We start from the raw sequence: 72,089 nt of genomic DNA, 5'->3' as shown, positions 1-72,089 counted from the left end.
TGGCATCCCTCCAAAGCTTTACAGTGGCCACAGTACCCCTGAAAGCTCTATAGGATGTGTTGGATGACATCAGTTTGTGAATAGTGACCACATAGTAATAATGTACATGAGATCCTCACCTTTAGCCAGAACTGGGCTAGATGATATAAAAATTTAAATTAAATTGTGATTGTGGATAATCACTTTAAATTGTCTAAAACATATGATAACATTGGCTGGAAAAGTACATTTTTCCTTCGTAAAATATGTTTATGGTAAAAATAATAATTTATTCACCGATTTGTGTTTTGTTTTATAATTTTTGCAGGGTTGTTGTTTTGGAAAGCAGACCAACAGACAACCCCACAGCCAACAGCAACCTCTACATTCTGGCAGGACATGAGAACAGCTACTGAAAATCACATTGCACAGGGAACTGTCTTCCTGATAACACTATTGCTTGAGGCTCGACCGTCACGGCAGGAAGAAGATTGGATGACGGATAATTGCTGGAAAGCATTTAAAGATGTTCGTAACTGCAAAACTGCATGTACGATGCACCAGCCAAGACGCAAGGATCCTATCTGTACCACTTTGCTCACGTCACTCTGCATTGCAATTAAGCTTAAATGATGTGGTTGCAGATACTGTAATTATGGGAAGAGTGTTACATGGCGGGATTATATATTCCTGCAAGAGAAGCTTCAGGTCAGAGCAAGGCTGCAGCAACACGTGGTTGTTTTTATATACATATTATATATACAAATAATTTATTGTGGCATGAGTCAATAATGAGGAAAATGTTGCTTCTATGTGGTATGGAAACATTTATTCTTTAAAACCCTCCCACATAAGTGCTGCATTCACAATTCTGTAATCTTTGCACATACAGGTAGTATTAATTCTTAATCACCCTAATGTGGCTGTAACTTCTTGTTGCTGATGTCCTACCTGGAGCTCTACTGTAGATAGTAAAACTTTTATGACGTATAAGTGTCTTAATTGTACAGATGTAAAGTTGGTCCGAAACCAGAGCTGGGAGGGCAGGGTCAATTGTCATATGATCTGTTTCCTTCTCATTTGCCCAGCTAACTAGTCTAGCTAGTTCGCTTGGACCTTTGAAAAAGAACACAAATGTTTATTAACACTATTGTATTTTTTATTCTGTGTAATTTAGTAATGCCAATATAAATTTTTTTGTAAGCCTAAAATAAATACTGTAATCTATAGAGAGGATGTAAGCATTTTTATGATACCCTTAACTTTAATGCAAGTACACTGGTGTTCAAATTTGCACAAGTATTGTCATGTAATACATTGAACCACAGAGTTACATTGTGACTGCTGTGAAATGCGTCGTCTTTACGTCACTAATATCTTTGTTTGCTTGTTGCTTCTGCTGTTTTTAGAAAGGAGGACAAAATGCACACACATTATATATAGATGTACATATATAAATCCTGTTTATCCGAATATGATGCAAGATTTTTTTCCCACATCTCTGTAGCCATCTGAAAAGATCAATTGAAAACATATTTTGTGTAGTTAAAGGGGAACTGTCACAAAGTGTAAATATATTTGGTCATTATTTATCACAAATAGGAACTGCTGAACATCAGACTTTGCTTTGCTATTGTCCGCATGCACATACCTGTGTTTAAAGTCCTGACTAGGCCGTTGCTTGTGTCTACTTTTCTAAAATCAGACACCTCAACTGCCTAGTCAGGATTGTAAACATAGATATGCCGTATCTGCTGAGCATAGGTGTTTATAGTACAGTCTAACTGCTATGTGGGGGTCTCAATTAAAGCTGGAATGCAGCTAAAAGGTGCTGTTTGCACCTTGGCAAAAAGATGTTTTGCTCGAAGGAAGGCTAAAATGTGTTGGAAGAGTTGGGAGGGAGCCACTCCTAGCTCAACTCTAAATCTCAATGTAAAAATAAAGATACCCAGCATTTTATACAATATGTAGAAGCAGGCAGTATTTTTCCTGCTTGCCAATACAAAAATTGCATTTCTACCCTTTGCATCACAACATGGTTTGTCTGCGTGCATATGTGCACACTTTAGCTGGATTTGCTACTAGCTGTAAAATGAAGGCTTGGTATTTTACTGCCATTAATCTAGTATTAGTTGTTGTGTTTTTTTCCTTTGTGATAATCCCCCTTTAATTTTACATTTAATTTGTAATACTGATGTGTTCAAGTAAGCGCTAGATGTGTTTATATGCAGAATCAGCCATAGCTTTTTGAAATATTAAAAGCCGATAAATGTATGTAGACAAAGACAGAACCAGATGTGTTCCCTCTAAAGTTGGATAAACACTCAACATTTCAACCACACGCAACTCTAACATTCCACTTTTTAAGAATGTATTATTTTGATGCTACATCTTTCTGGGGTTTTTTGTTTTGCCTTATTTTCATCCTTTAGGATGCTTGTGAACTTGTGGCCAAAATAATTTAGTTACTACCTCATGCAAATAGACTAAAGGAGACTGTGCATCAAAGGAGCTGTGCATTTGTTTTGCTTTTTTATTTAAATGTTTTGCCATTATCAGACCATGGCAACCCAAAATTAAAGCTTACTTAACCAGCTCATTTTTGTTAAAATAATCAATTTTTTAATTAATTTAATGAAAGATTATAGACCTTTATTTCAACATTGTATTATAAATTAGGCAGTTTTATAGGGCCTGAAATGCACCTATTTCTTTGTATCATACACCATTGTTCCTCCAGAGCTAAAATAGTCAATACGAAGAGTCCGTACACAGATAACTTCTAATGATTGGTGTATCCAGCTTAATATAGGCAGTCGAGTTTTCTCCAAAGAGAAACCAAAATCTCTGCACATTACAGGAACTTAGTGCAGTTGACATATTATTTTTCTCTGTACCCATTATATTTTACATCTTGCAAAAAAAATGTTTTTGCTCCCTTTATATGTTCTTGCACATTCAAAACACTAATCAGAGAAAAGAACTGTAGGTGGTCCGTGGTGTATATTCTTGATGTGGCAATGCTTTTGGATAAATTGATGATTGTATATAATGTAAAATAAACAAGATTTTTTTAACAATTTGTTGTTTTTTTCTGTCCATATTAGAACATATATTATATGACATTTGGAGAGAACAGTTGTGTTTTATAGTAGAATTAAAGTAAGCTCAACATTTCTGTGCCTTAGGGGTATACACTTTGTATTTGGGTAAATAAAATAGCTAAAGCTAATCGTGGGTGAGCTCAGGGCCAGAAAAGACATGTTGTAGACATCAACTTATCTCCAAAAAGGATCAGGTCTAGGTCCATACCTCCCAAATATCCCAATTTCAGCGGGACAGTACTGATTTTAGGACTGTCCTGCCCAGGGACTTGTTTGTGTATTAGAAAGTTGTGTATTAATGTCACTGCTGCTCTGCAGGGTAAATGGGTGCTGTGCACAGCAATAAAGGTGTTTGAAGGGGAGGAGAGCACAGGGCAGCCTAGCTTTTCAAAAATGTTAAGCACACCCCAATGGGGTGGCAACCCTCCTATTGTCCCGTAGCCTTGCCCCCTGTCCCGACACCACCTACCCAGATGTCGGGAGGTGCGCTTGTGTTGTCAAAAAAAATTAACATAAAATAATGTCATCTATGTGCATTTGTTGCCTTTAATTGATGACTTAATGAATCAGGCCCTAGATGTTTAAATTAAGGATCTTAACTTGAGAAACTTCTTATTTCAGTCTCCTGGACAAAACCATGTTACAATGCAAGGGGTGCAAATTAGTATTCTGTTTTGCACATAAGTTAAATACTGCCTGTTTTTTCATGTAGCACACAAATATCAACTTTAAATTTCAGTGTACAAATAAGCTATCAAGTATTTGTGTGCTACATGAAAAAACAGGCAGTATTTAACTTATGTGCAAAACAGAATACTAATTTGCACCCCTTTCATTGTAACATGGTTTTGTCCAGGAGACTGAAATAAGAAGTTTCTCAAGTTAAGATCTTTAATGGATCAGGCCCCAAGTTTTTAAAGCTTAAATTACAACATTGAAATGAACATAAAAATACAAGAGTTCCAAAAATTTGCAAGATTATTCCTGTAGCTACTAAATCACACACACTGCTTAAGATGACTTATTTACAATTTATTATCAGGATGGTTAAATTGTCAGAAAAAGTTCATTTCAAATTCTCTTTTTCCACAGGTTTTTATACCTGCAGCCTTTGTGAGCACTTTAATCGTATACCACACACCACACTCATCATTAGTCAATGTAATACAGAATGTGTCTGCTGTCTTACTGGTTGTGTTCGCTTCATGACTAATAAATAATAGTAGCAATGGGATAGAGGATACTACAACTAGGTATAAACTAGTTTGTAGTTTATATTAAATATAAATAAGAAACTAATAAATAACACAAAATGGCATCTTGATTTTGATAAGTATGTGTAAATTTAGACAAAGTAGGAAAGTAGTCTCTGATGTGAAGAGCTTATAGTCACATTGAGTAGTTGTAGACAAACACAGAGCGATGGGTTGGCATTGGTGCTAAATGTTTATGTGTCAATCATAACAATACGTCATTAGAGGGTTTTGCAGCAGTGATAGCAACCTAGGGTTTCAGCTTAGATTTGAAGAGAGATAGAAGAAAGACTTTTGTTAATACAGTAAATCCATTTAACTAAATTAAGCTAAATCACATTTTAGAGAGGGGTAAATTGGCCTACCTGTTTAATTTAAGGAAGTAGGTGATTCAGAAAATAGGCCAGTCAAGGGGGGGATTCAATTCAGCGCGAGGTGCTGCTAAACATTGCCTTGATGTTCAGATGCGCATATTTCTGCCTATTTCGGTAAGTAATCTCCGCTCATACCTGCACACCTCTATGGGACGGGAGGGAAAATGAGCTGAGATTTCAGTCAGAGCATCGTGGTGATGTGTCTCCATGGATTGTCCAGTGACACGTGCTCAATTGAATCTCCCGTCCAAAAGTGACATGAGAATATAAGATTATACATGAGGTCCGATGTAACCAAAATCTTCAAGCACACAAATGCAATGTAATAATGACTCTTTACCCCTTACTATCATGATTAATATAATGAAGGGGTGGTTGAATTCTTTAGTGATGTTTTTACTGTATTCATCACGCACATTTTCCAGAGCATCCGCAAACCCATAAATGGGCAGATGCCTTATTACACCCTGAAAGGTGTTTCCAAAGATTGGGAACTAGGCAGACTATTAGACAAATCAAGAAGCAATGCAGGTCTGCTTTTTTCAGTTTAGAAATTAACCTTATCTTAGTTTCTTCTTTTCATGATTAGAGAAAATAACATTTTGCATATTTGACTTTGGGTCCCTTTTCTATTTCCACCTGTATTTGTACTTTATATACCAGGATGTGATGTCCATCCATTCTTTCTACTTGAGTGTTTGATATAGACAGGTTACCATGAAAGATACTTATTTTTGCTTCATTATGTTGTAGAGCAATTATGCATGATTATGGGTCCGTCCACAGCAAAAAAACAAAACAAAAACAGAGGCAAGGACCTGCAGCCTTAAGGCTTAAGGACATGGACTTTGAGTCCTGTTATTTCCTATGCAGTGGGTTCAGGTACCTCCGATGTCAAGGCGCTTATGTTGTTTCAATGCCTCCTGGGTAAGAACATAGCGGTTTGTCTGAGACATGGAAGAAGCAAAAAGCGTTACCACTTTCTCAGCATCACTTAGTGCCACTTTTGGGGTTTCCTGGTCTTTCACTTTATTTTATTTGTTTGCACATCTCAAGCAGTTTAGCCGATGTTTGCCATATAATTTTTATTTTGGTTTCCCAAGTTTTACCAATGCAAAAATTAGATTTTTGTACTTGCCGTATAATCTGTTTCCCTAAACACAGTCAGGGGACACTGCTGACCATAGAGGGCGTTGTGTGGAATAAGGCACTAAAAGACTTGTGTAGCCTGTTCCCCTTGTCTTTATGCCCCTCCGGATGGAAAGCCTCAGTTTTTCAACTTTACAAAGCATACAAGCTTATAAACAAACTAAGAGACTATCTGTCTTTTGTACAGAAGCCATACGATCAACATAGATCTGCAAGACTGACTACATCCAACGGGAGATGAGAATCCTGACTGCAGGATTGCAGATCCTGAGGTAACGCATGAATAGCGAGATCCTGCTTGATATGATTGCTGCATAGCTAGTGTGTGCAGTTCTAAGTGTACAGTTACAAGTATGTTAAGATTTAAATTGCATAATTCAGAGTTATACCAGAGTGAAACGGGACAAGAACATTCTACCCACAGCAACACAAGGACAATAGTCAGCGTTCACGAATGCTGAAATATGCATGAAACTGCATATTCTACTACTGGGGGCAAATGTATTAAGCAGTGGATTCTGCAATTGCCCGATATTCAGCGACTTTGCAGAGAAAATGTAAAACAGCAATGGCTTTTAAAGCAAGTTTTGCCTTGAAAGCCATTGCTGTTTTAAATTTCTCCTGCAAAGTCAACATTTCCACCCACTCTCCCACATGGCTCTCCACATCATTACTCCATACTACATGCCCAAGCATATCCCATCTATCCTCTGTCACTCACCCCTCCACCACATATCACCTTGTTCCCCCAGGACATCCAATCTCACCAACCTTATTCTCATCCTTCCTCTCACACACCTTCCCCTGTGGAGAGACCCTATGGGTCTCTCCTTCTCCCACATTCCCCATCCTGGGGACTGCCAAGGAGGTGGTGCAGGTGTTCTATTGTCTTATGGCTACACCTTCAGTGTTGTCCCCCCGAACCCCCCTCCTCCTTTGAAGTTCACTCTATCCATCTCTTCTCCACCTTCATGTTGTTGTCATCTATCGTCTCCCTGGCCCTTGCTAACAATTTCCTTATAACTTCGTCTCCTGGCTTTCCCATTTCCTCTCTTCAAATTCCCCCACAATTACTATTGTGATTTTAACATCCCTGCCGATTCTCCTATTACTAAAGCTGCCTCTAAACCCCTAACTCTCATTTCTTCCTATGGTGTCGAAGTAAGATAATTGGATATGGTCATTTCAAATTAATATCTAACAATCCGATTTGTCTGTGTCTGAAAAGATGCGAATAGCACGCTATGGCGTGGAGGAGCGTAATTAACCTCAACACGTGCAAACACTTATACACACATTTACACAAACACATACACTTGTAATTAACCCCATATTAAAAGTAGTTACAACACATAGTTATTTGTAATGAAATATAGCAGAGTTTATGGGGAAATATTATAATGCTATATACACGTTAGTGAGATCTAAGATCCAGGTCACAGGAAACTTATCATGTTTGGTATCATTCTAATCCCCTATTTATCAGCAGACGTTCGGTTCAATCGCCGAAAGGATTGCACCTTGCGTATGCTAGATATGGATTATAGGGAATAAACATGTATGGTATTGTGTGTGTAATGCTAATAGACCAGTTGAACTAGTTCTTGGCTGGAAGATTAGTGTTCATCCTCTGGAGAGCTGACCCCCACCCTTGGATGGCAACGTTTGAACTGACCAATGACCTGCATTACACTGGACCTTCCTGAAGCCTGAACCTATGGAAACATGCCACATCATCTGTATTGTTTTCACTGTACCACTGACTGTATATAAGCAGGGGCTCTGGGACCACAGACTTCAGGACTGAATGGCTGTATGCTGGATCCAGGGCGTCTGCTAAGTAACGGCTGTACTTATTTTATTCTGACTTGTTACTCTGCTACTTTTTGCTATTAAATCACATTGTGCTTTGGAACCATATTACTGGAAGTGGACAATCGTTATTGGATAGTGACTAGACGTACATAACAATGGCCTCTCCCAATGGACAACTTCTGCCACCCATGTGATGGTCACTCCCTGGACCTAGTGTTCTCTCATCCCTGTGACATGTCCAACTTCTACAATTCTGTATTCCCACTCTCTGACTATATTCTCCTTTCCTTTACCCTCTCTTTACCCCTTGCCTCCACCTCCCCACTCAGAGACGGTGGTATGCAGCATCCCATCAACAGCATTGACCCCATTATGCTCCCTTGAACCCCTCCTCGCTCTCATTTCTTCCTGATCTTGCCCCAATGCCACTGTCACTCTTTACAACTCCTCATTCTCTGTTGCATTGAAACTGCAGCCCCAGCCTCCTAATTTTTCATCCTCCATTCTAAACCCCAGCCCTGGCACTCACCTCTTACTCATCTCCTCCAAAATTGTTCCTGTTCCTCTGAACGCCAATGGAGGAGATCCCACTCCATCGCTAACTTCATCCACTTTAAATTCATCCTTTCCTCCCATTACTCTGCCCTCTCTCTTGCTAAACATATCTATTTCACAACTCTAATCTCCTACCTGCTAAATAAACCCTGATGCCTCTTCATTACAATTAATTCTTTACAGTGTCCTCCCCCCTTGTCCATCACCGCTCTTGAATTTGCCACAGCTTGACTTTAACCACAATGATATCTGTTCTCGACAGGCTCACCCCGCCCCCCTCCTCTCTATCACTCACTCCTACGCTCCTATGTGTCCGAGATCCTCACTCTTCTCTCCTCTTATTTTGCAAACTGTCCTCTTGACCCTGTCCCCTCCAAGTTCCTTCGCTCTCTCTCTTAAAATGCCTGATGTCACCTTGCTCACCACTTTAAATTCTCTCTCTCCACTAGTATCTTCCATTTGGCCTTCAAGCATGCTTTCATCTCCCCTATTCTCAATAAACACTCCATTGACCCATCCTCTCTCTCCAACTATTGCCCAGTATCACTGCCTTTCTTTGCTTCTATAAATATTGAACGACTTGTCTTCAATCCTCTGACCTACTTTCTCTCGTCCCACTCTCTTCTTGACCCTCTCTAGTCTGGCTTCCGTCCCTTTCACTTAACTGAAACTGCCCTTGCTAAAGTAACAAACGACTTACACTCAGCTAAGTCCAAAGGTCACTTCTCCCCTCTCGTACTCCTCAACCTCTCTGCTGCTTTTTATCATTGATCATTCTCTTCTCCTCACCACTCTTCACTCCCAAGGTCTTTGCAAAACAACTCTCTCCTGGTTTGCCTACTACCTCTCTGAGGTAGTAGGCTCCGAATCTTCTTCCCCTTTCTACCTCTTTCTGTTGGAGTCCACCAAGACTCTGTCCTCGCTGCCTTGGCATCACCCTCGACTCTGCCCTCAGCTTTACTCCTCATATCCAGTCCCTCACCGAATACTGCCACTTACTCCTCCATAACATCATAAAAATCCCGGTCCCTTCCTCTGTCAGGATGCAACCAAAATCCTGGTCCATTCTCTCATCATTTCTTGTATCGACTATTACAACCTCCTTCTCACTTGCCGTCCTGACTCTCACTTTTCTGACCTTCAATCCATACAGAATGCTTAAAACTAGACTCATCTTCCTCTCCTATCACACCTCTTCCGTTACTTCTCTGTGTAAATCCCTTCATTGACTCCCAATCTTTTTCAGAATTCAGTTCAAGCTTCTTACTCTCACTTACAAAGCCCTTACATCTCTGTCCTTGTCTCAATGTACATACCTACCCGACCACTCCACTCCACCTCCGACTATCGCCTCAATTCGCCTCTCATTACCTCCTCCCATGCTCGCCTCCAAGACTGCTGCTGTGCTGCCCCCATTCTTTGGAACTCCCTACCCCATCTCCCTCAACTATTCCCCAACCTTCAGTCTTTCAAACGCTCACCCAAAACTTACCTTTCCAAGCTTGCATATCCTGCCGCCTCCTGACCATCTTATCCTTCACCTCTTCTTCCTTCACCTGCCGGCTCCATTTTCTCCCAGTTGGTCCTACCGTCTCTCACATCCCCTCCCTCTACAATGTAAGCTCTCGCATGCAGGGTCCTCTCTATCTATTGTCACATGTCTGACTCCATTGTATGTCCTGTCATGCATTTTGCTGCACTCTGTGGGAATCCCCATAGCATTACTCACACTCATCTGTGCTACTTATGTGTATTATCTCATCTAATTGTTACTGGCTGTTGTATCCGGCGCTACGGAATCTGTGTCGGCTTACAAATAAATAATAATCATCATCATCTATTTATATAGCGCCACTAATTCCGCAATGCTGTACAGAGAACTCATTCACATTAGTCACTGCCCCATTGGAGCTTACAATTTAAATCCCCTAACTTACACCCACACAGACCAAGAGAGACTAAGGGCAATTTAATAGCAGCCAATTAACCTATCAGTATGTTTTTAGAGTGTGGGAGGAAACCGGAGCACCCAGAGGAAACCAACGCAAACACAGGGAGAACATAAAAACTCCACACAGATAAGGCCATGGCCAGGAATCAAAATCATGACCCCAGTGCTGTGAGGCAGAAGTGCTAACCACTAAGCCACCGTGGTGCCCACTACCATAATAATATGAAATTTTGGAACCACTTTGGGCTGAAAAGAGGGCTTGATATGCAAAACTGCTCGGCCAGCGTGAAAAAAGGAAAAGGTGGCTTACAAGACAAAGCTACAAACTCCAAAACACGCCTGTTCGAGGAAATTGTCAATATAAAGGAAACCTTCCATGTGAAAAATTTCAATGAAACAGACTCCAATGGTTCAAAAGGTGATTTCAGCAATACAGTGAGAACCAAGTTTAGGTCCCATGATGCCACCGGAGGAACAAAAGGTGGCTGAACATGGAGGACTCCCTAAAGAAAAGTCTGGACGTCTGGCATCAGAGCCAGCTGCCTCTGGAAGTAAACTGACAAGGCTGAAACCTGGACCATAAGGGATGCCAATCGCATGCCCTTGTCCCAAACCATCCTTGAGGTACTTCCTGCGTCTCACACCAACCTATGTATGTCTTCCAGATATGATGGTAATTACTAGAATACATCTGCTTTCCGGTTTTGATCATAGTCTGAATGAATAGTGCTTTGTAATAAAGTAGAGAATATTTTACTTTTTGATGTGGAATTAAATTATATCATATCAGGACCACCCCATTTTATTAGATTGCACTTATTCTCATCTGGTAATTTCTTAAGCATTAATGCTGCCCGTGTCTGTGGGCCCTGCTGCTTTAGTACCACACCCCCTTTTCTATGTAAGCGGCGCCCACCTGGGCCCAGAGTGTTTAATCCACGTGGCCCACCCGAGCCCAAAATGAATAATCTGCGGGGCCCACGGTAAAAGGTGGTAACTCCACCTTTAACTGGAACCTCATCCTTTTAAGAGGCGCACAAGTCAACTAAAGACGTTGTGAAGCTGGCAGCATACAGGAGGCGAGAGATGCCTGTCCAGCCGACTAGAGCAGATGACTATTATGAATGTAAGTCACGTGTTATTACAAACAGGGGCGCCGAGAGGGAGTGGGGTGGGTACTAAATACTAGGGCTAGCCAGCACTGGATCCATTTTTATTGGTTTGGATTTTTTTGCGTGCTTTATTTTCTACCCGGTGGGTGGCATACGATGTTCTTGCCATAATGTGAATTTGGGGGCATAATGTGAACTGAGGGCACTACTGAGTGGCATAATGTGAATTTGGGGCATTACTGTGTGGTATAATGTGAACGAAGGGCACTACTGTGTGGCATAAAGAGAAATGGGGGTCATTACTGTGTGACATAATATGAATTAGTGGCACTGCTGTGTGGTATAATATGAATTGGGGACATTTTTGTGCTGCATAAATATGAATGTTTATTTATTGGTGCCATTACTATTAATATTATCATGTTATTAGCATTGGAAAAGGTAACCAGAATAGGACCTGTCCAGCAGGGAAAACTACAGACAGGATTTAGGATTCCTCCTTGAGGAAGGAGTTTACTCACAGGTGCACAACATGCACTTGCTGTTGTTACGAGCCGCGGCGGTGCCTGAGCCCCCGAGGCTCGTAACAGCAAGGCCCCACGCTCCGGCCCCACGGACGCGTCCCGGCCTTCGTCATGACGACCGGGCCATCACATCCGTTTTTCGCCCTCGCCGGTCGTGATGCTCCTCCATTACCACCATGACGCGTGCGCATTCCTCTGTGTTCATTCCCAGCTGGGAAATAATTATTATAACATTCCTTCTGGTGATTGGTCCTCCTGAGTATATTAGGCAGGGAGGGCTTAACCTTCCTGTCGGTTATAGTTCCTGCTCCTACCTGCTGCTTTTCCTGCTCCTCTGCTCTGTCTATTTGAATTGATTCTGCTGTGTATGACCCTTGGCTCGCTTACTGGACTCCGCTGTATTGCTTGTGACCTTGACCTCTGCCTGTTACCCGGACACGCTGTTTGCCGCCAGCCCTGACCTATGCCTGGATCTCACTACCGCTGCCTGCCGTACCCCTTGACCTCAGCCCATTTGGACTTTATTGTTTCTCCCACCCGGCCCTCGCCTTCGCTACGGTAAGGTTATAAACTTGTACTACTCTAAGCTACAGACCTGGGGGCATCCGAGTACCTGTGAGCACGTTCAGCTCTATGGGAAAGGAGGCTGCTATAGGTGAAGACCTCTGTGACCTGTTCTACAAGTTTGACACATGCCGTCAGCCGTAACAGCTGTAGAGTGTGTTTTGTGAATAAAAGCATTGTGGGATCTGGTGGGCAGGGCTACCGACGCAGCCGGGCGCTAGCTAGAGCTAGTGGGTGTAGTTAGTGTCAGGACAATATATATATATTTTTAGATATATATATATATATATATATATGTATAATATATATATTTTGTACAACTGGCACATATAGCCGCCCCACTGATAAAAAAAAAAAAAAAAAAAAAGCAGAGGTAATTCCCAAGAAGCTAAGGTTGGGGGTGGCACTGAATGTTCACACTGAGGGTAATAATAGTATGTTAGTATCTGGATTATTTTTTCATATTTGTCTGTTTCACTATAACATTGACATACCTTCCACTAGGTATGTTGTGCTTTTAGAGCACTGTCCTGAAACTCAGGGAGATATGTCACACTATTGTGAGCGGGCACTTTACACTCCTGTGAATGGTGTTCACAGTAATGGAAGCTTATTTCTGTAGGGGGTGGCCTAGTGCTTTCACACTCTAGGTATGCACTCAAGGAGGAGGTACGGCCATGCTTTCAATGGTTTGGCCACAACCCCTTTGACAGAGCGCACACGAGTCTCTGTTATGGTCAACTATGGAGGGGGCCTTTGGTTTCTCTTGGTGGCCCTGCTTGCAAAAGCACATGTGTGCTTGTAATTCTATCACCAGTGGTGGATACAGGAAGTCTTGAATTATTAGAGTAATATGGATAAATTGGATCTATCATTAACACTACTTCTAGACAGAATAAATATAATTTTTTTAAGAATGGAATGGACACAAAATAGTTTTTCACTGGGATCAACGTTACATTTCACTAGATTGATATATGATCTATGTTCTTTGTGTTTGTGTGTCATAAACAGGAGGTAACACATTAAGATGTAGAAGTGCCATTTTTGTAATTTTACTTTAGATTTTGTATGTTCAATAATTAGTTCAAGGCAACAGGCTTCAGTTAGAGAACCCGGGATAGGGGGTGATATTGTCAGGCGCCGTACGCGCACATTTACCCGGTGCCAGAGACGGACGCCTTCCTCTGTGGCGGTGCTGTCGTGTTCCATTGCCTAGCAACGGGACACATCTCTTCTCCCTGGTCACGGCTGGCAGGCACATGCGCAGTAGGTGTGCATCTGCATTGCTAGGCAACGGCATGCTGGCTGTTCGGTGGTAAGCTGTACTGACACCCTACTCACTGACACCAATGAAAGAGCAGTATTGTCTATTTAAAGGAGGTTCTGGCACCATTCTGGTGCCAAAGTATCAAGTTCCATTTATGCTTCAGCATTCCTGTTTGCTCCCAAGCATCCTGACTGACTCTTCGGCTCCAGACTTGGCTTTCCCTGACCTCCCTTTTGGATCTCCGTCTGGCATTGATAGATTAGCTGGCTTGACCTCCGGCTTCCTGACTTCGCTCTTGTCTAACCCTGTTGTACCTTTCTGCTCATACGTCCTGACCTCAGATTGCTTGACTACGCTTATTCACCTATTACTTCACTGGTGGCTAACTAGGAGGGCCGTGACCTGCGTGTCTTCTGCAGCTAACTCCAAACTCGCTTGCAGGGGTCCCTGGTAAAGACCAGAGGCCCTTTTAGACTCTGCGCCTCCTTGTTTAGCAGTGCAAATACCAGTAAGTAGGCCTCATTTTTTTTTTTTAGCCGTGACAGGTGTCATGAAAAAGGTGAGGGTGGTTGTTTTGGCGAGAACAAATAATTGAGAAAAGATGACCAGTAAAGAGCTACAAAGCATCTATAAAGCCCATCATTAAGCAACTTAAAACTTAAACCATCTATTGTTCACACCATAAAAATTAGGGAATGTACCCTGATATATACAGCCATCCTATCGCTTGTGGCTACGTATCATAATGATCTGTTTCTCCCCTCCTTTCCTACTCTGCTTACCTCATCACACATGGGGCATGTACCACATGACATGTGAGCTATGTCACATGTGCAGGCAGCAAGAGAAGAACACCCCCTCCCTCCCCACAGTGTGGGAAGGGGGTTCAAATGTAATTTAGATGGGGACGAAGGCTATTAAATTAATAGTGTGCAGGAGATATTCATTTATTGGTGGGGTGGTGGTGGTGCCTATGGGATAATTTAAATTATTAGACCCCAAACCACCCCAGCATTAATGTGTAGCTGAGCCTAGGGAGAAGAGTGGCTTTTTATTCAGTATGAATACTAATTATTTAGTTTTGGGGCTTTTTACGGTGGATAATATGTTTATTTATTGCATGCAAATAAATAATAATATCATAATTTAATGTCTTGATACTTTTTATGCTATTTATTAAATTTAAATATTAATTTGATAAGAAATATAAATAAGTAAAAGACACTAGGTAAAAACACAATTCGTGATATAAAATCCAACAATCATGGTAAATACTTATTTCCTTCTATAGTAGACAGCTTCTTTTCTTATAACACCTATCTGCAAGTGTTAAAAGAAGAAGAAAGAAGCACAACACATAGTGTAAATCTTTTTAAACCAATATAGATATATGATGGTGCCACAATAGACTGGTACCAAAAGTTTAAAAATATTAGGCTTATCTGATGTATTAGTTGATAGGATGAGCAGTAATCCTTCTTAACATCTTCCCATGTCCCCAAAGCAGATCCAGCAATGTACTGTAACTCAGAGGATAAACCAAATAGCGTAGTATGTTCCTCACCGGATATTCATACACTATATCAAAAATAATCAGGTTTCTATTTACTTTATACTATAAAAGAGCAATCATATACCCGTATATGATATCATACTTGACAACTCTCCCTGAATGTCCGGGAGACTCCCGCAATTCGGTTAGATCTCCTGGACTTCCGATAGAACAGGCAAGTATCCCGCAAACGGCAACTTGCTGTCAAAATGACGCGATTTGCAAGGACAACAGTCAGTATTCATTTGAAAAACCATATTCTACCCCTGATATTTCCATCTCTCTCTGGCTACAAGCTTCACAACAAGAAGACTGACCATACCTGTCACGGCCGCCGCACAGCATTCACATGCACGGGGGAGGGGGGAAGAGGCTATTGCTCACCACCGCCGCCTCTCTGCTCCGTCTCCTCCCCTCCACTCACTAGTGTCAGTGAGTGGAGGGGAGGAGACGGAGCAGAGAGACGGCGGTGGTGAGGTAAGGAAAGACGGGGTGAGGGGGGAGGAGGGCGCCGATTGTTGCGGGGGGGGGGGGGCTGGGGCGCCGATTTTGTAAAAATGCCTAGGGCGCCATGGAGGCTAGCACCGGCCCTGCCCACACCCCCAGACCGGGAGACGGACAAGGAGGAAGGGTTGGACTACTTCTCTCCCCACAGTGCATGTTCACAGTTCTACCAAATGTCTCATCACACACGTTCACATCTTTTGAAGTACATGCTGTTAGGATTTTTAAACCCGTTCTCTATGCGTGTTGCTGTCATCTATCGCCCCCCTGGTCCACACCAACAATTTCTTGAACACTTCTCTGCGTGGCTTCGTCACTTCTTATCCTCTGATATCCCCACCATCATCATGAGTGATTTCAACATCCCTATTTCTAATCCACGTTCCAATGCTGCTTCCAAACTACTCTCTCTAACCTCCACACTTGACCTCTCCCAGTGGATTGAATCCGCTACTCATCATGATGGCCACTGTCTTGATCTTGTTTTCTCTAGACTATGCTCAGTTTCTGATTTCCTTAACACTCCTTTCCCCCTTTCGGATCATCACCTTATTAGATACTCGCTCACCCCCAGTTCTTTACCCTCCCTAGTGTCAAACTCTTCCAAGCCTCCTCCTTGAATGTAGTATTCCCCAAATTGCATAGATTTTCATCTTAGACTTAGGGCTAGATTTACTAAACTGCGGGTTTGGAAAAGTGGAGATGTTGCCTATAGCAACCAATCAGATCCTAGCTTTCATTTATATAGTGCATTCTACAAAATGACAGCTAGAATCTGATTGGTTGCTATAGGCAACATCTCCACTTTTTCAAACCCGCAGTTTAGTAAATATACCCCTTAAAGTGCTTCATTTTGGGTTATGAGAAAAACAAAGGGTGCAAATTTGTACGTGGACGCACCATGTTGCAATGTAAGGGATACAAATGCTATTGTTTCCCTTTTCTGAATGCGGAGAAAATACTGTCTGCTTTTGAAAGTAGCACACACATATTGGGCAGCTTTATTTTTACTCTGCAATTTAGATGCACCCCCCCCCCACCCCATTGAAGCTCTCCACACATTTTAACTTCACCCTCTCTGCAATACACCTTGATTTGCCAAGGTGCAAAATTTTCACTTTCAAGCTGGATTTATTCCTAACTGTAAATAAGGCCCAAAGTGAGCATTGTAGTCTTTCTCTCATGACACTGAATAATATGGAAGTTTAGGTTTTCATTAAGGCACGCAAAGTGAACATATTATGTGTTTAAAAAACAATGCATGTAATTTGGGCATACGTACATCCGTATTCAACTACAAGCAGATATGAAGAAACATCTCTTGTTGAACACGGGTGCAGGTACGCCCTCCTTATATGGCACTTGTCGTATTGAGAGAGGCACAACACAATGAAGAGTATGTACAACAATAGCAAAATGCACAGAAACCACTGTAAAAAAAATGCATTTTTACAATTGCTGTTGACTGTGTGAACACATGTTCCAGCATTGCATACAAGACTGTCATCACTATCACTCCGCACTTACACCTGCCCTGTGGCTTAGAGAAGCCCAAAGTTTTATCGGATGCTGCTGCCTGTGCCCACCTTTACTGTACATTGACTACATGCATAAGCCCCCACCCTCCCCCGTTGTGCTCCTGAAATCGCAGGCTGTCAGGAGCGACATTTACATTGAAAGCTTTGGATGTACTTGTGTTCACTGGCGTATAATCCGTTTCTGGGCATGTGCTGTGTAATTTTACGCAATTGATGCCAGGTATTGGCATTTACGTTCCTTAATGAAAATGAATCAAGCCCATAGTGTTCTGCCTGGCGTTAATTCAATAGTCTACGTGATTATGAGTTGTAATTGTCAAGTGTATTTCTAGGTCTGATATTTACTAGTTTTGGTTATTACTGTTGTTTCTGTAGAATTAAAATGATAGTATGTGTGTTCTTTGTTTGTTTTATTGTTTCATATTGTTTATATTCTTTATTACTGAATAGCATAAACATTACCCAAATGCATTCATTGCTAGTTGATTTGACTTGTTTTGGCTTGTTCAGGCTCATAAATAATATAAATTGAAAAAAATCCACTAGGTGGCAGTGTATTACAGTACAAACTGCTGAGAAACTATACAAACGCATGTAATAATCCATCAGAAAATGACCAACATTTATAACACTGTATCTATGGTTCCTCAAGGAAGCTTGTAAAAGTTGAAATGATTAAATGTGTGGTCCTAATGTAGATGGAATTATGAAGTGGTATTTTTAACCATTCCATCCTGTGTACTGCCATCTAGACCCATAGTCTTGCAAATGTCACACAGAACAATTTTACAGAGACTGTTCCAAACAGCAGAATGTGGCCTTGTACATAATAATGCTCTAGGTGGACAAAGAGATGCATGTGCACATAATTAAATATAACACTGGCTACATTGTTTCTGCTGCATAAATGAACACTATTGTCCGACAGAACGTACAAAACCTGAAATCATAGTTGCTTTCTAAAAAGTTATTAGTAAGATTCATAAATAGCGTTCAGGAAATGAGATACTTGAAAGCAGGCTGTCACTGTAGTACTCACACTTTCCAATGTGAGCTCATGGTCTTAAGGGCCGATTCAATTAGTTTCCATAGACACCTTGCAACTATGTTTTCACGTGATGTTGTAGTGTAAGGTCCCTAAACGGAGATGTGCCTCACAGGGCGACTAACTCCTAATACCTCCGAATTTACCACGATCTGCATGGATGACTGGATCCTACCTCGGTCCCTGATTGGCGTTTCTCCGGACGCCCGCAGGTAACACCGGGACACTCCCACTTCCGATCCGGTCCCTCTGCGCCTTCCCGACTCCTGCGGATGACAAGAACACACAGCCTCCCTCTACGCTCTCAGTGAGACTAAGATGGCACCCACAAAACTGGACTGACTACAACAGCGACCCGACCCTAACAACGTTCTAATGGTCGGCAACGCAACTAAGTCAAACCACTATGACTAACTAGGTGTGGTGCACTAACGGAACTGCTCACTTACACACTACGGGGAACACCAGCCGGTGTTCACGAACTAAACCGGAGGGCGGTTCCTAACCCCTCACCCAGGTCGTACCAAGAAGCTGCCTTCTTGCTATGGGGTCACCCACAGACCCTAAGGACCGGTTCTTTAAGCCCGGCTGAGGCTCAGTAGAACAGCACACTAACCCGCGGGCCGACTGCCGAACGGAACAGCCGATCGAACTGAACCGCCCGACAGCCTGTACTCGGGTATCTCACACGTGTCCCTACGTCCGGAACCACAGGTCCACCTGCACGGAACCGGCCTTGAGGACCCTTGATCAGAACCACGGCCGCCCCTGGAACTGCCTCAAGGTGTGCTGCACTGCCACCAACTCACTCAGCCACCCCCTCTGGGTACCAGTGTGACCCCGGGGACCTAAGGGACAGGAAAACTACGTGTGTTCTCCCCTGACTATGTGTATGCTGGTAACTACAATTGTCCCCACAGCACGGGTTAGCACAGGAAACCACAGGAACAAGAGCCTACCTTTAATGGGGGCCTGACATCTTGCCCTGGACACAACTACGTAGCACACCCAAAATACTGTAATTCAACAATACCCGCCGCACAGACAGAATACAATATACAGTACTTTGTAAGCTACTTACCAGAGCACACCGCTGTTAGCCAACCAGCCGGTTGCTACAGCACCACAGGAGCCTCCGCTCTACTGTACCTCCTAACACCGTGTGCTCACCTCACACAGGACCGCGCCTACATTCACGAGGCTCCCACGCCTCTACCTCATCACCACCAGGGCCTTCTGCCCTTCACACCAGGGGCCTCTGCCCAGATACACAGAGCCTTGTACTCTGATTAATGGGCCTCAGCCCCCTCTCTACCTCAGGGCTCTGAGCCCACTAACTAGGGCCTTGTGCCCTGCTACCTAGGGGTCCTAGCCCCTGCCTACCGAGGCCTGTGGCCTCCCTAACTATCTACTAGGGCCTTGTGCCCTTTATAGCCTATGGGCTACCAGCCCCTCACCAGGCCCTGTGGCCTTCCTATGGCCTCTAAGCCACTAACTACCTAAGGGCCTTGTGCCCTTGTACACCTGGGGCTCTACGCCCCCTGTCTTAACTAACAGGGGCTTGTCCCCTTTACCAAAATTATGGCCTACTGGCCCACTAAATAGTAAGGGGCCTAGTGCCCAGGTCCCTGGCCTTGTGCCCCTAATTTACTGTGCCCACGGGCCTAGTGCCCGACTTTATTTAGTGTGCTGCGGGCGTGGGCCCGGGAGAGGAGTTGCCTGGCAAGGGCCTTACCTGGTGCTGTCTTCGGGGAGCTTCTCCTGGACTCCTTCCCCGTCTGCCACTGCTTCCACGCTCTGCCGCCGGCTTCTTGTCTTGATCACGCCGGTCTTCAGGCAGCAGAGGCGCTCTTAGCCCTAACAAGGGCTCTCTGCCGCCACTGCTGGTCTCCGCTGTCTTCTCTTCTGTTCTTGATCCCGCAGCTCTCCGCGACACGTCCTCTTCCTTCTCTCTCCGCCGACGAACTGAACATGGCGGCGCGCGCGCCGACTTAAATAGTCGGCGCCGCGCTAACGTCGTCACATAGCATCGACGCCACGCCACGTGACGACAGGGCGGGTCCGGATTGGCCCGCCGCCATTCTTCTTTTTGAAATGGCCGGGAGGTGAGCCCTGATTGGCTCACCGTCCCGGCTGAACCGAGGGAACCGCCGCCCGAGGGACGACGACGGCCCCGGACAGGTAAGCCCTCCACAGTAGTTAAGGATTTTTCCTTATTTTTGCTTGTATTTCACACAGAGTTACTGTAATTGCTGGTAATGCGCGCAGAAACAGAGCCGCAGAATTACTACTGAACCTTGTGGCTAAATGAATTGTCCCATCAGTGAATGTCATGCAAACTACACTTGCTTTTGATCACATTTTTTAGATCATGCCTGCTAGGCAGAGGAATACAGCTTTTAAAAGTTTAAAAGCTTTTAAAAATGTGCACACTGAAGGACAGGGGCAGAACAGGCATCTCTGGTATGGTTTTATTATAAGACGGAATCCGCCATATTTATTCAGGCTCTTTTTAAGCTTATCCCGGCGGTTCCCAAAATGTGCGCCGCGGCTCCCAGGGGTGCTGCAGCGCTGTCACAGGGGTGCCGCGGGCCAGCCATTGAAAAAACAAACAACACAAAAACTTACCAATCCGCGAGGCGCCGGGACCCAGCATCCTCCTCTCTCACGCAGGCACCGCGCGGATTGGTAAGTTTTTGTGTTGTTTTTTTGTTCTATGGCTGGCGCACGGCAGAGGGGGACAGCGTGACAGAGAAGGGGGACACAGCGTGACAGGGGCAGTGGAGGGGGACACAGCATGAGAGAGGAGGGGGACAGCGTGAGAGGGGGGGGACAGCGTGGCAGAGGAGGGGGACAGCGTGAGAGAGGGCAGAGTGTCTGGATGCAGAGGGGGCAGAATGTCTGGGGGCAGAGTGGGCATTTTTGCATACAACTAAATAAGTATTTCTGTCCTGACCTAAATACTTATTACAATTTTTTGACCCAACTACTTCTAAAACAGGACTGCTCAGTAATTATTTTGGAGGGGTGCCTTAAAAAAATTATGGAGAATCTAAGGGTGCCGCGAACTGCAAAAGTTTGGGAACCCACTGGCTTATCCCCTTGGCGCACCTTACATTGTGTTTTGTTTATCTCTGGGCCCCATAGTAAAATCTGGGTAGGGGCCCTGTGAAACGCTATAGCCTGCCAGGACCCCACTCTGTTTGGTATAGCGCATGCACCAGCTCAGAAGGGTCCTCCACTCTGCACTTTTGAAAGCAGAGCAGGGACCTTGGCTGTATTTTGGTGCCTCTGAGCCCCGTAGTGGGCAAACCCTAGTATTTCTGCTTCTGCTGCTGGCAGGGGGGCTGGAAAAGTTTAGTCCCACGGCAAGACTCGACTCAGCAGCCTATTAGGAACATTTTAAAGGAAAAAATGCAGGTGGTTCAGTGACCCAGCCCATGGTAGCCCACTTATTGGACTGGTCCGGGGGACGGATGGCCCCTAGCCCAGCCTGTCCCTGGCTGCTGGACATACCAGGAATAGAATCTTACATATGATGCCTTGTAAAGGTTAAGATCAGGATCATTTAGTTCAGGTAGAAAGGATAACATGTTTGAAGGTAGGAATGGGATACGGTAGAAAGATGAGCCATTTAATACTAGCAAACTAGTATATGCAACTGCATTTCAGATTCAAGTATACAGCTTCATACCTGCTATCCTAACTGAATTTAAATGTTGTAATACATAATAATTTTCCGATATTTTCCGATTGTAATAACCTGTCATGAATCTATCCATTAATGCTTTTAAATTTAATTAGTTCATTCAGCTCAATATATTGCAATTAAGAAAATACCCAGCAAAAGCATGGGTCAGATTTAGCTGGCAACCTTATGGTGTGATACACGCTGGCATTAAAAAATGTGTTTACTTGCATTTAATGCTAGTATAGCACACATAACCCATAAAATTTGCCAGCCCTCCCCTGCTAGTTAGAAATAGTATATCATCTGTTTACACTTGCGTTTTAAACGCAAATCAAATGCCAGAGAGTACAAGGCCTAGGGTAGATTACACAATGTCCTAAAATATAAATTAGATAATATAAATATATTCCTAATAAAAAAACAAATGCTGTAAGACTGCAGTGTCATTAATTCACATGCACGATGCATAAATGATTAGTAACAACTAAGCATTTTAGCAATCACGGGGTACTGTTTTTTAATAAGCTACTCGTATTCTGTACAACATGAGTATTTCATGTGTGTAATGGCAGATGAGGAGACCAGTTTCCAAAGCCAGGCTGGAGAACAGAGAGATGTCACTCCTGGTCACGTGATAGCCCAGTTGTAGATTAGTAAATACGGCGCATGACGTAAGTTGCCAGAAACGAAAATGGACACCGGCATGTGCTGTAACTGCGTCACGTGACATTAACTCCTCCCACTCCCCCTTCATTGAAGGTTTGGACCCTGCAGGGACGTGAAAGTGTGACGTCCACAATATAAACACAAGCAGTAACTTGTGTGCTTCGGAGAATTAACCGAGACGAGAGTGAGAGGAGCAGCGGCGCGCCCCCGGAGAGCCGAGGGGTGTGTCGGGTGCGCGCGTCCAGGGGCTACAGACGAGCGAGTGGGGGGGTACTGGGAGCGCCCCCTGTACCGGACACTGCCCGGGACCCTGGTATGGAGATGGCGGCACCGCTCGCCCAGTTTGATGAGGACTGGCAGGACTTTTATGAGTTCCGACCTCCGTCCGCCTCCCCCGGGACAAGTAGCCGCTTGGACAAGGTGAATTCCAACTCATCCGCCACGTCCCCTCCGGGAGCAGATCCCTTCCAGGGGGGGATAACCTCTCTAGAGGACCTGGCCGAGCTGGACAACGGCTTCTCGGTGGAGCTGATGGGAGGATTCAAGTCCATGGAAGATCTGGTCAACGACTTCGACGAGAAGCTGACCGTGTGTTTCCGCAACTACAGCACCGACACCGGACACATCGCTCCTGTCAGGCCCATCACCGAGGAGGGCATCATGAAAGATGATGAGTGAGTGTGGCTGGGGCAAATTTAATAGGGTGAGCCAGGGGTATCCCAAATTAGGAGCTGTACCAAAGTGCATGTGCCCTCGCTCAATGTTACTTATATTCCGTATATTTGCAGAGTATATGACTCAGTGCAACGGTATTAGTTCCTTTGACATGTATGCAATTAGTGTGACAGTATTTTTAAATCATAGTAAAAGCAGTGAGACACGTTACTATGTCATGGTGTCGCCCTGGCGCCGGTGGGACTGGCATGCTGCGCCGTGGTGTCGCCCTGGCGCCGGTGGGACTGGCATGCTGCGCCGTGGTGTCGCCCTGGCGCCGGTGGGACTGGCATGCTGCGCCGTGGTGTCGCCCTGGCGCCGGTGGGACTGGCATGCTGCGCCGTGGTGTCGCCCTGGCGCCGGTGGGACTGGCATGCTGCGCCGTGGTGTCGCCCTGGCGCCGGTGGGACTGGCATGCTGCGCCGTGGTGTCGCCCTGGCGCCGGTGGGACTGGCATGCTGCGCCGTGGTGTCGCCCTGGCGCCGGTGGGACTGGCATGCTGCGTCGTGGTGTCGCCCTGCCGCCGGTGGGACTGGCATGCTGCGCCGTGGTGTCGCCCTGCCGCCGGTGGGACTGGCATGCTGCGCCGTGGTGTCGCCCTGGCGCCGGTGGGACTGGCATGCTGCGCCGTGGTGTCGCCCTGCCGCCGGTGGGACTGGCATGCTGCGCCGTGGTGTCGCCCTGCCGCCGGTGGGACTGGCATGCTGCGCCGTGGTGTCACCCTGCCGCCGGTGGGACTGGCATGCTGCGCCGTGGTGTCGCCCTGCCGCCGGTGGGACTGGCTTGCTGCGCCGTGGTGTCGCCCTGCCGCCGATGGGACTGGCATGCTGCGCCGTGGTGCCGCCCTGCCGCTGGCATGACACAGTGCTACATCAGTGTCCTAATGCCACTAGTGTTACACTGTGCTGAGTCATAGTTTCATAATGCCCTATTTACACAGTTCACACAAGACAACAACCCTTGTACCAATATTGCTGTGTGGCTGGATAATAAAGCCCACTAAGCATTTTTTTTTACCTTTGCTTAACCTCATGTATCAAACTCCTATTGTCCCATAGATTGTAAGCAAAGCCCACTTCTCTTTGTTTATTGTTTTATTACTGTTTGTTCCATATTGTAAAGTGCTACAGAATTTGCTGGTGCTATATAAATGATACGTCATAATGTCACTGGGGTGACACAATGCTACATACTGTCACTAGGGTGACACGGTACTGTGTCAAACGCCATTAGGGACACTGTCGTGTCATTATACCACTAGTGTGACATTGGTGCTATGTCACAACATCTTAATACCAGTAATGTAATATGATTGTGGTAAGTCTCAGCATCATAAGACAAATAGTATAACATAAAGGCTATTTTTTTTTTTTTTAAAAAAAGTAGTTATCTGCAGTCTGCTCTTGTAATGTTGAACATCTGGATTTTCTGGTCAAGTATGGTGGCTTCTGTAGCAGTGGAAATGTTGGTACGATGGGAGAAGTTACGCAAATTGGGGACGTTCTTTGCAAAGTACGGATTGTCTCATTCATGATTTACGACCTAAATTAAGCTAATTTATTTAGCTTCATAAATGAAAGGAGTGGTTTTGAAGCATTAGACTTTGGAGTTCTATTTAATTTTTTCCACCATTTGGTTTTTGTTTTTTTCCAAGTTTATCAGCAAAGCTAGATGCAGATTGATTTTTATTTTTAAATCTGCTCTTCCAGATACCCATTTGTTATTTTTGTTCAACACTTTATAATGGCTGTGGAGTGAGGGTTTAAGTATGAGGACCAATAATAAGCTGCAGTCAACATGATTGACGCTTCTTGCTCCGCAGCGTCACACAACCCTGGTTCTGTGGGTCCTGGGGAAAAGGTTCCCCTGAGGCTTTGGTGAAGGGAGTCTTGAGTAAGGTGTATTTTTCACTCTGTCTAGTGTTGGTGATTATTCCTATGCCTACCAAAAACCTTCTGGCTGGAGAAAGATTGCAACTCTTTTAGGGAATGTGTGATTTGTACAGTACAACTGAGGAATAAAGACAACTCGTTCAACAGAATAGCTGTTTTGCTATTATGGATTTGAAAGTGCACACAATAAGTTGTGTGAATATAGTTGAATATGACATGCACGACTTTTTTGTATACCACTAGTATGTTGTATATGTGTTGGGTCTAGTTTCCATGACATTTAAAGGTTAGCGTAATTGATTTGCCTCCTTCTGTATTGCAGTCCAGAGCAATGGAGAAAAAAACGGGGGCATGCAGCAGCCCCCAGGGTTCTGACTTAGAGAAGAGAACCACCATCTTACTCAGTAGTAGTGCAGCTTTAAAACATGTCTGCATGAAAACAGTGCTGCAGTTACAGTCCACTCTACAATTGCAGAAAATCTTACCAACTATTAAAGCAGGGTTGGTGGAAATAGGTGATGATGAAAGCACTGTTGGGGGGTCCTGGCCTGTTCTGCTGTGTAAATTTTATTTTGTGACCCAGAGACAAATTTTGTTAAATGATTCCTTAGATCCCTCCTGTTGGTGCATTTTGTGGAGTTGTGCAACAGTGCAGGCTATCCATTCCATATATGATGGAGTTGACGCAAGGCTTCAACAATTAAGACTACCCCACAATGGTGGAATGTCTGCTTTAAGGTTTTGGTAACTGGAGACTTTTCTAGACTGCCAATTTAAGGAATTTTAGAGCTTGTACACACAGACATTGAAAGACAACTCTCATTAAAGCATAGGTAATTTGAAAAGAGCTTTGAAACCTGTTCATTAACCAAAGTGTTTACTGTAAGAATGAGCTCTTTAAACCCCTCTCTTCTGATTCGTAACCTTGTAGAAATGCTATTTCTTTCTTTAGTGTGTGTTCCTAGTTGCTGCAATGCTGTTTTCCCTGTGTTTTGGTGCACCAAGCTGCTGACAGAACTGTTTGCAGCTATCCTTGATTACTGTGTTTTCTCTGAGATTGTTATGCATCACTATTAAAATGCAACGTTTGGGTTTGCAGTTATCATTGATTTAACCTATTTGAGGTACATGATCTTTGCAACCATTGCCTTTAAATTAGGCACTTTTCTATTAATATTGTTTCTGTACTGCTAACTACACCATTACCACTTATAAATACTAATCCTCCTTGCAGAAAACAAACCTTAAGCGTTCTAATAACAAACACAATTCTTAAAGCTGAAATACAAAGTCTTGAAAGCTCTAATTTAGGTGGCAGATATAAGTGGCCCTGGTAGGTTGTTTCAGAAATAGGAAACCCAGTTCGAGAAGGCAGAGCATCAAGATCGCTTATTGAGTTTAGGAACCATTAACAATCTTCTGGAGGTGGATCTTTACGTATGCATCCACCTCTACATGAGCTTCTTTGTTTCTACATGAAAACCAAATGAAAGGTTAGGATCAAGCTATATACCAAAGTATTTATATTTCAATTCTATTGCCAGACAAAGCTTGTTCCCTGAAAATTCGGAGGAAAATCCAAAATGTGACCATTTTACTGACCGTTCCGACCAATGGGTCCAGCAGCTGATTAGAGATCGTAACAGCAGGTTTCTGGTCTTTTATCATCTATAAATTGCTGCTTTCAAAGTTTTTGGTGGGAAAGGAGATTGATGAATAATGTATGATCTGCCTGGCATGCAATATAAATTCATAACTGAGAGGACTTAACAAGTGAGGAATACTACCCAGTGTTGGAGGGCTGTCAATTCATCAGCCATGTTAAAACATTTACAGATTTTCACTTTGCAAAGTCTAGTTAATGCAGATGATCGTTAACTACCTATATACTCTGCAGTCTCCAACATTTTTATATCTAGGAGTATATTAATTGTAATAGTCCATTTTACACATAGAATCTTCTATAACTGTTGCTCTCTGGACTACCACTACACAATATTTGGGGCATGCCACCATAAGTAATGAAGTCAAAGGTTTACAGCTTTAACAAGTGTGTGCCAACTTTTTAGTAACGCAAACATCTAAAAGTAGTTAGAAGGCAAACAAATATATTAAATCATTTTAATGAGATCTGTCAATTAGAGATGTAGAACAGGCTGTGTCAAATTCTCGTAAGCCAGATAGTCCCAAGTTTTTTTTGTTTGTTATAATGTTGGTGCCTAGCCTTTGAGAGTCTCTTCTATTTATGTTAATGGAATTACATCTTCTCTAGCTCCTTAAACATCCTGCTGGCTTCTAGATTTCACTGCATTCTACAACAATTTGATCACTCCTTATTTATAATATATAAAAATGGAAATGGCAGTACAAAGTCACTTAATAAGGAATTGAGCCACCACATATGGCATGTTTGTGCAGTGTCATTGAATCGACCTATGCAAAAGGGATCAAGCACCGTTCTTGTATGAGACTGTCACTCAACTAATGTCTGGTTGATGCTGGTGGAAAATGCTGTCTTTTGGTGTTGTTCTCAAGCATTTATGGGATATTTTGGGTTTGGGTTCAGATCTGGTGATTCAGAATGCCATGACATATAGATAGCATCCATTTCATGCTCCTCAAACCATTGGGCACTGTTGATGGGCCAATTACAGGGCTGTCACTTGATCTTTACCTTATGGTTAGTAACTATGAGCAGAAGTTAGTGGCAGGAGTCAGTAACTGGTGTAAATGGCACTCTAGTAAGAGAATACTTTCTGTGGTAACGTATAACAGGATGTGACAAATCCTGGGTGCAGGTTGCCATGGCCTCTAAAAAAAAATTAGAGCCATGGTACCCAGTTCCTGTGGAAAGGGATGAAGATGTGGCTAGAGAGAGGTTATAATCTGGAGGGGGTCTAATGTCTGTAAGAGGGGTGAGATGTGTGTATGATCTGCTATTTATTAACATGTGCCTTTTAAAAATCTTTTTTTATTTTATTTTATTTTATCGCAGTGGTCTGCAAAGTTTCTTTGGTGCTGGCCAGCAGCGCATAGTTTATAGCTGTCCTCCTAGTAGGACATGAATATGATCCCATCTGTTGGAGACCCAAGAACAGGTTTTGGAATTGCTTATTTTTATTTATTTTAATATCCATTCAAAGGCCTTGAGTTAGGAGCAGTAATGCCTGATATAAAATAAATGACCTTTTTATAGGGAAGCTAGTGACAAAATATGAAGCTGAGAATCCATATGTAATTTTGCACCAGCTAAATAATTTCAGGTCACTCTTACTATGTTCAGATCAGTGTGCACAGCAATTTGGCTGTGGTGTGGAAATACCCTAACACCCATTTTTGCTGATGCCTTCGGTTATTCAACGATCACACTGCACAGCCAGATCAACAGGTTTGTCTAGTTTTTATATCTTAATGAATATACAGTACATACAGTGGCTATATGTATGCTTATATAATCTAAAATGTACTATATCAAATGGTGTAGAAGAGGTACTCTACAAAATGTTCACAATCATTAGGAATAGATTGTGGGCTTCATGATGGTCCTTAAGACGATTGAGCAACCATCAAGCTGATTTTGGAAACCATGATATGTCTGAGACGTGCTGCAGCTGTGATTGTGTTTTATGGCGTTTCAAAGTAATATAGTTGTTACCGCAAAATGAAAATTCAGTCTGGTGCTAAAAAACAATATATAAATCACTGTCAGCATTCTCTTAAATAGAAGGAATTTGTGCAAAATAGCTATATTTAGATAAGCTCACCTGCCAGCATCAAGGCATCTTCTGTGAGTGAGTCCCTAGCATGTTGAACAAATGTATATTCAGGATATTGCAATTAAAACCTTTCATGAACCTCCAATTTTTTTATTTATTTTTTTTATTTTTAATTAAGCAACACCTATGAGGGAGGGATCTGACAAATTAGAAATCGGTGAAACAAAGGTGTGCTTCTTTAACTTGACGAAACGTGTACAGGTGAATAAAATCATCCATTACAATTAATGCTATTGTGTATGTGAAAACATAAGAAAAGTCTCGCTCCCTCCTACCAAACTAGAACTAATAAATAGATTGTGGCACATTTTGTCCATGGAATATATCACAGCCCTCCTTAATGAAACCCTTCCCAAATTTCTCAAGACATGGACCCCATGGTACAGACTACGTGACTCTCCCGTACCGAGCAACATGTAAACTCCTGCCTAATCAATGCTTGGAGTTTGTCAGAATTTGTGGGTTTTTGTTTGTCCACCCGCCTCTTGAGGATTGGCCGCAAGTTCTCAGTGGGATTAAGGTCTGGGGAGTTTCTTGGCCATGGACTCAAAATTTGATGTTTTGATCTCCGAGCCACTTGGAGCACCTTGCCATAAGGCAAAAAGAGATAACTATCATGCTGGAAAAGGCATTGTTCATCACCAAACTGTTCTTGGATGGTTGGGAGAAGTTGCTCTTGGAGGATGTTTTGGTACCATTCTTTATTCATGGCTGTGTTCTTAGGCAAAATTGTGAGTGAGCCCACTCCCTTAACTGAGAAGCAACCCCACACATGAATGGTCTCAGGATGCTTTACTGTTGGCATGACACAGGACTGATGGTAGCGCTCACCTTTCCTTCTCCAGACAAGCGTTTTTCCAGATGCCCCAAACAATGTGAAAGGGAATTCATCAGGAAAAAATAACTTTATCCCAGTCCTCGGCAGTCCAATCCCTGCACCTTTTGCAGAATATCAGTCTGTCCCTGATGTTTTCACTGGAGAGAAATGGCTTATTTGCTGGCCTTCTTGACACCAGGCTATCCTCCAAACGTCTTCGCCTCACTGTGCGTGCAGATGCAGTCACATTTGCCTGCTGTCATTTCTGAGCAAGCTCTGCACTGGTGGTGACCCAATCCCACAGCTGTATCAACTTCAGAAGACGGTCCTGGCACTTGCTGGACGTTCTTGGGATCCTTGAAGCCTTCTTCACAACTATTGAACCTCTCTCCTTGAAGTTCTTGTTGATCCGATAAATGGTTGATTTAGGTGCAATCTTACTAGCAGCAATATCCTTGCCTGTGAAGCCCTTTTTATGCAAAGCAATGACTGCATGTGTTTCCTTGCAGCTAACCATGGTTAACAGAGGAAGAGCAATGATTTCAAGCACCACCCTCTTTATAAAGCTTCCAGTCTGTCATTCCAACTCAATCAGCATGACAGTGATCTCCAGCCTTGTACTCGTCAACACTCTCACCTGTGTTAACGAGAGAATCACTGACGTGATCATCATCAACATTTATTTATATAGCGCCAGCAAATTCCGAGAACCCTGCAGGGCTGAAATGCAGTTGAAATGTTGTTTTTGGGATAAAGTTCATTGTCCTGGCAAAGAGGGACTTTGAAATGAATTGCAATTCATCTGATCACTCTTCATGCATTCTGAAGTATATGCAAATTGCAATCATAAAAACTAAGGCAGCAGACTTTGTGAAAAATATTTGGGCCATTCTCAAAACAGTATGTGCCTGTTTTTAAAATCGCCATTCTAAAGGCATTATGATTAATTTATCCTGTAAGGTTACTTTGTGTTCCAGTAGAGAGAATAGCTCATCCTTTTTTGTTTTTAAAATGAAATATATAACCACACCAATCTGCACGGAGATGGAAAATATTACAGAGTAAGAGGCCTAATTAAAATTCTGGAGGCTCTAAATGTATGCAAGCCATTTGTTATAAAGTGGATTCTGAATATGAAGTTATTCAAGGACATGTTCTCGTGTTTATTTGCGGTCAAGTTGGCAGTACTAGCAATGAGATAAGGTGAAACATGGGTTTGTTGCCTAGAAAGTGCATTGACTCATTGTGTACCAGCCTGAAATGGGTGCTGTTTGCTGCATCCAAGCTGAGAAGGCATTTGCTGAAATTGCTGAGTGTCATCTGTTTCTCCCAGTGATGTAATTGTTTCCCTGCAGTGCAGACTTCAGCAATCGTTTGCAATGATGATACCTCGCCAGAGCACCGCCTTTCAGCCAAGCTTCTGCTGTGATCTACAGTTTACTTTCCACACTACTTTTACACTGATACTTCACAAATATGGCTCAGCGTGTGTTTTCAGACTGCTGTTTAGTCATCACTGATAATATTGTCTGATCTGAGGTCAAATAAAATCTTTTTAGCGTTGCATGGGTGCTGTGTTTTATCACTTTATATGCTGGAACATTGTAATTGGCACAAAATGCAGCCAATACTTTGTGGCCATTTATTAAGTATTGAGTATTAAGTGCAGCATTTTAAATATGGGCACAAAATGCCAGTGTGATCCTAATCTGCATCTGGTCTTCTGAGGCTCCATCATTTTGTGTAAACCTGACAGATATTTATTTAATGTATTTTGCTTTACCATGCTCTATCTATATATAATTTTTTTAAAAAAAAATCTTTCATCTATATTTATAGAATATATATTAATGCAGAACATGTTTTGTGTTCTCTTTTCTCCCACCACCCACCATAGAATTTGGAATGCTTTGACTGACAACTATGGCAATGTAATGCCTGTGGATTGGAAATCGTCTCATACAAGAGCCTTGCACTTACCGACACTTAACCTTTTGGAGAAAGCAGTAAGTACCTCAAGAAAAAATGTTTGTCGATCTGTATTATATACTGAAGCACCGAATGGTCATAAACCTCCTCCTGGGAATAAATTAATCCATAATCTACCAAATGTAATTTAATTTTTGTATTGTTAATTCAGGGACTTTATTTAGTGGTAATAAAGATGTGGTGTGTATATATGTGTGTGTAAAATAAATACACATATATATATATATGTATATGTATATGTGTGTGTATATATATGTATGTATGTATGTATATTACATGTGATAAGTATTACCTTTGTTAGTTTTGTACAACTTACAGTGGATATAAAATGTCTACACATCCCTATTGAATTTGCAGATGTTTGGAATGTAAAGCCTGAAATTAGGATATATTGTGTCAGACTTTTTTTTCTACCTTCTTAATGTGACCTTGCAACCAACAAATTTCAAGTGAAAAGCAAATTTTTGGAAAAAAGTTATATATGCATTGCAGGTGTTTAAGTGTGCGCATAATTTCATAATGCGTCTGTAGTTTTATGCTTTAGGCCTGCCTCTGTTCAGTTGGGACAGGTACTCCAGTCGGTGTAGAGGGCATAATTAATAGTTCCAAAGATCAAGCTATTTTGTCACAAAGCTTGATGGCTTCTGTCAGAAAGTTGAAGATGAAGAGGAATTCACCTTCCAACATAACATCCAAGTCAACAAAGTAATGGCTTCGGGCAAGGAAGATCAATGTCTTGGTATGACCCAGTCAGAGCCCAGACCTCCATTCTATCCATTCGGCGCTGCGGGCACCTTGTGGCGCCTTATAAATAAAAATTAATAATAATAATATTATGAAACCTGTGGAATGACCTACACAGAGCTGTGCACAGGAGATCACTTTGCAATTTGATGGACCTTGAACTTTTTTGCAGGGATAGAATTACAAAGTCCAAAGCCGGTGAATGAATCAAATAGTGATTTTTTTATTTTTTTTTTGCAAATCGTCACTATCCGGCAACTTTGCATGGTAAATTTAAAGCGGCAATAGCTTTAAAGGAGAGTTTTGTCTTTAAAGCCATTGCCGCTTTAAATTTACCAATCAGTCGCCAGATATCAGCAATATGCAAAAAAATCACTATTTGATACATTTACCCCCAGGTGTGCTAAGTTGATAGAATTATTCAAAATGACTTGCTATAATTAAAACAAAAACTGCTTCCACAAATTAATAGTTTAGGATGTGCACACTTATGCAATAGGGGTATTGCCGGTTTTTTATTTCCACTTCCTAAAAATTGTCTATTTGTTCTTGACTTGAACTTTGCTGGTTGCAAGGTAACTTTAAATGTCTGACATGATTTATCTTCGTTTTTGACTTTAGATCACACATGCATACGGTGTCGATGTGTATAGACTGTTTATATCCATTGTAGAAATACAAATGACAATTACAGTGTATATTGTAACTGCAACTCTGAGGAGTTACTAGAAGCCCAAATCACTCCCCTCTTCATCTCTAATCGATCCAATGCTTGCTTAATCTACATTCTATTTCAGCTACTGTTGGATGCATATCAGCACGGATCTATTAGTAATGGCTTGCATGGGACATCTGAATCGGCTATGCCATGCAAGTACTTGGGTGTACCTTTCGGAAAGCAGACCAAAATCTTTGAAACCCAGAGGAGGAAATATCCGTGTGCACAGTGGTACTGCAAATTAAAAAGATTATAATTGTCAAATTAGACAACTCACTTAAAATGACAGCGTAATTGAAATAGTTATCTGCTGCTCTTATTTCTAAGCTTTTCTTGTTACACTTCCAAAATCTTAAATGTAACACGACTTGTGAGCATTTCATGTGTTTAATACGATATGTGGTGTTTCATGGTCACTGACTGATTTCCTTGGTTTACATACTTTCTGGGCAGCTTCTTTAATGTGTGAATACAACACCCCTAGCAATGCTTTATAACAGACTGTTAGTTATGCTTCAATGTCTAGGACAGTTTGACCTTTTATAAAGAAGCAACCAAGAGTGATAAAGTAACATGTTCTGTAGTCTGCCTTTTGGGATGTGAGATGTACATCTATCAGCTGGTGTATAGTAGGGAGTCATGTCATTTGTTTTATATTCATTATACACAACTTGTTACACAAAGATATTTATTACATAAGTGAGCCGAATATAACAACCTGTTAACAATCGGTATTAGAATGTCAAAAGCCGCATTCTCTTTCAGCGCAGCCAATTTTTGGGTTTCTTATGTAGGCAAGCTTGACGTCTGAGTGGCTAAGTCAACATGTAAATGTTAACAGCACAGACTAGTGTTGTGAGGCGCCTGTCAATTTTTTGGCGGATGAAGATGGTCTCTACGCACCTCCTGCATGAAACAAAGTTCAAGTGTGTGTGTATATATGTAGTAAGGAATATAGACTGGGCAAGGAACTGATGTGCATAATTGAATATTCCCTGTAAAGCACTGTGTAATATGTAGGCACTATATAAATAGTGATTAATAAAGAAATTAGATAATGAACTTTAAGACATTTCATGTTACAGAATATTTGATTTAAAGTTGGTCAAATAGTGTGTTTAAAAATGTGGTGTGATGCTGATGAGCAAGTCCTTCAAGGAGATTACAAGAGAATATAGAGAGAATACAAACATTTTAGGTGCATTATTATATGGGTTACCCAAAATATGCAGAACTTTTTTTCAAATTAATTGCAATTGGGACCTTTTGTCACCCACATTTCCTGCATAAAGCTGTAGACCTGACAACCATCGTAAATAATTGTAGTGCTATGTAATATAAAAGCTTGGATGGCTCGTGTAGACAGACCATGTTAGGAAGAATGTCACCTCCAATTCCTCATATTCAAGTGACCTCATATCCTGGTCCAATCTGGCTCTGCACTTTACAAAGGAGGCTGCATAAACATAGCATGAACATACGTTTTCCTTTATGTATGCCTGACTTTTGCTCCGATACATTTTAAGGCCAATGGTCTCTCCTTCTGCTGACCTCATACTCCCCTGTTTGTTCGTGATGGGATCCTATTTGGACAGTGAATTGGCCCCTAGCAAATGTTTATACCAATCCCACACTGTTAATGGGGAGGCAGAATTTTCAGTTATTGATTTATTTTGACACCTCCATTGTGTACATGCCTGCTTCAGCCAGCCTACACAATGGACTGCCAGTAGGGTACTGAGCACATTGTGCTGTATATGTACTAGGTGTAGGAGGCCTCTACAAAAGAATCCCTGCTGGATTCTCGTGTAGTTTCTGGCTGTTGTGATTGGTCATCTTCATTTTTTATTTTTTTTTAATTAGAACGTTTGTGGTTAAGGGGGGAGGAGTACAGAAATAAAAGGGAATGTGTGTGTGTGTGTGAGGGGAGGGGGGGGGGGGCTACAGCAGACATAACAATGTATACCTAGCCACATAATACTCAGCAAAGTACATAATGTCAGCATCTAGCTAATCAAGGGGTCATGAATTAGTGCAGCAGAGAGATCTTGATTGGAAACCAGGGGTGAGGTCGCTGAGGTGAAGTTTGCAAAGGTTGCCGAATAAATAGGGTGAAGAATTCTGGAGTCCTTTATCTGTTGTAAATACATGCCACGACATCCACTTAACAATAGGGACAGACGGCTTAGTCTGCGGCGTCCAAAGTCTCCATACAGAAGCTAAATTGGATTTTTGGAAATTACCTTGTGGAGTTTGGGAGGAGATGATTGTTTCCAGAGTTGTACTATTGTCGCCCTTGTGTATATTAGGATGCGACCCCATACATATTGCTGGTATTTAGGTAATTGGTCATGGTATAGATGTAAAAGGGCCATGAGTGGGGTCAGAGTTAATGATATGGAGGTAACTCTCCGAGCCATGTCATAGACCTCTTGCCAAAGGGGTTGAATAACGGGGCATAGCCAGAACACGTGTAATATCTCTCCTACAGCTCCGCAATTACACCAGCAGTATTTGGAGTGAGTAGACCAGATTTTCTGAAGGCGGGCTACGGTGAGACAAGTTTGATTTAATAACTTGAGTAACATTTCCACATGGTTGGTACATTTTGAAACTGTTGACAAACTACTCTATCTAATTTCCCATTGTTTCAGGGAAAGGGAAGTATTGAGATCTGCCTCCCATCTTGTCTGAGAGACATGCTTGGGGATATCTGGTAATCCAGTGAGGTATTGATACCAACTTTATTATTTCCTTTAGTGTAGAGGAGGGACAGAGGTGGAGAAATCGGGTAATTTTGTCGACGAAGGTCTCCGATCCAATGCTGCAATCGCAGGTATTTATAGAAATCCCTGGGTGAAATGTCATAGGTGTCCTGCAACTGCGTTAAGGAGTGAAAACCCCCGAGGCCAAATAAATGTGCAAGGGTGGAGAGTCCAGACCGAACCCAACTGGAGATGTCGAGGTCTGCAAGTAATGTAACGGTGAGGAGAGTGATATTACTGGTCAGAGAGGTGAACCTTGGGGTCATTCCAATGGTTTTATCCCAAACGCTAAGCACATCAACAATACAGGTCCAGGGGGTTAGGTGAATGGAGTCTCAAATGTTTAAGAAGCCAAATTAGATCCGACAGAGGGCACCCTACATAGAGGCCTCACCATATCCACCCAGGGTTTGTGCAAGGCGGGGAGAAACTAATCTTTAATCTGAGAGAGAATACAGGCTTCTTGATACTTAGACAAGTCAGGTAATGCTAGGCCCACTCTCCAGACATAGTGGAGCATTAGTGAATGTAGAGCAGACATGAACTTCTTTGTGAGTATGTAGGGGATTGTCCTGAACAAATACATAAGTTTGGGGAGCAGCATCATTTTAAAGGCTGCCACTCGGCCTAGCCACAATAGCTCATATGTCATTCAAGAGCTTAAAAGTTTGTGGAGCCCTGTGGTTAGTGAGGGATAGTTGACCTCAAACACCTCTGAAATATTCATAGGGATTTGATTCCCTAGGTAGAAAATCAATTTATCCTTACAAACATATTTAAATCAGGTCTTCAAGCGAAGCAAAGAGTCTGGAGATAAATTAAGGGGCAGCGCTTCAGTGTTAGTGGTGTTCAGCCTGTAAAATGATGCCTGGCTGTATGCCCCCAAAATGGGATTGGTTATCTTGCTCACATGCACCCCCACACATCCAGCCTTCTTTTACCTCTGGTCTTTGTCTGGGTAAAACTGAGAGGCTGCTGCACGGAGCTCCTTCTAGTGTAAACTAACACTTCAGTAAAATATTTTTTATAGGTGGTAATGCCGCTTTAAACCAAGTAGCAAACTAAAGCTTGGATGGTGCGTTATATGTAAAATCCAAAAGACTCTGCATGTAGACCTACATGTGTCTACAATTCCATCACAAAGATTAACGGCATACTCACAGTTCTAGCAAGATGGATAGATCTGGGTCTGATCTAACATAATGAGACTTCATAGAAAAGGCCACTGGGGAAGGATCCAACTTTAGCCCCTAATGACTCTCTGGCTTCTAATGAGAAGAAGACGTTCTTTATGTCCAAAGCCATGTGTAAGTTAGCAGGATATTGTTGGATAAAGCTTTTCTTTATATTTTATAAAAACACGTAGCAGAACTCCATTTCCTCATGGGCACAAATCACACACCTGTCCATGTACAATTACCAACTCGTAGCCGTAATTGCACCTACACCTAATAACTATAATCAATTCTCCAAATCTACTTAATCCAGCAGTTCCCAAACTGCGCCAAGGCTCCCTGGGGTGCCTAGGCAATATCAGTGGTGACAGGGCCGGGGGTAAGCAAGGCGGGGAGGACTGCTTGGTAGTTATTTTAGCTTGAGGTGCCTTGAAACAATTATGGGTACTCTAAGTGTGCCTTGAACTGAGAATGTTTGGGATCCACTGACTTAAAAAAAAACCAAATACAATCATGTTTCAGTCATTCAAGGCTATGTACGCGATAATGATAAAAACTGATGTTTGATTACATTGAAAGGTGTATGATTATTTGGTAGGTAGTTCAAGGGGCGTTCACCTTACAATACATATTCGTCATATTTATACAATTTGATAAAGAAAGAGGAATCTGAACTAGAGTATGGTATACCTAACATCTCTATTTCAAAACTGTATTGAATTTTAGCTATAATCTTGTTAATAGTGCGATCTTAATTTGTCCCAATAGGTAACGGTTATGTTTTAAAATTTGAGGTGGGTACACATGTATAATTTCTAATTCTGGAGACGTTATTGTTATGTCCATAACCTTACTAACTAGTGTAAAGATCTCATTCCTCAGTGATTAGATTTTTGGGCACTTCCATCTGACATGAATAGTATCCCCTATTTCATTACAATTATGCTAGCAAAATTTTATTTGGGCCACATTTTGTGAAGTCTAGTGGGAGTGAAGTACAACCTATTCAGTCATTTAATTTGCATCTCTGTATGATTTAGGTTTAGACATGGTGGGAAGTAACAAAAAGCATGTTCAATAGTAATGTCAAAGTCGTATAATTGGATGAACAAAAGTATATTGGTTAATATTGTTTCATTGTGCGATTGCATTCAGTATGCCACGCTACACGTGGCATAACGCAATCGCACGGTCTTGGAATTAATTTTCTGATTAGCTGTTAAATTTCACCAGCCTTTTATTTATTTTTGTTTTGTTTTTTTTGTATTTTTATTTTAACCTTTTTGGGTTTTTTGGGAAACTAGTCTTATTTTCCTGATACTGGGAATTTTCTTTCCCAAACATGCCATATTTACTTATTTGAAAACACAGAAGACACTTCAGGCATTTCTTATCCATGTTACACTGAATTAGTGTAAATTTTGCTATCTAACCGTAAATAGGTCATCTGTCCCCATTGAATGCAGATGCCATATAATCATGTTTTAAAACACTTCCAAATATCCCTATATAAATACACATTTATAAGAGCAATTAACCCAAGCAGAGATTATTATATTATGAATAGTTTGCATCTTTAGTTTGTTTTATTTTACAATATGCTTTTTAGGCTCCCAATTAAAAGAAACCTTCAATCATTTAAAGTAATACAAGTGGGAAAATGAATGAGCAATTGACATGATAGGCAGTAGGAAACAAACTGTTTCTTTATTGAAAAGAGAGAAAATATAAATTTCTACTGCTTGATTTGCAAATCAAATTTCTGAAATTATATATACTGTAACTTGGGTGACTTGGATCATTAAAAAACGTTTAATTACCTTTTCTCTTCTCACCCCTTTTATGTATTAAATGTGGAATGAAGTTGCGGTGTGGACCACCAAGTCTTACCTGTCAGACCTTAAACCTGTGCTGTTCACATTCTTAGCCAATGTCGGGGATATATATCTGCACAGTATAGTTTATGAATGTTATCGGCTTTCTGCTATGATGCATGTTGAATACCTTTATTACCGCATGATGTTTTTAAGATCATGAATTGTATGGCAACGTATTGGCTTCATTTTTTGTGTTACGTAATCATGGTCGAACTCTGGCTGCAGCGTCATTAGCGCTCAGTCAGTAAATATAATTCTACTTGCCAATATATTTAACTAGAAATTGTTATTTTATGCTTGGTGTATTTCTGTAGTTTGCCATTTACAATTTAATTTGCACAATAAAATTAACAAAAAATATATCATTTAGTTTAATATTATGGATATGCACTCATATTTGACCTGCGTGATCTGGCTTGCCTTCTGTAATCCTTTTGACCTCCCCCTCATTTTTATTTAATACCTGTAAATAAAAACAAAAGTCAACAAATTACAGGTAGTAGGTCTATTACCTTAACACACAATGCTGAACATCCGAAAGGAATTCTTAAAATGTGTTTGTCATAATCTGATGTAATGGTTGTTTGTTATACATGGGTTTTATCCATCTGTCATTTATTATTGCCACAAATCCCTTTTAGCTGCAGGGTAGTTGAGCATATACCATCTTTGCAACTAAATGTCCTTTTGTGTGTGTTTTTGTTTTTTGTTTTGAGACCATATTTTGTCAGTTGTTTAATGGATATATTTTTGTTCTTATGATGCAGCCAAGATAAAAAGTAATTCTTACCTAGCATCTCCTTTGTATGAATGTGCCAGCACTTTTGTAAAAGATATCAAATGGATTGTTTTAGTATTTATCAATACTAGTTCCCTGCCTTGTGCATTGTATGATAAAATTGTATATTCAATGTGTAATTATAAATTTAGATATAAAGGAATGCCTCCAGTTAGGATAAATCATCCAATCTTTTGAGAAACATGATTTGAAAGGTCTGATTCCATTATCAGAATCAAATGTATTAAAATTGCAAATGTGTCATTTGGGTGAAAGTCCTTTGCACAAATGTGAAAGGAAAACTGTAAACAAAATACCTGAATGCATTTGAACGTTGAAATGTTATTCAGTAGACCAGTCTTGGCCAACCTGTGGGACTCCAGATAGCTCTGCCAGCAGATAGCTGGTAAGACACGCTTGGATTTGTAGTCTCCCAACACCTGGAGAGCCACAGGTTGGCCAGGCCTGTAGTAGACACACTTTCTTTGCTTAATTATATTAAAGTATTTGTTTTAATGAGGCTCCTCCTCGTTAGTATACTGCTAAATGTGGAGAGTGGCTAATATTTAGTGTTATGATATGTCTAGAAAATACTTCACTCCTTTGCATTAAATGTTTATTCTTTCTGTATAGAGAAAATAAGTTTCACATTTGTGATATCCACAATTTGACAATTGAAAAAATAACTCTTTGTCTCTTCTTAGGTGAATGATAATTTAAATCTTGACCTATCTGACGATGAGGAGTTAAGGGAACAACTAGATATGCATTCAATCATTGTATCTTGTATAAATGAAGAGCCGCTCTTTACAGCTGAGCAGGTAAATGAAGATCAATTCTTTTCTTGCAACAAAGAATTATATTATTTAATACTTTATATATCTGTGTGTGATATAGGTGCTCTCCACAAATGCACCTACCCCTTGTTTATGTACATTCAGGGTACCTCTGTTTCTTTTGCATCCCAAGGCGCTCTGTAAGGGAAAGTATAGAAACGGGCCTTTGCACAAGTGTGAAAACAAGGTTGTCTGTTGGTTTTCACATGTGTAATGCTACACAATACATATGATCTTATAATAAGTGGGTACCAGACCATCGCTCGATAAAGCTCACTCCTTTATTGAACTCCTCCAGCACACACTTAGTTGTTGCAATAAATGATTGGCAGTGTCACAAGTCCTGCGCAAGAGCTGACACTTGGATTACCATGGGGACAGTTACTATGTCTTTGGACTTCTCCAGTGCCCTCCTCAGCAGATCCCCTGATCGCTCAACATCCATTCTCTCCATCTTGTTGTCCCTCTTACTAGACACAGTGGTGTCGCACAAGTTGCAGGTTCCAAACTCTGTCTCTCTGCCTACTCTCTATAGGCAAAGGTCTCTGGCTTGGTGCACTGTTAGTCTCAGCATCTCCCCATGACTCTTGCTAGTTTTCCACTCCCATTTCTGGCCAGTGTGGATCTGTACCGCAACTCTGTCAGCCTCCCCAACACTCTTGAGCTGACACAGCTCCAGTCGACCACCAGAAAAAAAAAGTCAAGGCTTGAACCACCCGACTCACACTCTACCCACCAGCTAGTCCGCTAAATGGTGGTGGCCACAGGGACATTACACACACAAATTGCTGTGTATGTGTGTGTGTGTATTGTATATAATATGTGTGTGTATAAAATAGATTTATTTTTATTTCTTTACACAGGTTAAAAGTATTCACTCCTTGGTTTTAAAGTGTGTGTTGTCTGATTGTGTGCTACAGTATAATGTTATAAATAAACTTTTCTAACACTGTTTTTACATTTAAATGACTTCTCAGTGTATATACAGCATAGTATTGCTGGTGACTATGTTGACATAGTCTGTTACCAGTAATTTGGGTTTGCAGGCCCTTCATATTCAACAGTGAGTCCTCAGCCATGCTTCAATCTCTTTGAAGGTTATTGAAGAAATTGAGGAAATGATGCAGGAATCACCTGACCCAGAAGAGGATGACACACCTTCTCAGTCAGACCGTCTCTCTATGCTTTCACAGGAGGTCCAGACCCTCAAGAAGTCCTCCACCAACAATAGCTATGAAGATAGTAAGTACAGAAGCTGAAAGGTGTACCCCACTAAAACCCAGAATGTTCCACTATGTCTCTTCTGGCATTAGGTCTCAGACCAGAAAGGCTCTATTGATGGTTATATCCATCTTTATTAAAAAAAATTCTATGAGGAAATCAGAAAAAAACATCTGATGTGCCTTGGGCAAAGCTAGCTTTTAATGCAATTCAAAGATGGACTTCTAGCGTGGACGCTTTGAACACTAGTGCTTTATCCACTATAAAACTGCTAGTGTTCATTGCACTCAGTTTCTCCTGTGCTGACAAATTGATGTGAAGTAGGAACTCTCATCCACCGACATATGGGAGTGATTAATCTCGGGAAGCATTTTGTGTCTTCAGTACTTCATTCCTCCATGTGTGATGGGGAAGAGTGGAAGTGTGTTCCCTCCTCTCTTCAGTGTGTCCGCATGGGAGCAACTGAACACCAGCGATTTTCTAACTGGACAAGCGCTAACATTCAAAGTATATGTCGTTAACAACCCTTAATTACTTAGCTACTCTGTCCCAATGAATTTGAGCCTTTTAAGGGGAAATGGTCATGAAAAATTAGTTGTCTTTTAACAATTGTGCAAAAGAAAATCCCAAACTTATTTTATAGTCTGTTTACTTTATTCTTTTTCTGTTCTTTTGTTCTACTCTTTAGCCCATAAGTGGTCTGTTTTATTGAGACTTAGACAAAGGCATTCTATACACACTATATTTTAGCTTACAAATCCTCACCCTCTTTATGCCGCCAGCTTGAGATATTTCCCAGAACTGGTGTTATAGAAAAGGGACCTGTAGTAAAATCTGCTTTTTCATTGAAATCTCAAACTGCAACACTTAACCACAGTTAATTTTAGTTTGAAATATCAAATGGTAATGTAGCACTGCTTAATTAATATGTATTTCACAAAGCAGAATATCCAACATGAAAGGGGTTTTGTAGTTACTGATTATGCTCCAGAACATAAAAACTGTCTGGTGAGTGAAGTGCCTGGAGACATGCAGTATGCACAACTCCTGCATCTCTGACGGTCAGAGAGAAACATAGCCGGTGGGGACTCTACCAAATGTGACTTCAAAGGGCTCCAATGTTATGAGCAATGCAACACAAATATGACCAATTGTCTGTATGTGTGGAATGTTTTATCTTGTAACTGTGGTGTAGAGGGCACTTTTTTTGCATCCCCTTATTCAGTACATTTCTCCCAAGTATCGAAGAGACTCTTTGTGTGGATTAAAATATTATATAAGGGTAATAAAGATAACCATAATAGTTACTACATTTTGTTTAGGGGGGTGATTTATCATTAGGCAAGAACGTTAAAGGACATAGTTGATGTGGTCGAGGACTTCAGAAATCACCCTTTCTGGCCTGATTCTATGAGCCATGGCACATTCCCAGGGCCGGATTAAGGAATAGAGGCCTCCGGGCTAAGGGTATTTACGTGCACTATTACCACAATGACGGTAATAGTGTGTCACGTTTACATGTAAGCGTACCATTGAATATACCCCATAGTATGATTTGTGTGGTTACTGCACAGAAGGAATTACTGCTATTAGTCTAAATGTGATGAGCCCAAAAGTGTCCAAATAGTCTCAGCAAGGGGTGAAAATATGCTTTAGCAGAGAAGGGATTAAAACTGGGGTAGAGCGCCATAGATCGCATTATGTTCTTAAAGTTATTTTATTTTTATGTAATGGTGTTATGGGGAAAGAGGTGTAGTTCACCCTAACTTATAAAATGCATCTGTGATCTGACGCTAAACAGAAAGTTTTGGAGATACGTTATGCACACTTTACTGGTTGCAATGAAAGCCTACAAGTGCAGATGGAGCCAACAGTTTTCTTTTGGTGTGAGTGCGAGGTCTGGTGATTAATAAAATACATTACTTGGTGATGCTTCATTTCTGTTTTGTCAGTAACTGAATACAATACAGTCAAACTTACAATTCAAAGAAAGTTAAAAAAATAAAAATAAAGCCCTACCTATTTTTTATGACCTAAGTTAAAATCCTACTGTGTACTGTTTGTGGACAGTACATCTAAAAATAATAGTGGCCCAATAGTCCCCATTGTTCACAAAGTTGGGTGCGTCTCAGTGTCCGGTGCATGTGTTCTCTATGCAAATTTAGCTGCGTGCTCCTCTGTACATCTCTTGGACAAATTGTAGCCCATAGTGCACCTAGAGCTTAGTGCATAGAGAAAAAAGGTGGCGAGTACTGTTACAAAAACAAATCTGCTGGAGGTACACATCCCCCCCCCTGGTATAGTGGGTAATGGGTAACTCCAACCTGTCATTTTTGCCTGCTACCCTAAAGTAGCAGAAAAGTGGGTGCTCAATGCCATGGAGCTCCATAGTTTGGGAGACTTTAATACCTAGACAAAAACATTGCCATACTGATTGATGTAACAGCCAGAAAGGTACAAACCACACTGTTGGATTCTAACACATGCTCAGTCATTCAGCCATCGGATCCAGCGAAGAGTCTGCGGCAATGTCTGACCTCAAATCTCCACTCATGTTTGGTAGGTGCGAGCAAAAGTTTGCTGAGATTCCTCTACGTAGTTACATATAGTGTGTACAGCCACACATCGCTGTGGTGTCTGGCATCACAGCATGTCCCCCTGCACCCCCCCCCCCCTTCACCCCACATTGAAATGTGAACAGCACTGTTTGTATTAGATCTGCAAAAATTTCAAAACTGGGAAGTGTTGAGTTGTGTATGGCTCCTTAGCATGGAAATCCCACAGTTGTTCTTATAGGGCGGAGGTGGTATGTCGGGTAGATATTATATTTTGCCCGTTAAAGTGTTGTAAATCTGTTTCCTGTGTAACAATATGCCAATAGATTATAGGCCTTTTTCAGTTTGCTTGATGTTTATTTACCTCTTTTCCAAAGGGGTGAAACAGATGTCTGTTACGGAGTTAAATGATTTGTTGGAGGAAATTGAGATGGCTATTAAGGATTACTCAGAAGAGCTGGTACAGCAGCTGGCCTTACGGGATGAGCTTGAGTTTGAGAAGGAAGTGAAAAACAGCTTCATCTCTGTCCTCATTGAAGTACAGAACAAACAGAAAGAACACAAGGAAAACGTGAAAAAGAAGAAAAAGCTGAAAAGTAGCAGTACCCAGAATGGCAAACCAGAGAGAAGTCATCTCCCAGGAACGGTAAGGACATTTCTCTCCTCCACCTAGGTAGTTCTGCAAAATGTCTGTATGGTAATATTTACTTAGTTATATTTTTAGTGCGGAAAAATTCTACAATTTTGGGGAATTTTTTTTACGTAAGCAAATCAAATTTATCTTTGTATAATTCCCTGTGCTACAAAGTATGAGAATGCTGAAACTACTTAACGCTGTGAGGTTTTTGAAGATGCAAATGTCTCCTCAGGTGTTGACCTGTTGCTTCTATGTATGCTGTATTTTTCTTATAAGGATTGTATGTCTCTGCCTCTTGCTGTCTTCTGCTTATTCACTGTGACTCCTCCACTCATGTCGTTGTTAATAATATAAGTTGTAACTGAAAAGTGGACAATGTCCTAAGGAATGGACATGCCCACTTTACCTGACATCACACAGGTTGGTGTGTTGCTTGTTATCATGTGCCTACTAAAATGTGTATGCATCTGTTTCCTGTAGGTAAATAAAATCTAAATGTTATGTCTGGCTTTTCTTTCTTAAGTCATTAATTAATGATGATTGTCCGGCTGATAACATTTCTAAGTGCTATTCAGTTAAGACTTGGTGGAGGAGCCACCTGCTTTGTCTTAAACCTCTGCTGCCCACATACAGGCTAATCCAGCCGATCACTGAGCTATTGGATCTGGCTATGACCATACACACAATTTTATGGATTTGGTTGGTCAGGGATCAGGCTGGACTCACATGAGGCCATAATTAGTATGGTCTGTCAACCACATTTTCTAGTATGTACAATCTAATTCTGTTCATTCTTAATCTGATATTGATATGGTCAGCCGCCTTTTTTGATTTTGAGTTATTTGCCCCACACAGATGTAAGACTACTTGTTCGAAAAATGCGAATTGTTCAGCATAAGACCATGAACATAGTGTCTTTAATATTTTTGAATTAGTATTGTAGTGAATTATAACATTTTAACTTCATACTCACATATGACTTCATCACACAACAGAAGCAGCAGTACTAGACAATAAAGATATAGGAAAAGTAACTATAAGATGTGTTGTAAACCAGCCAGGATGTCTAGCACTGGACCAGGTTGAGAATGCTACACAGTGCACTGTGTATGGGAACCGTTTTTAAATTATTTATTTACTATAATGTAAACTCTGCTAATCCTGTGAATCCAGAACACAAGATCTATGTGTAGGTGGAGAGGGGTAGTTTAGTTTTTGCTGTAGAACATGCTCCTATAATAAATAAGTTGCACGAGTCTCCAGGGGACGTAAATTACTTTGGAAATTTATGAATGTTTCAGAAATCTGCCAATGGTGGTTTATCAAGCTCCCATCTCTACTTTTGTTTGTGCTGGTCTTTGAATGGTATTGTGTCTGCTTCAGAACAAGCAATTGGGGAGTGAATATCAGAAATCTGGTTTGCTGATGTTGCGCAATCTGTCAAGATCAATGATTGTGTGTACTCTGAAAGCCAGAGCAGCTTCCACGCTGCTACTGCTAATGCAATATCAGGCTTCTGCACACTGAAATTATCAATCTTTACAAATATTAAGGAAGAGCATCAAGCAGTTGATTCATATACTAGAAGTCCTTCCTTCCTGGTTGAGACTGAGCAAACCAGAGGACACTTAAAGTAAAAAGATTAATGGAGATCTCCCTTTTAAGTTTACCAGTAGTGCTGTTTATATAGTAACTAAGGTATTATGATATTGCAGTATTTACTGTGAAAGTCATTTTGCCAATGTTGTAATTACATTAGAGTGTCTTCAGTTTCCGAAGCCTTGGCTTCGATGAGTTAGATCATTTATAGGTCAAAAGATGATTCATTGGGCTTAGAGCCCCAGTTGTGTTAATGAATTTGTCAACTTTACATTTTTATTTTGCACAGCATAGACTTCAGTTGGCCATTCACAATGTTATATTGGCAGGTAATTGGTCCCATATTTCAGTATGTGTGGTGTGAAAATATGAAAATAACCCCGATCCATGTTGGTAATCCTGAAGATACATTATTGGGCTTGAATTCTCTCCAAGGGATTCGGCTGCTCGGCATTTGTGCCATATTGCTTGGTCTTGTCCCATTTGGTGACCTATATGTGTGGTCCAATTGGACAGTGATCTTGTCACTCGGCGCAAGTTGGGGATCAGTGTATGTGTGTGACTAGATTAGATTGCGGTTAGATGTCTCTTGCTTCTGTCACATATATAACGTGTATGTATGTGTGTATATGTGTGTATATATATATATATATATATATATATATATATATATATATATATATATATATATATATATATATATATATATTCGTATATTTTCTTGTTCAGTTTTATTTACTTATAATGTAGAAGAATCCATTGATAATGATGGTAATAATTTGTTACTATAATGTTCAATTTGCAGCTTCCCTTCTCCTCTCGTAATGCTTAGAACCATACAGGGCAATTCAGTTAGTCTCTGGCTCATATGGCAGATACTTTTGTAGCTGTACCAGCTTTAGTCAGCATTATGTCTATTGAATCATATGCAAATGTACAGTTTTGTTTTTTTGTTTTTATTTTGTTAACTGCGCTGTAATTTGTGTGCCCAAAGATTTTGTGCGTCTTGCATGTGACCTTGTTTTGAGCAGTGTACACACAGTGCTGCTTCATTCATGCTGAATGCTGTCCTGCTTTGAACTGAATTGACCTAAGGCTGGAATACAGTTAAGAGAGGACTGTAGGAACAATCTGGTGCCTAAAGCAAGTGAAGCAGTACATTAATATCTTTATGCCCATTCCAAAGTCAAATCAGAACATACACACACTATTTTGGGGTTTGTTTTTTTTTGTTTTTTTACGAAGTTCCATCATTTATTTAAGCAAGCACAAATAAGTACATGAAGCATGTTTTAAAGAATTTAGGTGCTAGATTGTTGTTTCTTCTTGCCCTTTTGTACATGTTATTCCTCAGCTTGTTACTTGTTTAATCTCGTACGTCTGCTGTGAATCTGCTTACTAACTTCCTTCTTTCTCTTCCTTCCTCTACTGTTGTACTTGTGTGCTTTAGCGCTTCAGCATGGAAGGCTTGTCAAACGTCATACAGAATAGCCTTCGTCAGACGTTTGGGAGTTCGGGTGGAGATAAACAGGTGCTGGGATTTTCTCTCATCTCTGATCTTTGTATTATTTTATTCTTCTTTGTCAGTCGCATATACTGTATGTTTGTGTTAGATCTCCTACAGCAAATGGCTGAGACATTACTCTACCAGTTTCTCTAAATTGTGGTAGATGATTCTTCTTGGTGTTCAGTCCATAGTTTGCCAGATTTGGTAAAGTCAATGAAGCGATGCTGCAAGGGGGAGGTTTCCATTATATTATGGTCCTCTGGCCAGGACTGAGACTTTGAGGCTCTCGCAGAAGGTAAACATTTTGCTTTTTTATTTTCTTTTTATCGATGATGGCAGTGCAAATAACGTAAAACATACTATAGAAGTTGTAAATGCAAAGCAGTAGAATACTTGTTTAGCATTAACGAGCTAAAGATGTTTGTTTATTTTTTGTTAGCAAAGCACACGACATATCTTTTTTTTTTATTTTATTATTATTTTTAAACCTTCTAAAATAACTTAATGAATTATGTTTACTATTTGTTTTGTTTTTGTTGTTGCCTCCCCCTTCCTCCATCAGTCTCTTTCCTTATCTGTTTGCACTCATATGCAGATCAAAAAGGTGGTTGTGCTTGTACTATACAGAAGTGGCAAATCGGTTAAGTTATCCACCTTTAAATGCGGAGGAGAGATTGAGCCAGAGGACCAATCACAAGCCGCAATCTCTTGATTGCATCTTGTGATTGGTCCTTCTGCTCACCCAACACCATTTTCCATGGCTTTTGTCCTGGGCTATAAGAGGGATGGAGGAGTTGCGAGAAAAGCTCCTAGAGCTAAGAATTGGGTTTGGGCTTTTACTAGGTGGAAGTACAGCTATAACACACTAATAATAATAAATGGTAGTACAGATATAACACACTAAGTTCAGCTTTTAGGGCTGAACAGTAGCATGCTGTATATAGCACAGTTATACTTTCATCTAATGTAATTCGGTTCTATGGATTACTTTAGTACATATGCAAGTTATTAAACTAGTCTGTGCTCTTTTTTCCTTTCTACTCTGCTATATGTACATTTCTGTTAGTTTTAGTTCCACAAGGAGGTTTGTGTAGGATGTTTATCTTTTGGTAATCTTTATGTCCTTGTGGGCTTATTTTGATGCAAATCTACTGTATTGTCAATTCAGTGTCAGTCTTTGGCATGAAGGGCCCACCACGAAATCTTTGGGGGGTCGGAAATATTATTTAAGGAGAGCGGTTATGTCTCAAATTAGACACTTTTTTAAAATATTTTCCATTGTATCCAACAGATCACTGCCCCCATTGGTCATGGTATAGGACAACTTGTTTTATTCAGCTCTGTATGATTCAACTATAGAAGATTAGTCTTTAAATTAACTAATGTTTCAGGTTAACATGTTTGTAATCAATAGATGTTTTTTTTCATTTCTGAACAATTGGACTTCAGAATGACCAGTGTCTTGTAGCTAATAATTATTGACTTCAGAGTGCAAATTAAATTGTACTCCTCATTCAAACAAGATTTAACAAAGGTTTTAACTTCTATATTTAAGCAAATGACAGTGTGTTTGGAACCATGATTAGAAAGGAAGCATTCAGATGTCTTCTAGGATAGCTGTTAAATCTGTTAGAACGATATGCATGTGTGTAGTCCTCTGACTATGCTAACTGTACCCTTCATGATCCAGCCATTCTGCCCAAGCAGTAAACAGTCGGATGGCTTAGATTTGGTCATACACTTCAAATATGTACGTATATAATTGAGCCTGACAGATGCAGCTTGTTGGCCGCTCAAACAGGTCACCTTGTGTATGGGCATCTTAATCTTCCGTCTAGCCTTTCGTCACACTCTAGTCATCATATTGCCTTTCACTGGTACATTGGCTTCTGAAAGGACAGGTCTTCTTTCAAAAAAGTTACTTTTTCTTAAATTATATTTGACATATTGAAAGACATTTGTTAATGCAGCTTGGTACATGTGACCTTTAGTTTACAAGATCAATCAATGGCTGCTTGTGGGACATCCTGGTGAGTTTTTTTTGTTTGACCGATCTGAGTAACGAACACTGTTAAGTTGCCTTCTACTACTAAATGTAATTTTGTGTTACCATTTATGGAGCGGTTAATTCTGTGCAGGCAAGATTTAAACATAGCTAGTCCAACCAGGCTGCAGGCCTGATGATGTCACAGTGCAGCAACGTCAACTGTTTAATATGCCCATTATTTCAGTACATCACGGTAGTTGTAGTTTTCTGCCAAAGCCATTAAACACAGCTATGATACTGAACGTAAGAATTAATTTGTATTGATATCAATGTACACATATGTTTCTTGGCCCTTGAAATGTTGTTCATTGTTTATTCCAGAGGTGCTCAAGCCTTTTTAACAGGAGAGCAACACACATGCTTGAACTTTTACTAGGCCCAACATTTTCAAAATAATTATTACACATCGGGTGTACCAACAAAATACTACTGAATACAAGATAAAATAGGTATGATTGGTGTGGTGGCTGTGTGTCATGATCCAGCACTCACCTGAGCCTGCGTGACCTCTCTGTGACAAAGGGTCAATCAAGAACAACCACCTGGTCTGTTTAAAAAATGATTACTTTCCCTGTCTATGCCACACACTAACTTGCCTATTGTGCCACCACCGGAAACCCTTGGGTTCTTTCTTTAAACTAATCTATCACAATTTAGTCTGAATCTGAATTTATTTTTTCTGTATATGTCACATAAAGTAATTTTAGTATTTCTTAATGACTCTTAATTCAGGGTATATTGTGACTGTAAAATGCAAATAAAATGTGTTTTGTTTAGTTTTGTGGGTTATGCAGTTCTTTGTAGACTGCAGCATAGTTTTAAGAGAGAGGTGGAACTGGCACCTGTTTTGTTTTGTTTTTTGTTTGTTTGTTTTTCCAGTGTACCTGGTACAGTCCTGACAAGCAGAGGACCATGTATTTGGTTGTAACTTGCTGGGTGTCCGCACTGCAGCCCTCTTACTCTGCAGATCATGCAGTTTTTCTGGGAACTGACATATGGTCCTTTTGCTTCCCAAAGGCAAAGCTGCGCGTTGTATTTGTGGTGAAATTAGAAGGTTCACTGTATCTGCATTTCCCTAGACCATTTGAGCGGTCACAGCATTATAACATCAGCATTATAATATCACGGATCGGTCACAGCATAATAATATTATGGTAGCAGATTTTAGCCAACCAAAGAATATGTTGTTGCACAGGTGTCAGCCTCTAAAATAATGACTTAATGCGGAGTAAGCTGTAGTTCTGTCTAAGATTAGAATACTTTACGTCTATGCAGGATACTAATTAGCTGATCACTTTTCTAGCTAGTAACTATTGTTTTTGTTTTGTTTTTAAAGTGAATGTTGCTATAAATTAAGTAGAAACAGTAATGTCACATTGATGCATGATACACTATATATGAAAGCAATGTACAATTATTTGTGTTTTGCTTTTTATTACAGTATTTAACCACAGTTATTCCTTATGAGAAGAAAAATGTGCCCCCTTCTGTTGAGGATCTCCAAATATTAACTAAAAGTAAGTCAATACGTTTCAGCATTAATGCTGGTACCTTGTTATTAAAGCAATAATTATTGGGGGGATTTGTTGGTTTTTGTTCACTGTGTGTGCAGATTTAGTTAACCTTTGAGACAATAAATTTATTTTAATTATCAAGAATTCCATTGTGGTGACTAGCTTGTTAAATAATTATTTTTCATTTCTGCCCTGTATTTGTTAAACTACTTCTTTTTTTTTTTTTTTTTTTTTTTTTAATAACCCTGGTCCTATTCTTATATCCTATCTATGTACTTTGCACTGGCAGAGCTCAAGAAATATTTGCTATTAATATTACACTGCATTTACTTATTGAGAAGATTAAAAATCAGAGCAGTCTTATTAAACTAGCAATCCCATGAAAACAATAGAAATCACTGGCAGGCTATAAGAAAAAGCGTTCTAATTTTACAATTTCCTTTGTTTATTTATTCAGGCTGCTATTAATGCATATAATTCTGCAGAACTTTCAGTATCTAGTGACTACCATGGCAACCACAGTCACATGCACATTTTGTGAGCCAAGAGGCTTGAAAACACCCCTTTTGAGCTCTGTCTGCTCTGTCTAATCCTCTCTTCCTTCTCGCCCCTCTGATTGCTGCTTTAAGTTTTTCTGTTTCAACTTTTAAACTGAAGTCCACTACAATAATTAATTTTTAAACACTAAAATTCTGTGAGATAATTTGTTTTACATGGTAAAATGCATGTTGCAGGTTTTACCTTCCAAAATTGTGTATTTTTTTTTTTGTTTTGTTTAAATATACAGATTTATGTATTTGATCTGCATTTGACTGCATAAATTTGCATGTGTCGCTGGCAGAATTTGAGCTTAATTGCTCACAGTCCTACCCCAACCACAGCATACTTATTTGATCTTCGTTGTCATGGCTCTATTCATAGACTATAAAGGAAACAAAATCTGAGTTTGCAAATACAGCATCTATTGAAGTTTTCTTTTCCAGAGCAAAAATGCATTTGCAAGAAACTTTTCCCATATCAAGTACAGAACAAATGCATACTAGCTTCTAATAACGGATTAATCTGCATTCCAGCTCCAGTTGCATTGGGCAACCAGCAATAAGCAGATAGGAAGAAAGCAGAGACAAAGGGGGATGCGAAGGCAGGACAGAGGGCTACTTCATATGTTAAAGACTATAGTTTGCATTGTAATAATATCTTTATAATCAGTAATTTAGCACACTTCTACAGTGATTTGTTGAACCTAAAGGTTTTTTTTCGGTATCTCAAAGCAAAATGTTAATTTTAATACACCCTGCAATCTGGAGGGCATTTGTGTTCCCTGATATCTTATGTGGCCTTGTGCCTACAGGAAAGAGAGCACTCCTGGTGGGAGAGGTGGTTGGTTATTTCTTAAGTTAAGGTCCAAGGCTTCCAATTTAGCAAACTTGATCTGGAGTTCCAGGGTCTAGAAGCTTTTGAATTCCTTTATCAGTATTGGTATAGACCCTCACTCCTGACATAAGGTTATCCAATCTATACAGTCTCCATTACTGTGTTACTGATATAGGTTTTATATAGGTAGGAGTAGTATGTTTTATATATGTCCCATATAGTCTGAGTGGTGTGAATTGTGTGTCCAGCCTCAGCCAGCCCTGTCCAGAAGAGTGGAGCAAAAACTTGCATTATCGTTTTTGAAAATATGAATCTGCCACACTTGTCCTAAACATGCAAACCGCCTGTAATAGCCATTTTCTGTACTTCTAGTCTCATTAGGTCAATTATTATACTTGAATTGCCTGTTTAGTTTTGTCTGAGCTCCAGCTGTGTATTTTCTGGCCTTTTTATGCCTTTTACCATGTGGGCTTGATTAGCCATCTTGCTTAGTGAACAATGTTTTAAGGTAATTGGTAATCTCCATGAGGTTGTCCATGTAGATCGGAGGCTATAGGCAAGGAGTTGAGAGAGGGACCCTGCGTGCCACTGCTCAAGGACATCTTGGCTACTGGTGGTGATGCTCCTGTCCTTGCTGATTTCTTGAAAATGTGTGTTCCTGCACTGTTTTTCATGCATGCTTTACCCACATGGATGTGGTTAGGGAAAGCTATTTTGTTTTAATCTGCTTGTTTTGGTAGCTCAACAGATCGGCATGTTCAGTCACATGCCAGCCACACCTGCCTCCAGAATTGTTTTTAATTGGATTATATGTGTTTTGTATCAAGTTAAATTTATTTCTGTTGTGTGTTTCTGCAGTTCTCCATGCAATGAAAGATGACAGTGAGAAAGTACCAACATTGCTAACAGATTACATTTTAAAAGGTATGTTCCCTCAACTGAGCTTTAAATTCTTACAGAGACATACGGTAATCACTGTTAACATAATAACTATCAAATTGTATTTATTTTTTGACAGATTTATTATGGTTTGTCATTGTAGAGAAACCTTAAACATATTTTAAGTTTAATAAATGTATTCCAAACTGTAGCATCTGCTCTAGAAGGAAAGGAGAAACGTCATGTAACAGTTGGCATATAAAGTTCTGTTTTACAACTGGGTACATATCTAGAACATATTGGAAAAATAATTAATCTTTCAGTCACAATATCATGTATATAGTTGACATTATTAATGGTGAAGTAGAAATCTGTACATAGTAAATGGGCATTGTAGGCTTATATTCTAGCTCTTAAATTCCCAAAACGATAGTGGAATGTGCAGCCCACTAACCACCGAAAATCTAAACACCTTTGTGCGCACGGTGTGACCAAAGTTTATTTTTGCACTTCATAAATGGCTCCAAAGTGTGAATTTTATTACTAAATATTAATGTTTATATATTAATGTTCCAACTCTGTAATGTCACTGGTTTATGATGAGTTTATAGGCATGATTGTCGTCATTCTTGGTTCAAGCCACAATAATGGCTGACTCCGTTGTATATAATTTGTGCTAGAAGTTGTTGATGGTAAAGGGTTAGCTATCTTTCTAAAAAAAAAAAAAGACCAGCTCCTCTCCTAGACTAAAGCCATACCATTTATAACTTTGCTTCCCAGGACACCACGTCACTGCCTTGATGTAGAATACTTTTTATAATTATTTGCTGTCTGACTGCTGAGTTAGTGATGAAAACCAATCAAAATATTCCTGTTTGGAGATGTATTGCATTAACTTTATTATACATATTGACGGTCAATCAGTAGGTTTTAAAGTATCTTAATGAAACAGCTTTTGAAAGATCTAGTAATATGATAATACACGTACTGATGAAACAAACATTTGTTATTGCTTCATTGTACCTATGAAAAGCAAATTTGTTAGACCATTTCATATGGAATTTGAAGGCTTGTGTATTCTGTATATTTTGGAAGGTTTTGTCCACCTTGAGGTGACTAATTTATGACTTGTACATGTCCTTCTGCAACTCGAAGTAAATAATTAGTTGGCTTACTACTTCTGCGATTTCAGCCATGTCTTTATATTATCTGGCACAGTCTATTTGTTTATTGCTCTGGGATATGACACCACTTTAGAGATTGGTTCTGTATCTTAACCAAGTACAATGAAAATCATAATTGCCAACATTAAAAATTTTCATTCCTGGAGATCCCCCCGGAGGGGAAGTCAGAAAGCAATTGGGAGGGGGGGAGGGGTTGTTATGAGTATCCGTGGCCCTGCCCCCACCTGTGCAATGGCGGAATTGCTTCATTAAGCCACACCTCCACCTTCTTCAGTATTGAAGTAGTTGGCTTCCGGGTGGGAGGCCTGCTCATCCGGGAAACTCCCCGAAATTTGAGTCTACTGGACATTCCAGGAGACTAGGCAAGGTTGATGACAATAAACTACACTCGAAGGTATAAAAGATATACAAACATGGCTGAAAATCAGACAGAAGCTAGAGTAATACAGTGTATTAAGTGGATGTTACTGGAGAACACAAATAAGCCGCTCAAAATAATCTGAAGGTGGAAAAGCCTTAAAGAGAACATTGTGCAGCTTTGTGTCTGTGTTCACCTTTCTGTGTTATTCTGTCTGTTTCACCTGACTTCTCTTGTTTTTGTGTTGTGCTAGCCCTGGTGTAATACTGGATGGCTATGAGGTTTGTGCAGTGTTGAGATGTATTTAATGAGATTATGCAGAGTATGTCTTTAACTCCTGATTTATATGAGACTTGAAACTTTACACATGGATTCACAACAATCCTCCTTTTATTCTCTCTTTCATTTAAGCCACTGAGAGGGTGTTATTTCTGCCTCATTCTCTTGAACATTAAAATAAAGATTGAGGAAAGGCAGATAACCATTTCTATCCATATACTAAATACATATTTTAACTTTGTGTCTGCAAATGGGAAAATTTGCTGATCCTTGAGCAGCCAATGAAGCCCAAGAGTGTTCCTAAATTAGTCCAGCTGTGTCTTGTATAATAATCTTCTTTTTTGTTGTTATTCCTGGATTTGTGGTTATCCATCAGCTCAGAGAAACTATCTAACCACTAACCAGTGCTGAACACAGAGCCAGGACACTTGTTCCCCATTTCAGAGATAAGGACATCCCTGTCTTTGGTGTGATGACACTCCTTGGCACCAATTTTTGGCTGTTTTTGTCAGAAGAAGATTTATAGTTTTGAAATGGCCTAATAAAAATAAAACTTCTGAAACTGAAGTATACCCTGTCCATGAGGTTTACCACTTACGCACAATGTCTACATTGGTAATTAACCCTAAGTGAATTGCATTTATACTAAATAGAACATATAAGTTGGCTTATGTGAAAGAGTCCTAATAACATCCATAAATAACATTGGTAATATTTCTAACGAACACTGTTCTAAGCTTTTTATTTTTCTCTTGTGTAAAATGGCTTATAACCGAAACCAATGACTGTGTGTATACATTGTCAAACCTCAAGTTCTGTCAAGATATGGGGACCATTGCATGTATATTTGTGAATTTAATTCTGGATATTCACACTGTTTTATCGCACAAGATATTGGGCAATTGGCCCGATACTGTAGCCCTAAAACAACCATGATGCCTCATATTTATCATATTGAAATCAAGTCTGTAATGCAGTCAGGTCATAGTTGATATCGGCCTGTGTGGTTTGTTCAGTCTTTAGACCAAACTAACAGGCCCCAGTGATGGTAGAGGAGAACAGACCCCAAGCATTGAATTACCAGATTTTGTCCAGTTTGGCCATCTACATGGCTGATTTGTGCGGTGATCACCTAGCTGAGGCTGAGCAGCAATTTGCAGCTGTTTTATATGAGGCATTGTGAGTTTAGTAGTCCTTTTAAGAGCTGCTGCAGCCTTCATTCAGAGATCTACCACTATCTTATCCTCTGTCAAACAAGTAGAAATATCATTTGGTGAATTAAGACGTCCAAAATGAGTATCTTATCAATAGTATCGTTAGAGTAAAAAAAAATGTCTTATCAAGATATTATTTGTGTAGTAGTGGACTTGTGCTGTAGGTAAGTGTTTTAGTATCTTTGTGGTATGCCTGTTTGTTTTTTATTGTGTGTATCTTTTTTTTTTTTTTTTTTTCTTTCTCCTCTGTAAACACTATTTTTAATAATGCTAATTTTGCTTTTATTGCAGTTCTGTGTCCTACCTAGGAAGATCCTGGCTTTGGAGGATAAGATCATTTTGTGTATAATAAGATGCATTTTCCATGGATCTTGTTAGAAGTTCCTCTATCAACAGACCATGTAGCTGAATCTGCATTCATCAGCATCCCATTTCTATTAGTCAATTGGTATTTTGAGCATGTTGATAGAATTATTCAGCTGTTTCCCCTTGTCTGTGATAGCAAAGTGTTATGAGATCCTACTATTGCTGGTGCAAGTACATAGAATCTGTATTGCCAATCAGGATATGCTCCTCCAGAAATAGTTTAACATTATATTTATGAGACTAGAACAAGTGTACAGTTTTAACCTGTTTTTATGTGTTGAATTCTATTTTTACGGTAAATACAAGTAAAGTTCTTTAATGGTTTTTAAGATGGAAAGAGACGTTGCTTATCAATATTAAATTGTTTAACCTAACAGATGACGATGCTAGCTCAAAAACAGCAATATTGTGTTATTTAATCTTATTGTAAAAAAAAAAAGGGATCAAATGCTAATTGCACTGATACATATATATTTTTCTCAAGAATTTTTCAAACTAACACAAATATTTGTAAACACTACAAATACCATAAAGGAGTCAACACTGGCCCAAAACACAATACTATTGTTACATGCTTCCTAATTTTTTAGTTGCATGGGACATTTCATATTATCTGTAGATCTGCTTAATGTATTTTTTCTGATGCTTAAGTTGGACCGCTCGTCTCCATGCAATGGAGGCGTCCATTTTGTGGGCTGAACCAAAATGCAACCTATGAGTTCGCTAGGAACCACTGTCACCACTTAGGCACAGTCTAACTACTATTCATAATGTACCTGGTTTCCCGTGAACTATTAGACATGAATAATATTTCATCCCACAAAATGGCTGCCTTTCAATACAGTTCACAGGTGACCCTGTCTATTTCTCTCTGAGGAAAGAGCCATTTTGTGGCCTGAATCAATATTCAAAATAATTGTGCCCCTCAGCACAATATGGCTGTCTCCTCTATAGGTGACAGGTACACATTAATAAGACAAAGAACTGCTATTCAGAAAAATTGTAACAGACATAGAGTACTGTAAGTCTCCATTAAACAGTTATTAGCAACAAGTCCCAGCTGTCCAAATCAGATTGCATGATGGTTGGCCGACTACAATTGTTAGAGACCTCTTTGTAACACTTGCACATCTGACCTTAGATAACTCGATAAATGTTTCCCTTTTCAGAAATAAAAATTCTGTTTGCAGTGTTATTTGTATTGTCCAGTGGATAAAATATATTTTTAAGTGACTGGATGTTCCTCCATTAAAAACATACATTGTTAATGGATACTAAGTAGACATTTCTAAGCCTCCATTTAATTTTTTGTAATATGTTTTGTGCTAGAAGTTAGTATTATTAGTATATTTTTGGCACTGAAGATTTGCTCTCCGCAGTATTACCTCTGGCTTGTGGAATTGGCTAATTGTATCTATTTAGCAGATCCACTATAAGACTTACAATCATTCACTTAGTGTGTGCATTCTGTAGCATCATTTGCTCCATACATATAGTGTTGTTCTTGTGAACCTCTGAACCTAGCTAATTGTATCCATAAGTGGATCTGCAGTAAAGCAAAGCCTTTAGGAGTTTTTAAGCTGAGTGATGAACATAGAAGCAGACAAAACCATTACTTAAATTGGATAGTGAAGCACAGTTAGTCATTGGGATTGTCCCAGACAGCTGGCACACTTCATAGGTGAAAGACACTGCTACAAATTTTAAGTAAAATTGATCTTCCATATTTGAAAATTTTGTTGTAAATGTACTCAAAGGGAATGTTTGAGAAATTGTAATTATGCACTGTAACTTAAAATGTATAGTTATCATTTTTTTAATGCTGCAGCAAATAAATGTTCCTTTTTTTTATTATTTATTTGGATAATACATAAACAGCTCTTGCCTTGCTTATGGGTTCTAGTTAAAGGTCAACTAAGCCTAAAATGCCAGATTTTTTGGGGGGATTTTTTTTTTAAAATTTAATTTCATATAAAGATTTATCAATACCAGTCACAAGTACATGCATGTTTAAATATATTAAGCTCTGAAAAGCTTCTCACATTGACATCCTCTCAGTAACACTAATAAAGTATACCATTATTGGTGCCTAGAATGGCTGATAACAGAACAATTGCTGAAGGAAATGACTCTGATGAAGTTTCAAACAGCTGAGCTCCTGGAAACTTATACTGACACATGTGTATGCCTCTTCACTTAAAGAAGCTACATGAAAATACAAAGTTATCCTAACATAATTCATTAAAAAGACGAATTGTTAAGAAAATAAAAAAAGATTTTAACAAATCCAGCTATTCCCCCCCCCCCCCTCCCCATACATGCATTACAATTTGCATTTACCTGCTTGTATGTCCTATTGTCAACACCTAAAAAAAAATAGTGTGAGAGGAATTGTACATTTACAAAGAACTCCTATCTCTATATTAAGCCAATGAAACACAGCAGAGCAGTACATCATTACCATGCCTAAGTGTGTATAACTTTTAATACAGGAGGTTCTTGTGAGCATTATAGATATTGGAGTACTAAATACTGGTCATTTTATGTTTCAGATTGCTGCAGAATTACTGGGTATTATAATGTATGCTACGCTATGTGTTGCTAATGTCTGATTCCTATGCACAATGGTGGTCAAGATTAAATCCATTGCATCAGTCTTTTTATGTACTGAAACTGGTAGCATTATATAACTCAGAATATCATCACCACATTAAGCATTACAAATAAATATGTACATACTAATAGCACTTAATGAAAAATAGAAGGGACATTTATTCAGGTTGTTTTAAACACAGCAATACTTTGTTTTGTATAACTTCAGCTAAAGCGAATATCTACTTATCTTTTAGCACTTATTAGTCGTTGAATAAGTTCTTGTTTTACTTTAGGAATAAAACTGCTAACAATGCAATACCACACATTTCAATAGTGGTGGGTTTTGCATATAGAAAAGCTCATTTTCAACTTTAATTGTGCAATAATAAATACTCTTCTTATACCGTTGATGCTGTGCATGGCTAATATGAGGTCCAAATATAAATGGGATTTTAAATGGTTTTTTTTAATAAATAAATGTATAACTTTAGTTCAGCATTGCTACTTTAATTGGAGGTTTTCATTTGCACTCCAGATAACCATTCTGGTGCCAGACGTTTACATGACCCCCAGTAGTTTGCCGATTATATAAAATAAGTATTAAATAAAACAATCTAAACATTTGTGCTTGCTGTAATGCAGTACCATTTTTACATTTGCTTATCGTGTGAAAGACATTGTTTATAGCACAGTCCTGTAGTTAAAGGAAACTGAAATCCATATTTGATATTTTCATATATTTAGTGTATTGCTGGTCCTCTTTAGTTCACTGCAGCTTTGTTAAAAAAAATTAAAATAAAATGTAGTATAATCCAAGCCAAAGACTAATCATCCCACAGCTTCCAAGCATGACTTAGATAATGAATACATGAATGAAAAGCTGCCGATACAACACAAAAAAAATGAATTACAAAATAGGAAAGTTACTTTATTTCCTCCCAACTTAATGTGACCCTACTGGCCATGCCTCATTGTATATACACAAATCTGAATATTACTACTTGCACTGCCCATAGTAATAAGAAATAAAGGTGCGGCCTTGCAAATGGAAAATGTCCACAAAGGGACAGATAGCACGCTGGATGGATGTAGTTGCACATAATTCTCCAGATGTTTCAGGTAAATTACCCAGAACTGTTATGAGAATGTCCGAGAGTGGGTTTAACATCTTTTAACTGTAAAAGTAAAATGTTTTACATTAATTACCCATACAGTCTGTGTCAGAAGCAAGTATTTTGTATGCTGCTTTTATTTTTTTAATTTATCACTTTGTTTCCAGTTTGTAAGCTTCATTTGTTGCTAACTGGTTATTTTAGCTTTGTGTGGATTTTGGTTTGTTTTTTTGTTTTGCTATTTTATTCATCATGGAGCACCAAGCAAAACCAAAATAAATCCTAATTAAATGTACATTCATGTGTCTTGTGTTTTTTTTTGTTTTTTTTAAATATGGAAATGTTTCCTTGTGAAAACATGAATTTGCATATAGTCGTGTAATACTTATGACATCAGACCTTTCAGTGTATTAAAGTAATTCTATCGTTTTCAAATAAGCATTGCATAAGTGATTTGTGTTTCCAAAGCACAAAGTAACTTATTTTAACAGATAGCAAAATTTAACCGTTCAATACATAATTATAATATAGTACAGCCAATACCAAAAAGATACATAGATACCGCGCTCGCTAAGCTGCGCTCCCACTGGTACCAGCGAACAGTACTTCACTCCAGAATACTGTGGTCAGAGAAGACTGAGGCCAGTGCCAGTTAGAGCTGTATTATATACACTCAGTGTTACAGGGAAAACGATGCAGATGGTGTGGCTTGCTTCTATTGGTCCAGGTATCAGGAAGGTCCAGTGTGCTGCAGGTCATAGGTTAGTTCAAACCAAAATATCCAAAGGTGGGGGTCATCTCTCCAGGGGTTGTGCTCTGACCTTCCCGCCAAGAATCCAGTTACAACTAGTCTATTAGCATTTTATAGTCAGTATTTCTTTAAACATTTATTCCCTAACATCACTAACTAGAGTATGCAATGTGCGATCTCTTCGGCGAAAGAACTGGACAACACTGAAGTGTACATACAATCATAATATACAAACTAGTAATAAACTAAACACTATCTGCTCACAAATCACTGTGGAATGGAATAAATACAAATATGAAATATATAAATAACTAAGTGTGTGAGTGCGTATTTTACCGTGTGATCGCGCCATGCCTCGTGTAGCGTGGCATACTGAGTGCAATCGCACGATAAAACAATATTAACCAATATTCTTTCGTTCATCCAATTATACGACTTCGACAAGTGTAAAACATCTTTACAGTGGGATAGTGTTCTGCTACTGTCCCCCACACGTAATTTTCCAGGTGTAATCACCAAAGCTAAATTAGTTATTTGTTTCTGCCCTGTGTGTAGCCCAGGTGCTCCCTTTTCTTATGCTCAATAATTTTTAATTGTCCACCACTGGTATTTTAGCAAAATACATATATAAAATATAAGCTAAAGTGACCTTTGAGTTTGCATGGTGATAGTGTAGGAAAGTGGAATATAAAAACTAACACTTAGAACTTATGTGCTGATCTGCTTCCTTCTGTTACATTTAGTATAAAGCTGCATAATGACAGATAACCAGCCATGTACTAGTTATTAAAGTTATCCTATTGTCCCAAACCTAAGTGTTCCATATAGCTTGTTTGGTGAAACTGACTACTAACAGAATATCACAAGATTGTGACCCAAATATCTTCATATTGTAGACTGTGTTTATGATCTAAAGCCACTGCATAAGTTATATATTTATTTCTACAACGGGTCATAGTATCTTGATTTATGGATGGTCACAGCAAACTCTGTCTGAGTGCTGTACATTAGATCCAGGATTGCTTTGAGCTGCAGAAGCCTAAAGAAGGGATGATGCACAATAATCAAACTGCCTCTATGAAAGCATTAGAGTTATCCTTTAGTAATAAGAAAACCTGATGAAATGTTACCCCTTCCCTTGTCATATTATGCCACATATCATTGTGTCCCAAGACATTATGCTGTCCTGAACGAGCCCAATATACCCACAAATCTGATGTGGCCAATGTGAAATCCTCATTGTGCGCTAGAAGTAGGTAGAGACGGATATGGGTTGTTGTGGGTTTTGACCTTCCTTCCAAATGTATAACCTCTTGGAGTATATAAAATGGTTCATATAGAAATAAGACATTTAGCTATACATACAAATCTTGCTGTCATGCCCTGTGTTAGGTGATAGGATAAAATTCACCACAATAAGCTGCCAAGTGCTTGTATATAACTTTTGTCTTTCTATGCTGTTAATATTTATCTAGTAAATTGACACCTCCCCACCACAATCTGTTAGGTTTCCTGGGAAGTAATTCAGCTGTTCATAAGGCCATCTCAGCACCTGTGCGCATACATTCATCATGGAGGGAGCAGCAAGGAGCTTGCTATTATACCTGGGAATCTTCTTCCTTGTGTCTTGGAGTCTTGTAAAAGGGCAATCAGACGATACAGCAACATCTGTAAAAGGCAACTTCCCTTCAGACGTTTTTCACAATAAGACAATCATCACTGACCACCAGTAAGTTGTCTCAGAAAAGACTGGTTTTTGTTTTCATGTAAAGGTTATTTAGTTATGTATGCATATACCCTTTCCAAAAGGGGAAGGGATTTCTGGGTAATGTCATTTACAGGGCGGCTATATTCAGGTATGTAAATCTCTCGTAAAAAGTGCAGAGGTCTACCCTCATAAATATTAAAAAGTGACTAATGACAGGAGTGAAATGGTATGTAGTAATTTGTTGGTGAAACATGGGTATATTCTGTATATACAGATGTATCTGGGCAATGCCATCATGTTAGATACGTTCTAGTTTTGACAGTTTATATAGTTGCCAAATTACAATATATGGAAATTAGGCTGCAGAAAGTTCCAAAGAGAAGTTAAGAGAAAATAATATAGTGACTTGACTTAGTTCTGGTGTTTCAGAAGACTGAACCAATTAACGCTTAATAATGACAGGTAGTTGCCAAGATGTATCAGGAGTATAGACCAAAAAACAGAATGGTAGGATAATTGGCATCTAAGTAAAGGGTTAGTGTGTGTGTGTGGGGTACCTAACTTAGACGGTAACCTCCAGTGGGCAGAGGCTGGTGTGAATGATAGAATATTATCTGAAAAGTGCTGCGTAATATGGTGGCACTATACAAACACATACTAGGCAGGCAACCTGTGACTCCAGCTGTTGAGAAATTGGTCTGGCAGCTGGGATGTTTAGTTTCACAACTTAGGACAGCTAAAAGTTGCCTGACCTATGTCTCGCTATGTGTGGTCTCCTATGCTGCAATATCATTGCTGATGTTGGCAACTGACCCGAGTTCAAAGCATTGGTGTCAAAAAAGGCATCCACAGTGGAAGATAATGATCCTATCAAATTAGATAGGATGGTCATCGGCCATGGTGGAATCTGCCTCTGTGTGTGGTAGTCTCCCGACCACTCATAGACTCCAGTAGAGCCAGAAGCGATCCAGTCTGTGTGTGAATGATGCCCTTGCTGGGGCTGGCATCCACTGGCAGGATTGGACTATATGTGGCTCTTTTAGAAGTTGCTACATAATAAAATCCATTAGTGTAAAATGTCAAAACCTGAAGCGCTCCAGTTATTTTTGTAGGTATTTTATGGGCAGCTGCTTTTTATCTGCCATCCACATTCTATTTCTCTGTGCGTATTCAATAGCTAAACATATTGCAGTTTAATGAAAGGAAATGGTGTGTAGTCATTCCACATAACAATTGTATATTAAATTCTGCTCTCTAAGCTTCTATACAGACGTCCAAATCATTGTGTACCTAAAGACTGGTATTCACTCTTCAATGCTGATAAACAAAACAAAAAAATTGTAGATGAACCGGCTGCTTTGCAAACACTTTTTGACAAGCGATTGCTTTGCATTACTATGAACATTGACTATAGAATTCACACTCTATACAATTTTACAGAATGCTCATTATGTAGTACACTATGCTGCAGCGAACATTATGTTAAAGGCGAGGACCAATTGGCAAGGTTTTGTCTGTTTTTAGCAGCCATTGGTTTTCAACATCCATGTGTTTGTGACTTAAAGAACTTAATTCTTGAAGCTAGAAATTGTTATTGCTTTGTGAGTATGGGTAATAATACACTGGTGTCATTGTATAGTCATTTAGAAGAAGATCTGAGACATGAACTGGGAGATATTGACCTGGATAAAGCTTCAGAAGATGAGCTTGAATTTTACTACTTCACGTAAGTTTCATAACTGTCCTCGTTCAACGCACACAGCGTGAACAGCAGGAAAATATGAATTACTTTTAAAAAATAAATTAAAAAAAAGGATAATTATATAAAGAGCACCTGCAATGACATCACTGAGGCACGTCATGGAAAATATTCATGAGGTACTCTTGTTTAATAGATCATTAGACTGCTTTCTTATGAATATTGGTATACTGTGGATGAGAGGTGCTCCTTTAAAAGATCATTGCTTAAGCATTTATGCAAAGATAAATTACCTGGGCAAGTTAGAAATAAACTGATTTGAGTTTACCCGAGGTGGAGATGAACTGGGCAGTTAGTTCCACTATATTCTGCTTTGTGCTATGACCGGCAAGCCTACACAATGTTCTGTGTAAAGTGTACAGGTGGGACAAGGGTATGGGACCAGCCTTAGCGCTCCCCCAAGCTGGGTGGCTACAGACTCCCAAGTTTTTAAATATAGCCCAGGAGACAGAAATAGGTAGTGGGCTTCTTTCTAAAAATCCACACTTCTATACTCTGCAGGATGCATGACTTTGATCACAATAAGCTGCTAGATGGACTGGAAATAATGGCAGCATTACAGGAGTCTCTGGAAGATCATATAGGCAAGGCATTCTCCAAGGAGGAAAAGATGAAGCATTATATAGGTGGGTGAGGAATTCACATTGTTGGTACACTCTCTGCGTGATTGGGACACTGACAAAGTAATTAAATATTTAATACCTTCCAAAGTCATTTTATTTTACTTGTGTATACCCTCATACAATTTTCACCAAATAAAATGCTTTATCCTCCTAATTTCTTTCTCTGCTTTTTAGCTATGTATTTATATCTCCAAAGAGATGTATTTATATTTACCCTTGACTATAAAACCGTCTTGCTGTGATATCTATATTGATACAGCTGTATGCAGAGAGTAGTTTCTGTGATATCTAAAGGCAATAACCCTGCCTGTGATATAGAGAGATACTGAGATGCCCTGTTCTGCCTCTGGACTCAATCCCTATACATATTTTTCTATATTCCCTTTTGTATTTGTCTAATGTATATGTTAAGGTAAGATTGTCTAAAACATTCTTGTTATAGGACTTTACTTTGTATGTTGGTACCAATAAGTCTGCATTTCCATTGCTTTGTTATATCTTCCCTCTAATTGACTGCTCCTGTTAGTGTAATTATGGTGTCATAATCCTCTCTCAATACTATGCCTTCAGGGCATGACCCCAAGCCAAGGGTTGTGTGACATCATTGTGTCTGGAGTATTGGAGGCGTGGCTAACTAAGTGGAAGGCGGTACAGAACATTGTTACTCATTCATTGTGAGTAATTGATTCAGGATTCTGAAACAACATAATTCATCCTAGTAGTACAGAATGACCACACCATGCTGTATGCAGTTACTCCACACTTCAACTAACTGTTGGCCAAAGGTTCATTAAAAACAATACTACAAAGGAGCTATTATTTAATGAATGAGAGGCTGCAGGAAAGGGCACCTATGCATTTGAAGAGCTAAACAAACAAAACAAAAACCTGTGTGGACCATTTGTGGAGTAAATCTACCATTGGCTCTGAGCTATTCTCAAGACTCTATCTACTTTATTCTCCACACTATCTATTTTGTCAGTTTACTCTGGGCCAGCTGCAAAGAAATGTCTGTCAATGTTCTGTAATATTGAAAAAGCTTTTATAATTTAAATGTATTTCTTTTTTGTTTCATATATTTTCCTACTATTGCATTGAGTGATCAGTGATCATTCATGTCAGGCAATTTCTTTGATTTTCTCACCCACTACCAAGTAGATTCCAGTACAGTGCCATGAATGCTCTTACTTACCAGTACATGCTACCAGCATGAGATAGGGGTAAGTGAAGATGGCATAACCATAAGATAATGGCTTGTGCAGTGCCTGGTGTGGAAGGTGTGCACTCTTTACAATTACATTCATTCACAATGGCATAGTGTAGCATAACCTCTAAATACATCCCCACAGCTGATGCTTTAGTTTATACATTTTAACAAATATTTGTGCTTAAAGAGGTTTTTATGGGGTTACACCTGCACTGGTTCATTTTGACAGTCTCATAGTTAATTCATCCTTCTAAAAATGCAAATGACAAAGCTGTGCAAGGAGAGTTCAAAGTAATCTACAAAACTAGGTTGCAGCTCTGGTAGATGGAGCAGATCAAAGGCGTTATCACTACTCAGAGCTGCTGCTGTCACTGTGTATCGCTTTAAACTACAGCTCTGCAGAAAAATGTCAGCTCTGGAGCTCCTATTTAGCATTATGGCATTTTAACTAGCACACAAAAAGATCTTTCTGTTAAACTCAAAAATAAGACTTGAATTTATTTCCAGCAGCATTAGTAAATATCTTCAGTTGTCATGCAGTTAACATCTATAGCACACAATCTCCCCTTAGGGAACAATATCATAGTGTTACAGAAAATACTGTTAATGGTTCTATATACCCCTCCCCCTTCCCCCAGATGTTTAAGGTATCATCCAGCAACAGGATGCACCATTTGTTTAGTCTTTTTATATAAGCTAAAAAAAAAATCTTTAAAAATACATGGAATATTTGTCTTAATAATATCCTGCCAAATTGAACTTCAATATAACAAGTTAATATAATTCTATATTTCTATCCAGCTATGACCGATGAAGTCCTAGAAAAAGATGATCTGGATAAAGATGGATTTTTGTCCTACGTTGAATATATGCATTCTCAAAAGCGCACAGCAAGTCCGACCACCATTCTGGACAAGACAGCAAAGGACAAAACAGGACCTAAGAAGAGCAGCTAAATCTGAAATAAATGACAAATGTGATGGTTTACATTGTGTTGTTGTGCCACGTATAAAAAAATAAAATAAAATCCAGATTTATCATCTTACCCTCTTCTCATGATGAATACACTCAGGGTATTGTGATCCACACAGAGAGTGATAGGGATCATTGATCCCTATGGATGTGTGATCTGTGAGTATGCTGAGCTCAATATATTTCATACAGGTGCACAACTACAGGTAGTTTGGTTATACATGACACATCACAGATGCAAAAAGTTGGGTATTTATATGTAATTTTACCATATATTACGCACATTTTGTTGCTGTTCCTGAGGTTTATGTTGTGTACATACTAATTGCTATAGGTTGTTATAGGCCTTTGAGAGTTGCAGTGCTCTGATTTAGTAAAGATTGATCTAGTGAATGTTCTAATGCAAATTGACTGCCAGTTGGAAATGAAAAGTGCCTAAAATATGTATATATTGTATGATGTATTCATTAGTTCAAATAATTATTTATTGAGCAAAGTCACCATATCAATATTTATAGATGCCTTCATTTTTACAGATAATTTTGTTGTTATATCAAATATTTAAAGATGTAATTTCAGATTTTGGGTTGTTTTTTTTATTTTTTTAAACAGCACTTTTAACATTAATCTGAGTATTTTTTGTAGGATTTCCTCCTATAACTCAGTCTGCAAAATCTCTCGGTGAGGATTTGTATATGGCTGTCTTTGCTAGAATGAATTGTGCTTCAGCACTCAAGCTTGGTCCTGAGGAGAGGGTCACCTGGTCTCTGATGACGATGGTAGAGGAAGGAGGAAGATTTAGTGCTGTGGCAGAACATGCTGATAAGAGGAGTGTTCCAAGGCCTCACTGCTCCACTCTATCATATCTCATGTGATTGTGGTTTCCATGGTAGCCACGTGACACTTGGTAATATGTAAATCTTTAAAAGCAGCCTTAAGTGAAACAAATTGTCTTCTTTATAAAAACTGGTGTGATTTATGTTAAAAACCACAACATTTTTTAACGGGATAGCAGCCTGAATAGTAGATAAACTGATTCCACTCATAGGTACATGCAAAGAAGAATGAGGAAATAGTTCCAATTTCACCACATCAACATTTTATTTTATTTTAAAAGGATAAACAAATGTCTGTATGAAACAATCTTCCCACGTGAGAAGTCTCACATCACTACTCTGCCCCTTTACCATTTAATTCACAGTATGTGGCTTGCCACTTGCCTCCTTTACCAGCCTTACATCATGACCCTGCCAGTCACATGCAGAGTTGCCCTCACTAACATAATTACATTAGTAGACAGGTCACCTCACTCATCTCTACAGCTCTAAACATTCTGGTGATCTGACTACAGGTTGTTCTATCCCCTCCCAAAACTGAGAACATACCAGACATGGAAGTGATGAAGCAAGAATACAATAAGGTGCTTAAACACTAATAAAATGTACCTAAAAAGACACAGATAAAAATTACTTCTGTATTTGACCCTAGATTCCTTTATTTATAGTAATACTTAATAAAATAATTATTGTTTTTGTATTATCAATATTCTTACATAAATACAAACCTGAATATCCAAAAGTATTATATTTGGTAAGTACTAGATTGTATAAAATATGTTTACTGATGTACTGGCTCAGTTTTCATCTGGAGTACCTGATGTTCTATAGCTCCTGCAGGTCAGTCTCTAAAATGAACTTTGCAGTTAAGCACACTGAAGAAAATGATTCTACTATGTGAATGAACACATTGATTCATTACTGATGCAAAATAAAATGTAGAAACCGTTACTCACACTGGAATGTCTCAAGATGTGTAGAATATTGTAAACAGCTCTTCATAACTTGTTACATGTTTTTGTTGTTTTTTTTGTACATAAGTGTGATGTAAATAGTTTGTCTCATACTTTTAGAGACAACCCATGTGACAAGAAGTAAACCTTTACTACTGCCACCCTGCCATCAGTCACACGGCTTTTTATTTTTATATATTTGTTTTTTAAACAGAAGGGGACACCATTGTTATTACATGGTGCCAAACTATATCAGGTTCTCCCCATGTCACCATTTTTCCCCAACACCCCATTTTCTGAATGTACCGGTGTGAATAAAACTTTATTATTTTATGTTCTTTCCATAATTTTGAAATTAAAAACCATAACACAAATTTCAACTGAAGATGGCTCAGGATATATAATCCACTATATAGATTCTTTTAGGCCCAAATAAGCTAAAACTGTTATGAAAACCTATTCCCGGTTATCCTATTACTTTGTGGATATGTGAAGTCTGAAGTACATGAAAATAAGCATCACCATGTATCATAGGCCCTCTCCTAGGGCTAGGGTCGAAGGTACATGGTTAAGTCCAGTGTAAATGCGGCAGGAGGGTCCCACTCTACCTGGGTGCCCTGCCAGCACGGACAGGTTAAGAGGTGCCATTCCACTCTCCTTATTTGCTCTCCGCATTGGTGCAAGCGCTGGGGTATGGGTTTGTGGCACATGCACAATGAAGCTCTGAACAGGGTATCCCAGGTAGTGTGGAACAGGAGACCTCAGCACTGGCCCATACCTTCCTCTTAGCTGAAGCTGGGAGACATTGCAAGCGGCACCATTCTGCCATCCATACTTCTCCTATAGAGCTCCACAGAAGTGCTCAATTGAAAACAAGACAGATCCCTGTTCTCTCTTATATTTGACACCATACATACCACCAATCCTGATTTTCTGGGAAAAGGGGCATGATCTCACTGGAAATGGGTTCATATGTTAGCGTAAAAAAAAAATCCACAACATCCACTCACTTATTTTCTACGGGCATATCATTAATTTTTGGATATAGCAACTATGTCCCCCCGCATCCAATGTGACACATATCACAGTGATCCACGAAGGCAACAATGATCCCCTTAGTGTACCCAAGTTTTAGGCCATACATTTTTAATATGTATGTTAAGATGCATAGATGTGAAAATAATGGGAAACAGATTGCATGTCCACTTGAACACCTTGATCAGTCTGGATTTATACCATTTAAGAAAAATACTAGAAGTCAATTTCCTTTTAAAGGTCTTGAAGCCTGTGCTGTTGCTGCCCATTGATGTGGAGAAAGCCTTTCATCAGGAGGAATGACAGTTCTTGGCTCAGGTCCTGAGACACAGAGGAACAGATGAATCCTTGCTTTATAATTCCCCTATGGCAAGGGTGGAAATTAGGAGACAGGCAGATCTCCAAAGACTAACAAATTAGAACATCAACCATAATGTTTCTGCTTTTGCAGAAAAACTGTTTTATTACCACCCTACCCAATTTCATTAAAAAACTTAAACCATTCCACAGTATTTCCAACTTTAAGATGAACTTATACAAATCAGAGGCCTTGAATGTTGAACTGCAGCAAAAACAAGTTCAACAACTGTTAATATCTTGCCCCTGAGAAAGCAATTAAGTACATGGGCATCCAGCAACAATCAGATTTATCCCAAACCTATTCATTCTCCCCCTTTTGAAATAAATTATATGTCATTTGTAGAGATAGGTAGGACAATCTTTTTTCGATCTATGGAGTATGTATACGTATATAACTCTGTAATCAATCAATAGATTAATTAGAGTTCTTCAGAAATATACAGCTGTCACTATTGTAGAAATCAAAATTCCTTGTGCATAACACTGTATACATTTTTATGCAATTTAATAATCCAGTTCAACCTTTCCCTGCAGTTACTCCTGCACCAGCATGTAGATAACCGTCAGGCACAAAAGCAGAGCTGTCTGTTTCCATCTGAATAAATATTTCTATCTGTTCTGCAATAGAAAACCAGGAAGGGCAATAAACTAGTATTTCAGCTTCACTGTAACCACTTATGCTAGCCAAACCAATGCCAAATGATAGCTAAGTATTCA

The 72,089-nt window shown here is 39.8% G+C and overlaps 3 protein-coding genes across 8 annotated transcripts in view; all 3 read left to right on the top strand.

The window, feature by feature from the left end:
- The window catches only part of MAP4K3 (mitogen-activated protein kinase kinase kinase kinase 3), a 207,305-nt gene extending 204,246 nt beyond the window's left edge, over window positions 1-3,059 (top strand). For all 5 annotated transcript variants that reach the window (XM_075203721.1, XM_075203720.1, XM_075203719.1 and 2 more), the window contains one exon: window positions 308-3,059. In XM_075203721.1, the coding sequence (XP_075059822.1) occupies window positions 308-395 (88 nt within the window). In that variant the 3' untranslated portion in view covers window positions 396-3,059. The remainder of the gene's footprint in view (window positions 1-307) is intronic.
- A 19,665-nt stretch (window positions 3,060-22,724) lies between these two features.
- FEZ2 (fasciculation and elongation protein zeta 2) lies at window positions 22,725-61,463 on the top strand. Of its 2 annotated transcripts, XM_075203715.1 has the most exons (9): window positions 22,725-23,320; window positions 31,743-31,851; window positions 40,596-40,712; window positions 41,825-41,969; window positions 44,881-45,149; window positions 48,190-48,270; window positions 51,735-51,810; window positions 54,040-54,105; window positions 57,387-61,463. In XM_075203715.1, exons 1-9 carry the CDS (start codon window positions 22,962-22,964, stop codon window positions 57,401-57,403), a joined length of 1,239 nt encoding a protein of 412 aa, XP_075059816.1. In that variant the 5' UTR covers window positions 22,725-22,961; the 3' UTR covers window positions 57,404-61,463. The 2 variants fall into 2 exon arrangements, with proteins under 2 accessions (XP_075059816.1, XP_075059817.1); XM_075203716.1 differs by lacking the exon at window positions 48,190-48,270.
- A 3,771-nt stretch (window positions 61,464-65,234) lies between these two features.
- Window positions 65,235-68,215, top strand: LOC142143246 (multiple coagulation factor deficiency protein 2 homolog). The gene is made up of 3 exons (XM_075200959.1): window positions 65,235-65,353; window positions 65,888-66,012; window positions 68,018-68,215. The coding sequence occupies exons 1-3, from the start codon at window positions 65,235-65,237 to the stop codon at window positions 68,170-68,172; spliced, it is 399 nt and encodes a 132-aa protein (XP_075057060.1). The 3' UTR covers window positions 68,173-68,215.
- Window positions 68,216-72,089: the final 3,874 nt, after the last annotated feature.

The sequence above is a fragment of the Mixophyes fleayi genome, chromosome 3 (genome assembly GCF_038048845.1).
Source record: "Mixophyes fleayi isolate aMixFle1 chromosome 3, aMixFle1.hap1, whole genome shotgun sequence".
Taxonomy (NCBI): domain Eukaryota; kingdom Metazoa; phylum Chordata; class Amphibia; order Anura; family Limnodynastidae; genus Mixophyes; species Mixophyes fleayi.
The sequence above is the reverse complement of the archived record's forward strand: the minus strand, read 5'-3'. Positions and strand labels throughout refer to the sequence as shown.

Coding starts and splice junctions, on each gene's coding strand:
- FEZ2 (XM_075203715.1), top strand. CDS start 22,962: ATGGAGATGGCGGCACCGCTCGCCCAGTTTGATGAGGACTGGCAGGAC. Junction 40,713..41,824: donor CGCTCTTTACAGCTGAGCAG/GTAAATGAAGAT, acceptor ATCTCTTTGAAG/GTTATTGAAGAAATTGAGGA. Junction 51,811..54,039: donor TCTCCAAATATTAACTAAAA/GTAAGTCAATAC, acceptor GTGTTTCTGCAG/TTCTCCATGCAATGAAAGAT.
- LOC142143246 (XM_075200959.1), top strand. CDS start 65,235: ATGGGTAATAATACACTGGTGTCATTGTATAGTCATTTAGAAGAAGAT. Junction 65,354..65,887: donor CTTGAATTTTACTACTTCAC/GTAAGTTTCATA, acceptor TATACTCTGCAG/GATGCATGACTTTGATCACA. Junction 66,013..68,017: donor AAAGATGAAGCATTATATAG/GTGGGTGAGGAA, acceptor ATTTCTATCCAG/CTATGACCGATGAAGTCCTA.